This window comes from Beta vulgaris, chromosome 2, assembly GCF_026745355.1.
Source record: "Beta vulgaris subsp. vulgaris cultivar EL10 chromosome 2, EL10.2, whole genome shotgun sequence".
NCBI lineage: Eukaryota > Viridiplantae > Streptophyta > Magnoliopsida > Caryophyllales > Amaranthaceae > Beta > Beta vulgaris.
In genome coordinates this window covers 42,966,786-43,038,874 of record NC_079203.1, presented here as the reverse complement: position 1 = coordinate 43,038,874, position 72,089 = coordinate 42,966,786, and the positions used below count along the sequence as shown (strand labels likewise).

Sequence of the window (72,089 nt, the reverse complement as noted above, 5' to 3'; positions counted from 1 at the left end):
TATAATATGAGGATCCTTTTTATTACTCCCTCTGTTTCAAAATATAAGGCATTCATACTTTACGAAAATTTGCTTTGACCACAAATATTTCTCAAATACAATAGATAAAAATTATACCGTTGGATTCGACTTGAAAAATACTATAATAATATTATTTTTTAAAATTTTCTATCAACATAAATTGAGAGTAATTAACGGTCAAAGTTCGACCTCGAACATCGTGCGTGCCTTATATTGTGAAACGGAGGGAGTATACATTTTCCATCCTCCCAAATAAGATAATCATTAGATCCAATCAAAAATAATAAAAAAAACCATTACACAAAAAACCATCAGACGCCTTAAAAAACAAAAAATCATTATAATGCCGATGAGGTGTCATATGAAATACTGCGCATATCAGCCACCAGCACACCACCAATACCCTTTTACGTACTACTTATAACTTATCCTTCTAATAATTCTGTTTCCCTCTAAATACAAAAATACCTTCTCTTTCTCAATTCTCTCTCCTCCTCCTCCTCACAATTATTTCCACAATCGAGGAGAGGATTGAGGAAAAAAAAAAAAACAGATCAAACAAATCTTTCCAAGATCTTTATCACTCTTTCAATTTGTTCTTTTGTTTCCATTATTAACAACTTCAACAATGGGTTTCAACAACAATTATAGTCGTAATTCATCCGTAATTTTCTTTCTCTCTCCTTCAATCATTCTTCAATTCTGGAAAATTATTTGATTCTTTTTTTTTTTTTTGTGGTTGAATTTCTGCAGATTTCGAGCTCTTTGACGCTTGGAGAGAAACTTTGCGCTGTAGTTATACCTTTCGTCGCTATCGTTGAGGCGCTTGCTTTCGGTGTTGCTCATTGCTTTGAATTGGATCTTCCTAGAATTCAGAAGAAGAAGAAGGATAAATGCGAATTTCAATTCTCCGACCTAGCTCGCCTTGCTAAGGAATCTCGATGTATAATCGCAACGAAATTGAATTTATTATAGTAATTATTTCTTGTGAACAATGATTGAGTTGTTGAATTTTTGTTGAATTGTGATTTGTTTGCAGTCACTGTTAATGAAGTGGAGGCATTGTTTGAGTTATTCAAGAAATTAAGCAGTTCAATTATCGATGACGGCTTGATTCACAAGGTAGTAATTGTTTTTTTTAATTTGTTATATTATTGTTTCCGTATATCTGAAGATTGTTGCTCTTGCTTGTTTTAATGGGATGGGATCTGGATTGGGATTTGTGAAATTAATGAGATGAATTTTATTTGAAGATTTGCTTGAAGTTGTAGGAACTTTTAGTTTTTGGATTTAAATATGTTAACAAATTACATTTGATTGTTTATTGAATTGTCTACTCTGGTCAAAAGATTGATTGCAAGTTACACCACCTCGTATGAACGGGAAAGTTGTAGGAGAAGCAGTCAACTAATAACCTCAATTAAATCACCTCGAATACGTGGAATGAACCTGATTAATTATTCCTGAAACTTAGATTATTTGAAGTGCATGTCACATTCAGCGTAGAGCTCTAGCCACCAAGAATTGGTTGCATTAAGATCTGGTATGATATGTTCTCTGGGTTTTGCTGGAACAGTTGAATTGGCCTTTTGTAGAAAGTCCCCGGAGTTGAATATTGCTGGGTCTTGTTGGTAATTTTTTTCACTCATTATTTTAGTATTCCAATAATTTGAAGTCGTTTCCAATATGTTAGGGGGTAATGTGGAACCTTGGTAGTTGAATAGGAGGTCAACCATCAAGGTTAGTTGTTTATGGTGGCAGCGGTGGTGGTCAGTGGTCACAAGAGTGCCCAAGGAAGAAGGAGGGGTATAAGCTTTGTAAGCACAAGGCACAACTGTTGGAGTGTTGGTCAATGCATTTAACTTTTTGAAAGAAATATATTGAAAAAAAATCCTTAGTAAATTCGAAAGACCATGCCCAAATGAAGTTAGGATGTCATATTATATTTGGAAGACTTTTCTGTCTTAGTTGTTACATTGTGCCTTTTCTTCATATGCTCCAGACTATATAACTGCTAGCTTTCATGAAAAGTTTCAATATTTGAGATACAAGTCAACTGACACTAGGAAGTACGTAATTGTTTCCGTCACTTTCAGGCCCTCTCTTCTGTATCTTCAGAAATACTATTTCAATTATCGGCTGAGAAGGGGTGAAATTGTCTGTCCAAGCCTCCAAGGTCTTTTAGTTTTTTAACATTACTTTATAGTGATTTATGAGTTGTTATTCTGTAAGAAAATGGGAATTATTAAGGCAAACGCTACAATATGATCATCCAATTGGTTGAGAAGCCAAATTGAAGGTTTCTCGAGTGAAAGATCACCCTATGTGGCCCTTCTAAATCCCTCACATGGCATAATAAGAACTGTGACAACGATTCTATGGTAGGCTCATGTGATGAACTTCGATTTACTTTTTAGATCACGCACAAAGAATTTTAGCAAATTGTATTAGAGGCTTAGATATGTAAGCTGCTAGTTAAACCTGACCAATGGACCTCCCACTGCTACCGTCCTATATATTGATCTATAAGAAACTTGGAAAATTATTTAATTGTTACTGTGACCAGCATTCTTCTTCTTCTTTTTCTTCATTCTTTGGGTAGATCTTTCTCTCATCTTATGGAACATATGCCTTCTCCAAGTTCTTTTCTTTATTGCAAACCTCTTTCTGCTGATTAACAATGGAATCTTCACGGTTTTAGAAGGGGTTTTGCGTTTTGTGGATGATTCAGCATGTTCCTTACAGTAACAAAATATATTCAACTTTGTCTGTGTGTGTTTATCTATGATATTTTGTTCTAGATATTTATGTTATCGCTTCCTTTTTATGGGCTTTGCAAACACTATTGATGAGCTAAGTTTATCTGGTCTTCCTGTTATAATTGTGAAATCTTCTGATTATTTGATCTTAATTGATAAGCAGGAGGAACTTCAGTTAGCACTTTTCAGAAGTTCGTTTGGTGAAAATCTTTTTGTGGACCGGGTAAGCTGTTTCTCTTTCATGCTCCCTTCATAGCTGGATGTAGCTTCTTTACGGTTGTACTTATGCTTTGTAATTTTGTGGCCAAAAGGGGTATGAGCTTAGTATGTCTTAATTGTCAGTGTAACATATCAGCATTAATTAGCAATATATGCTACGGTGGTATTCAACTAAAAGTGACTGTAGTACTCTAGCTATCTTCCTCAAAGTTTTCATGAGTTCTGATTAGTTGGACTGTGATTGAATTTTTGTCCCTTTTTTTGGTTTAGGAGGAGTTGCAAAGGCAGTAGAGATGCACATGTTTTCAATCCAGGTCTCAGATACAATTTACCGTAGATTTAAGAGCTAATTAGCTGTCTTTTGCAATATTTGATATATTTACATATGGAAAGTTCTTTCACCTGTTGACTAGCAGATTAGCAGTTGGCCACTGATGTAGGAACCAGACAACACTAAGTGGTGGCTTTCCTTCCCCACAAAGGTTGCCTTTTGATTTTTATAGTCCAGATGTCATTCCCTGATGGAAGTGGTCTAAATCTTGTAGTTTCATTTCAGCAACAGGACTAAACTGAACAAATTTAATAAATGTACTGAAAGCTGAACCTAGTTGGGTAATATATATTTACTTTCTGGGTAAAAGGAGGATGTATTTCATTGGAGCTTGTTTGCCTCATGTCATGTAATTAGCAAGGCTGCAATGTATATGGCTTGTGGTCTGGCTGGCTGGGGGTTGCTCTTCATTATCTGTAAAGATCTGAACATTTAACCACCTCATTTGGTTTCACAGGTATTTGATATCTTTGATGAGAAAAAAAACGGTGTCATCGAATTTGAGGAATTCATTCATGCTCTGAGTGTGTTTCATCCCTATGCGCCGATTGAAGATAAAATTAATTGTAAGTATCCGATCCATGTTCTTGTCCTAGTGTTTTTAGATGTGACCTTTTAAAACCAGTCTCACCTATCTAGTGTAAAATGTTTGTTCACATTTTCCAGTTGCGTTTAGGCTGTATGATCTGAGACAAACTGGGTTTATTGAACGTGAGGAAGTAAGTCTAAGGCAATGTTTCCTTCTCATATTTAGTTATTTCAGAATTAAATCCTGAGATATGTCTGTTTTCAGGTTAAACAGATGGTAATAGCCATTCTATCTGAATCGGGGTTGAATTTGTCAGATGAACTTGTAGAGGCTATCCTTGACAAGGTAATTTTTGCTTAGCATTGAAGAAATTCAATTTTTTTTTGTGCCTTTTCATCTCTTGCTTGCAAGAATCTGGATAAGTCTGTTTTTGAAGTCACATAAGAGATAGGGTGTGTGCATTTGTGCACTCAACCACCATAGGCATTGATAAGATTTTGGATTTATTTCTTGCCCTCAAAACTCGAAAGTGTGGTTTTCCTTAGCTATAGCTGAATGTTTGGACCCAAACCTGCTGCTTATACATTTTTCGATTTCTTCAGACGTTTGCCGATGCTGACGCTGACGGAGATGGTAAAATCTGCATAGAAGAGTGGAAAGAATTTGTTCTTCGTCATCCCACTCTTTTGAGGAACATGACTCTTCCATATCTCAAGTATGTCCCTTTGCCTTCCACGACTTCTCTTTCATTCTGTCACAAATTTCTTTGGTTTAATTAGCTTGAAGTTATGTTTGGTGATTTTTGCTCCACTATGAAGGTGAAAGTAAATAAATGACTATAAAATTTCTTTTTCAATGTCATTTTGAGATCAAATGGTCTTTTACTTTGTCAGCAAATTTTATCATCTTTCAGAAGTTGGATTCTACTCTAATTGATAGTAAAAAAAAAACTATGTCAGTTTGATAATTGGAGATTGCAAACCATAATAAATGCTGTAGGACTGGTTCAATTGGTGCTCTGTCTATGAGCCTATAAGATTATTAATTTTATCACAAAGTACCTCAAATTTTCCAAAAGAAAGGACTTTGTGGTGACCACTATACTGTATGCTGGTTAATTTTAGTATTATTATTTATTAGACCATCTTGTATATACGAGTGATATTCAATTGGTTCCCTGATTGCTGTTATAAAAGTGTTAGTTTATCCCATCTATAGTATAAGAAGATAGACTGTATGCTACTTGATTTCAGTTCTAACAGATCATCTTATATATATATACAATTGATGTTCCTACTAGGCTTCCTTTGATCGATGGGTTACCATCTAATTCTTTATTATTCCCTTTTGGAAGGGGGTGGTGGTGGTGGTTGGTGCAGTATGCAGCCTAAAAGTTGACCACTCTTTTGTGAACTTTTCAGGGATGTAACCACATGTTTTCCGAGTTTTATTTTTAATACTGAAGTTGAGGAAGAGCCATATTCCTACAAGGGGATAACCACGGTGAAGATAAAAAAGTGAAGGTATCCCAAAAGACAAGGCCATCTAGAATATTGATCAATGTCAGGAAGTCTGGTGTTGTGCCGTTGACTAAATTAAGGGTGGTTTGGGTAGCCACCATTCTTTTGCGGGATCTGCAGTGGGGCTTAACTGCATTGAGGAGCAACCACACTTGATACGATTGATCCATAATAGGAAGCCCGTGAAGTGCGATGTATTTCTCTATATAGGGCTTGACCTGCTCGAGGAGTTTAGGGGCCTTTTAATCTTCAACAAATCAATCCTTTCTCCCAAAATTGGGTGCCCCTGCATAAATTTTCGAATAGCCTTCTTTTTACAGGGTCGAATAGCTTTTGTATTCGAGTTGGGCTATTTGGCCAAGGGTTTGGTAGCAAACAAGAAGTTCAATTGCTCATTTGCCTTTATCTGATAACCCAGTTTTTCTCTCTTTGCTTGAGCAGATAAGGGTAAATGGGTAATTGTATTTGCTTGTTTGCTTCCTAACCGTTGTCCAAATAGAATTTTTCTTTGAATTCCATCAGCTTGATGGATATACATATTTGTAAAAAAATATTGGTTCAATCTAAGCAAGTGTAATTATATTTGAAAGAACCTGACAGAGTAGTTGGAAAGAAGTCCAGTATTTAGATGTGAAGAAGATGAATTCAACATTGATGATATCTGTTAACTTCTCTTTGGTAATCATCGGTGTGATCAAAGGCTCGATGTAAGTAGCAGACAGGCACGTACTAGGGGATGGAAGGTGAACGACGATACTAAAAATGTAGATAAAATAAATATCGACTTTAATAATACAAAAAATTAGGGGAAGTATGCTTTACAAATCCTAATTACGAGTTATTTTAGAATATTTTAAAATTTAAATATCTGAGGTGTCTTCCAAAAATGACTTGTAGCTGGTGAAAGAGGTAATTTTTGGAATGACTCTTGCCCAGCCAGGCCACCCACCCAGGCCACCCAGCCAAGCCACCTCCTCAAGCCTCAACCAAATTGCACCCATTTCTTGAAAGCATGACCGAAGATTGAAAGACTTTATCTCTTGTAAATTAATTGAAGGCATGAATGCATAATGTGGAGAGAGAAAACAGCGCAAGTTTAGGTTTCAGTACACTTTTTATATGGTGGCAGGCTGGCAGCTGCCAGTACAGCAATACAAAAACACAATTACCCGGAATCTTCCTAGGATCACTCGAAGACAATCATTGAAGATAAGACAAGAAGTAAATGGACAACGAGCTTTTACATGGACTAGGCTGGTGTATAAACTAGATATATACCACCCATCTTGGAGAGGATCCGATTGTCCTTGGCTGTAGGAAGCAACTTAGTAAAAACATCAGCCAGCTGCTTGCTAGAAGGAACAAAAGTAGGGTTGATCACACCTTTAGTTGCTTTCTCTCTAATAAAGTGGCAATCTATGTCCACATGCTTGGTTCTCTCATGATGAACCAGATTGGCAGCAATAGTTATAGCATCTTGGTTAATTGTCACAAAGGATAGATGTGATGCCAGTATTCTTGATGCCCAACTCTTTGAGCAATTGCTTCAACCATACAACTTCACATACTATTAGAGCCATAGATCTGAATTCTGCTTCAGCAGTTGACCTTGACACTACATTTTGTCTTTTAGCTCCCCATGAGATAGGAGATTTCCCCAAAAGAATACAAAACCTAGATGTAGATCTCCTAGTCACTGGACATCCTGCCCAATCACTGTCACAATAGGTCTTGAGTTCTGCACAAGCTTCAAAAGTGAGAAGAATTTCTTGATCTGTACTCCCAGAGAGATACCTCAACGTCCTTTTTCCTGCTTGTAAGTGAGTGCTTGTTGGCTTATGCATGAACTGACTCAAGACATGGACTATATAAGCTATGTTTGACCTAGCTAGAGTCAAGTAAATGAGTCTGCCTATGAGCCTTTGATATACTTCAGGATTATTCAACATCTCTCCGTAGGAATCATCTTTACATGACCATCTATAGGCAATTTCAATGATTTGCACCCAGTCATACCATATTCAGCAAGCAAATCACAAATATACTTCTTTTGTGATAGAATGATTCCTTGACTTGTTTTGTCTACCTCAATCCCCAAAGTTCTTCCATATCCTTCATCTTGAATTGAGAGTGAAGAAAGTTTTTAGCTGTGTGTACAACTTTCAAAGAGTAACAGTGATGATGAGATCATCTACATAGGCCAACATAGCCAACATAGCCATAAATTATGCGTTTTCATTCCTAGTGAACAAGTATAGTCAGATCTAGATTGCTTGAACCCTGCACTTGAACCTGAAGCCCACACCCAAGTATCCTGGAGGCAGCTTCATATATACATTTTCTTCTACTTTTCCATGAAGAAGAGCATTCTTCATGTCCATTGAACATCCCATCTCTTCATTGCAGCTCAGCTAGTATAGATCTAACAGTAGCAAGTTTTGCCACAGGGGCAAAAGTTTCCCCATAATCAATTCCAAACCTTTGCATGTATCCAATCATCACAAGCCTTGATTTATGCCTCTCCACACTTCCATCAGGGTTATATTTGGTTTTATATAACCACTTACACCCTATAGCATGATTTCCTGCTGGTAAAGCAGTTATCTTCCATGTTTTGTTACTTTCAAGTGCTTTAATTTCTTCATTCATGGCTTTTAGCCAATGTGAGTGTTGCATGGCATCTTTGAAGTGAGTGGGATCAATGTTTTTTTTGTGAGTTAGCTCATGAAATAGGTGAATTGTGGTGTAACAAGTGTAGATATGATTTTATGGACTTTTTGTGGTTGGCTAGGGGTTATGTTTGGGCTGGCTTGGCTAAGGTTAAAAGTTACATAGTCTTGATTCCATGTTGGGGCTTTGTGCTCTCTAGCAGATTTTCTTGCATGCAAAGCAGTGTCTGCTTGAATAGGTTGCTCATCATCAGCTTCATTTTCACAATCATCACCAAGTGGATCCATCATCTATCCATGTAGAGTGTTGATCTGAAGTCCCACTTTTACTGGATCAGAGTGATAGTTCACAGTGTGAAGCAAATGATAAGGATAAATACTTTCAAAGAACCTCACATCCCTTGATACAAATGTCACTTTAGTTACAAGATTTAAAAGCTTGTAGCCTTTCTGAGTAACTGGATATCCAAGAAATATGCAGGCTACACCTCTTGCTTCCATCTTGTCCCTTGCATTGTTTGGATTGCTTGCTATTGCCAAGCATCCAAAAGCTCTCAAATGTTGATATTCAGGCTTCTTGTTGTACAACTTCTCAAATGGGCTTTTATCACTTAACACATGGCTAAGTAGCCTGTTAGTTATATGGACTGCCGCAAGCATACAGTCCCCCCGAAATTCAAGTGGCAAGCCAGCTTGAAATCTTAGGGCTCTCCCCATTTCAAGTATATTATGATGTCTTCTTTCAGCTCTTCTATTCTGTTGAGTTCTCTCAACACGGGAAGTTTGATGTATGATCCCAAGTTTACTAAACTAGGGTTTACACTTCTTATCATCAAACTCAGGAGCATTATCACTTCTTAGTATCTTCATCTTCTTCTCAAATTGTGTCAATAGCTTCAGATGCATCACTCTTTTCTTGCAACAGATGAATCCAAGTTACCCTTGTATGGTCATCAACTATGGTCAAGAAATACCTATGTTTCGCTCTTATGCATACCCTGTAAGGCCCCCAGGTATTTATGTGCACAAGTTCAAAGGTTGTGCTTGCTACCGATTCACTAACTGTACATGGAAATTTTGTGAATCTAGCTAGAGGACAAGTTAAGCACAACTCATCATTTTCACTCTTCAAATTCTTCAGTTCTTCTATTTTTTGTCAATTCTTGCCATAGGAGCATGTCCAAGCTTGTGATGCCATAGAGCTTCCTTGCTCATACTTGGAACATTTTTAATCATAATTGGTAGTTTTGTGCAACTGTTAGCTACTCCCACTCAACTGAAACCCATTTAAAGCTTTTTTTTTAACGCAACTCATAATTTTTTCAAGTGGCTCATTCATCAAATAGTATAATTAAACCATTCCTTGCTCTTCCTACTCCCTTCACCTTTTTCACTATATCATCATGAATTATACGGAATCCAAAATGAAATGACACATTATAACATGTGTCTAAAGCTAATTTGTTAACAGATAACAAATTGTGTTTAAAAGCTGGAACATATAGCACATTCTTAAGCTCTATTTCATTTTTCAGCTTCACATTTCCAGTTGTGATATATTTGACGCTTCTCCAGTTGGGAAGATTAATGTGAGGATTATTTTTGCTTTCTACATGGTCTATTAAGGCATCAAAACTTCCAGTCATATGGTCAAATGCTCCAAAGTCAATAATCCATTCATTCTTTACACATCCAGCAAAATAGCATGAAATCATACTTGGGTAGCTACTTGTATAGCTCAGGTCCATTTCATCATCAATATCTGATGCTTTTGAGGGAGTAGGAAGAAGCTTTAAAAGTTGCTCAAGCTTTAAAAGTATGCTGAGGTGTTATTTTTCCTCCTGAGCTTGCACTTGAGCTTCTTCTCCCTGTTGAGCATTAACAGCCACGTTCACTCCACCATTTCTTCCCTTGTTCCATTTTTGTCCAAAGCTGCTTCCATATGGTTTCCCTTTTGACTTCCAAACTCCCTAACTTGGTTTATACCTAGGATGTCCCTTAGGAAAACCCACAATAGTCCAACACTTCTTAACCAGGTGTCTAGGTTTTCCACAAGCAGAACAACCTGCCCATGACCCTTTGCTGTACATAGATAGGGACTCATTTTCATCTTTCACATTTCCAATGAGATTGTTCTTGTTCCAAGTAGCTACATGCTATCTCCAAATTTAGTAGAGGCTTCATCATCAATATCTAACTCCTTTGAGGCCCATAGACATTGTCTATGCCATTCAAAAAGTGAAAAAGACTTAGCTCTTCCTTCTGCCTATTAAGTTCAACTATAAATGTTGTGATTTCAGTGTTCACAGTAATGATGGGTGTAATTGAGTTTATGGACTCCAATTCTTCCCAAAGAGTTCTCATCTGAGTATAGTGCTCACTGATTGACTTCATTAAGCTTGTATTTCCTTGACCCGTTTGTAAGAGTAAACCTTTCCTCAAGTTGCTCCCATATTTGTTTAGCATTGCTTAAAAACATAATGGATCGTTTTATATCAGCAATTGAACCTTGAAGCTTGTATTTCCTTGACCCATTTCTAAGAACAAACCTTTCCTCAAGTTGCTCCCATATTTGTTTAGCATTGCTTACAAACATAATGGATCGTTTTATAGGTTCAACAACTGAACCAAAGATCCTGGAAATAATCATATTATTGCACCCGTCACAAATCTGAGTTTTCTTTTTCAAGCTAACCCTATTTTCATTGATCTCCGAGGACCATTGAAGCTTCTCAATGATCATAAAACTACTCCCATCCGAAGGATGTAGATAGAGTGGGCTAGAGGTTTCAATTTTAGTGCTCATTTTTTGTTAAGGTTATATAAAGATAGAAACTTTCTATTCTAAAAAAAAAAAAGAAGTATTAAAGAATATTTTTGGTGTTTTTACTGCATTCATGAAGGGAAGATGCCATGTTTAGAGCCTAGCTGGTACCATGAAGACATGGATGCATAGAGTGTGGAGAAAGAAAGCAACAAAAATTTAGGTTTCTCGCCTTTTTATTCACTCTTTCTTAGCTCATACATTGGAGGAGCACACATTGTATAGGGTGGCAGCCGCCAGCACAACAATACAAAAAAAATTACCTAGAATCTTCATAAGATCACTCAAAGACAATCATTGCAGATAAGACATGAAGTAAATGGACCATGGGCCCTTACATGGACTAGGCTGATGTATAAACTAAATATATCTACCCTTCTCAACATTAATAGCTTCAAAATTCAATCCAAGGCTAAATAATTTTGTTTAAAAATGTTATGAATTTATAAATAGAAAATAACGAAAATCCACAAACCATATCTCTTTAGTCTCTAGTCCGAGGAGCAGAAGTGGGAAATAGTAGTGGTGGCTGGGTTGTCGTTGAAACTTGAAAGTAGTATGTGGGAATTGAGGGAAGCACTTGGGTCATTGATTTGGCATCAACCATCAAGTCAAGTTATTCAGGTCACAGGTGGGTTGGACTTGGTGGTGGCGTGGTGCTAGTAGAGTCATGGACACTTGGTGCCTGCCTCGGCCTTGGTGGGCACTAGCAGTGGCTAGAAGCTAGCTAGCTGGGTGAAGAACTGCAAGCATGATTTGTGAAGGCTGGGGCCTAGGAGTGGCTGGGTTGTTAGATAAAGGAGTGCAAACTGCCAAACTATAGAAGAAAGGCATGGGAGGAGTGAATATTTATACGGTTGTAGACTTGTAGTAAGAAGCAGCAGAAACAAGAGTGGTGGATCAATTTCCATGGGAGGAAAGAGAGAGGAATTTAATTAACAATAAGAGTTTGGACACATCATTGATTTATTTGTTAAACCAATTTCTTTAGGTAAAAAAAAAACAATATATTCATGGATTATATGCATCGGAATAGAATTCGGTCATGTTTGATAGAAATATTAGATCGCATAAAGTTGACGAACATGACGGGTTCATTAACAATTTATAGATGAAAAAAATGGAAAAAAAGAAAGCATTTATTTATAGCTGGATCATTTTGGAAAGACAACCCGCATAATTGAGATGTTCTTTACACAAACTATAGTTGAAAAAAAAATTAAAATTTCAAATCTAAAAGCATGTTGGTATCACTCTGTTTCTTAAGGGCTTTTTTAAAATTTTGAAATTGTTAGTTCCAACAGAGAGATCTCAATCCTCTCAAAAATTTGGTATAAGGTCCAAAAGATATTTTTGAGAAATTTTGAGACGGTTTTCTTGAGAAGTGACTTTTAGCACTATTCTTTTGGACTTAATTTGAGTACAATTCAATTCCTCTTACTAGTTTGTAGTTCAATTCAGCTGATTTAGTCCAAAAGAACGGAATCTTATTTGATTATGAAAAATTATATTATATATCACTAGTGGAAAAAAGAAGAAGGGCTGCACTGAAAATGGCATGTAGGGCTGCGCTTTTTGACAGCAGCCCTTTCCATAGCAGCCATTCACTATACAAGTAGGGCTGCGCTAGTAAAGCGCAGCCCTTCAAAAGGAAGGGCTGCGCTTTTTTGTAAAAGGCGCATCCCTTCTAGCTTAGAAGGGTTGCGCTTGTTGTAAAGCGCAGCCCTTCTAAGTTTAGAAGGGCTGCCCTTCTAAGAAGAAGGGTTGCGCTAGTTGGAACTAGTGCAGCCCTTCTTAAAAGAAGGGTTGCGCTAGTTGGAACTAGCGCAACCCTTTATTCATAGAAGGGTTGCGCTAGTTGGAACTAGCGCATCCCTTTATTCCCAGCCCTTCTTTTTTTTTTTGCGTGCACACAGCCTGCACACAGCAGGACAGCAGCACAACCCCCCCTCCCAGCCCTCACCCCCACCCCCCACTGCCCCCACCCCAGCAGCCCCACCCCACTGCCCCCACCCCAGCAGCCCCACCCCCACCCGCACCCGCACCCCACTGCCTCCCACCTCCCACCCCCACCCCACTGCCCCCACCCCGCAGCCCCCACCACCCCACCCCAGCAGCCCCCACCACCCCACCCCCATCCCCACCACCCCACCCAAAACCTCCCTTGGACAAAAAAAAATGCAAATTGCAATACGATAATATATGACAAGTGGAGAAAGGTAATAACTAACTTCAAATATATTTAATAATGTTAAAAGTGTACATAGGATTGATTGAAACTAGTACATTCGAGTAAAATCTCATCTTATGCAATCATCGGTAGTGTGGGACGCCAACTTATCCCGAACTTCATCAATTTCTTCTTTGGTGAAGTTCCTCAAACGTGGTGTGGAATTCGCATAAACCTTGCAAAACAACCAAGGAATAAACACATATTTAAATATCATCATTTTACCGTAGTTAGTACTTCTAAAAATGACATATACCTTCCCGAAATTCAATCAAAATCAAATGCAAGCCTAAAAGTCTACACACTAGTTATAATATATCTCATATAATCATGTTCAAAGAAAATTTGGGGTTAAATGACTTAATAAGTACATTTTGGGAGCGAAAAGGCCAAAATAGGCCGGAAATGACTTGTCGTTCTCGAAATGCAACCAAAAAAATGCAAGCCTAAGAATCTACATACTAGTTATATTATCCTCATATAATCATGTTCAAAAGAATTTGGGGTTAAATCATTCATAAGTACATTTTGGGAGCGAAAAGGCCAAAATAGGCCGGAAATGGCCTTTTCGTTCCCGAAATGCAACCAACAACAATGCAAGCCTAAGAATCTACATACTAGTTATATTATGCCTCATATAATCATGTTCAAAGAGAATTTGGGTTAAATCACTTCATAAGTACATTTTGGGAGCGAAAAGGCCAAAATAGGCCAAATGGCCTTTTTCGTTCCCGAAATGCAACCAACAACATATGCAAGCCTAAGAATCTACATACTAGTTATATTATGCCTCATATAATCATGTTCAAAAGAATTTGGGGTTAAATCACTTCATAAGTACATTTTGGGAGCGAAAAGGCCAAAATAGGCCGAAATGGACCTTTTCGTTCCCGAAATGCAACCAACAAAAATGCAAGCCTAAGAATCTACATACTAGTTATATTATGCCTCATATAATCATGTTCAAAGAGAATTTGGGTTAAATCATTATAATATTTTGGGAGCGAAAAGGCAAAATAGGCCGGAAATGCAACAAACAACAATTGGAAACCTAAAAGTTACATACCTTTGAAGATCACCAACATCTTTGCAATGTTGACGATATCGAGCATGAACCTCATGACGTAATACCCACACGCAGTCCACCTTCTTGTACCGGACATAAAATTCACCAAAGATGCAATAAATGACATGTTAGATGTGTATTATGTGTTTCTATAAAAGGATGCAAAAAATTACTCATGTTACCTCGACTAAATACCAAACAGGGGTTTCCTTGTCGAAGTCCAGATGCAGTAATCTTCTTCATCACACTACATCAATACATTATTATAAGATTAGATGTACATTTAATATTTAATAAGCTAAGTGTGCATATAGTTTCGATTAGGCTACCTATTTAACAATGATTTGACTAGTAAGGACCGTATTGTTCCTTTACGCAAAGAATCAAAGTGGTAGACTTCGTTACGTGACAAACATATTGCAATCAGTGTCCAATGGTTCCTACAACAATAAAAATGTTATTTTATCGTAGAACAACTAATAGGTCAATTTAATTAATATAAAAAGTGAGTTTAAGAAGCATACGATTCAATGTAAGGAAGAAGAATGATCTTATATCCATACGAGAACATGCGTTCAAAGAATCCTTGAGATATGCTTTCACCTCCTTTTCGTTTTGTACGCAACTTATCTCGTACAAAGCTTGGACATAACCAACCAAACATTGGCTGACTAGATGCCTCAAATCATTGTATAATAGCCTGAGAATTCATATTGATAAAAATAAAACTTACTTATTATGGAAGTTATTATTAGTTGGATTGAATACTACTTAATTAAGGCATATATGTTATTTATTAATTTAATATACTAATAAAGTATTACCTCATGAATGTTTGTATCATGGAAACATTCAACTCTTCCCAAGTAAGAATTCTTTAATATCACCTTAGAAATGAAGGTCGATGTTTCCTCAATGTAGTGGAATTGGTGGTCCGACAACTTAATCTCAATCATTGCTTCATCGTCTGCATCGCTAACGCACTCATGTAGCCAGAAGCACGGTTGAGTAAGGCCTTGCACCACCTCCATATCCGTAATGAGTGGAGACTTTGCCGTAGAAACATTTACTTTCTCCACTTGGGCACGTCGGCCTCCCTGAGGTGAAGCTACCTTCTTTCCCTTCCTGTCGGCCTTCCCCGAACCCTAGTAATTAGTTAAATTAAAAGATATTACTGACAATCATATATAGGAACTATAAAAGAAAACTATGTATATAACTTATGTTAATCATTGTACCTGATCTGATAACCGCACCAATGCACGCGGCCATAGAATATAACTGCCAAGGGCATCAGACAATAACTGTACACCAACTCCTGCATTCGGCAGCGGAAGAGGAAATGCTTCGAAACCGGGCACAATGTCTGAAACGCTGACCACATAGTGAATATCAGCGACTGGCTGGTTGTGCAATCGTACCCGGTCCCTAGGGGGCTGTCAGATCCATAACCACGATAATGAAACTACCATGACCATCTCCTTGATTTATAGCTCACATGGTGTCTCTTCCTTTAAAAAAAAACTCTATTCATAGTTAGTCTATGAAACAACATATTTAAGAACAATAGTTGTGATATTAAATGATTACCGTGAACTCCGGATATGGATGAGGCTGCGTAGAACAGGTGCGTAGGAACACTGCCCTGCGTGAAAGCACCAAAAGTCGGTAAGCCCATCTGCGCCAAAATGGCGTTGAAATTCTGAGTCATCTCCGCTCTGAGCTCCTCCCGAAGCGGGCTTTCATAGCCTCCACATCTATGGAAGGTGATGAATTGACACTAGAGGCACTGGATCTTGACGTAGAGGTGTATTGATCACCATACACCTTTCTACCCCGAGGCGGACACCTCCTACGCCCTCACACGTCCATATTGGTCCCGTCCTAGAGTCTCGTGTAAGGCATCAACTTGTCCTCTAGGAGTGAACTCACCAGTTGCCTCCTTTTCCTTCAAGCCAATCTGCATAAGGATAAGAGAGAAATACTCGTGAGCGCACAAGTTATATTATTATGTAAACCTTATCAAAAACTTATAATATGTACTTACAATGGCATTAGCTATCTGTTTTGTTCCGGGATCAGGTATGACTCTCTGTCCCTTTGCATCAACCCCATGCATGGAACACCACCAATCGAGCGCTCTATCTGGTTGCCGCTGTGCAACTGTCGTCGTAGAGCTAGTGCCCGATGCCGTGGTCGACGCAATCGTGGGGTAATGGTTTACATCCACGATTCTCTCGCCTGACCATACGACTGAGAACCCAGATGGTGATAGTGCTTCCTAGCTTTTGCATTCGCGCTATTTTTCTCACGAGATGCCTGAAACACACAAATATAAACAAAGGTTAGATATGGTGTTATACAATAATATTGGATCTAAAAGTATTAAATCTTAGCTAGTAAAAAATTCTTACAACAGCTTTGGGGTTGTTTTTTGTGCAACAAATGCATGCCACTCCTCAGCTGTGATATGCCTCCATATCTGATATGGAAGCTTGAGGGCGCCTCAAATGATGTGTCCTGTGAAGCCTCAGAAGAAGGTGTTGCTCCCCGTCGTAGATTTCTTCTTCTTTGTTCCCCGACTTTTCTCCGCTTCGTGATCCACCCCGACACTAGCTTGGCCTTGAAGTCTCGGAACCTCTGGGCAACCGCGGATAGAAACAAATCTTCTTCGCTTCATCATTTGGAATATGGAATTGATTCTACAAAGAACGCATTTCACAAATTAGTAAATATTACATAGTATATTTAACTAAAGTGTTAAGATTCTAAACGTAATTGTACGCGAATCTTACCATAGTATCTTCCCAAATCATCTTCTTCAAAGCTCGGGGACCTCTTTCCATGAGTGGAGAATGGAGAGCTTATGCATGCAAATCCCAACTTGCATGGCATACTTTTGACGCCATTTTCCACAAGGTTGCCCCAAATGATCGTAATCCAAAGTCATTAGGGTGGGTTTCCCTAGTGACTTTGTAGTTTGTAGGTCCCCTTCCTTTCCTCTTTTTCGTGTCCAAGTTCTTACTTGGCCTTTGTAACCTTTTTCTTCACGGCGAGCCATAACCAATTGCCGTTGTTCCTTTCTCTGTATCGAACACTCATCCTCGGTAGTGTGTTCCGCACTCGTATCCGTATGCACCTCCGCCATGTCCCTGAAATTGTACAAAACATACGAATTAATTAAAAAAACATTTAGGGCGCGAGGGGGTGTGCAGAGGGAGGGGGCAGCAGGTGGGGGAGGAGGGGTGTGCAGCAGGGGGAGGGGGTGCAGAGAGGGGGAGGGGGAGGGGTGCAGCGGGGGAGGGGTGCAGCAGGGGGGAGGGGGGTGAGCAGGGGGGGGAGGGGGCAGCAGGGGGAGGGGGGGCAGGAGGGGGCGACAGGTGGGGGAGGGGGGCAGTAGGGGGAGGGGGGCAGCAGGGGGGAGGGGGGGCAACAGGGGGGGTGCAGCAGGGGGAGAGGGGGGGTCAGCAGGGGAGGGGATAGCAGGGGGGAGGTGGCAGCAGGGTAGGGGAGGGGGTGGCAGGTGGGGGAGGGGGTGGCAAGGAAGGGAAAAGGCCAAATGGCCAAATTAGGCCGGAAATGGCCTTTTCGTTCCCGAAATGCAACCAACAACAAATTAAAGCCTAACAATCTACATACTAGTTACATATATACATCATATAATCATGTTCAAAGAAAATTTGGGGTTAAATCACTCGATAAGTACGATTTGGGAGCGAAAAGCAAAATAGGCCAAAATAGGCCGGAAATGGCCTTTTCGTTCCCGAAATGCAACCAACAACAAATTAAGCCTAAAATCTACATACTATTACATTATACATCATATAATCATGTTCAAAGAAAATTTGGGGTTAAATCACTCGATAAGTACGATTTGGGAGCGAAAAGGCCAAAATAGGCCGGAAATGGCCTTTTCGTTCCCGAAATGCAACCAACAACAAATTAAAGCCTAACAATCTACATACTAGTTACATTATACATCATATAATCATGTTCAAAGAAAATTTGGGGTTAAATCACTCGATAAGTACGATTTGGGAGCGAAAAGGCCAAAATAGGCCAAATAGGCCGGAAATGGCCTTTTCGTTCCCGAAATGCAACCAACAACAAATTAAAGCCTAACAATCTACATACTAGTTACATTATACATCATATAATCATGTTCAAAGAAAATTTGGGGTTAAATCACTCGATAAGTACGATTTGGGAGCGAAAAGGCCAAAATAGGCGGAAATGGCCTTTTCGTTCTCGAAATGCAACCAACAAGAAATTAAGCCTAACAATCTACTACTAGTTACATTATACATCATATAATCATGTTCAAAGAAATTTGGGGTTAAATCACTCGATAAGTACGATTTGGGAGCGAAAAGGCCAAAATAGGCCAAAATAGCCGGAAATGGCCTTTTCGTTCCCGAAATGCAACCAACAACAAATTAAGCCTAACAATCTACATACTAGTTACATTATACATCATATAATCATGTTCAAAGAAAATTTGGGGTTAAATCACTCGATAAGTACGATTTGGGAGCGAAAAGGCCAAAATAGGCCGGAAATGGAGAAATTACACACCTGAGTTTATGTCTCATGATTTATTGACCTTCCGCCGTTTCACAGGATCCTCAAGTACATTTATCCCTTCCGTGTGATCTACACGCATATAGTTCTCCGACATATTTACATCATCTTCCACACAAATCTCAGGATAGGTAAAAGGGGGGAGGTCTTCAAATGCATCATATTCCTCCTCATTATCAACATCACCAATACCGAGGATACTCCTTTTACCATTGACCACTTATGATCAGCAGGATCAGTTACAAAAAATACTTGCTTGACTTGTGATGCAATTACAAATGGCTCCTCAGTTTCACGTAGACGACTAAGGTCAACAAGGTGAAACCGCAAGGATCATCGTTTCTTACACAACGTCGATTATTGTTCACCCACGTGCAACACAAGAGGCAAATATTAAAAGTACAGTAGTCCAGCTCCCATATTTCTTGTATTGCCCATAATAGTTGCTTTCAGCATGTACATGCGACTTATCTTTCGAGCTTGCATATTGTGTAGACGACGCCACAAGTGAAACACCACTATTTTGTTGCGATCTTGACTTCAGATCTTGACGTTCACGTATACCCATTAATATCATAACCCTCATAAGAGCATACAGCTTCACGAGGACCAAATGCTAACCACTTGACTGTTTCAGGAACACTTTCACCAAATCATTGAGTACTCGTTTATGAAACCAATCAATGAAAGTCTTGTTATGCATTTGCGTCAATGCCCTCACTCCTTTCCAGGATTGCTAACACGTAATTCCTCCATATGTTCACTTAAATAAGGATGGACATCTGGTACGTGATGCAATACAAATAAGTGAGCTTGTTTATACGGAAGGTGTGATCAATTTTGAACCAATTGTACCCTTGCCCTCAAGTTTGCCCTCGTGTCGGGATGTCGGAAGTCCAACAGGATCAACACTAGCAAAATACTCAGCCACAAAATTACTGATCTCTTCACCCACAATCCCTTGAATTATACTACCTTCTGGTTGTGCAGGATTCCGAACTTTATCCTTCAAAGTTCCCATATATATTTCAAAAGGATAGCACCACCTCAAAAACACTGGACCACACAGCTTAATTTCTCGAACTAGATGGACAATGAGATGGACCATAATGTCAAAGAATGCGGGGGGGAAATACATCTCAAATTTGCATAGAGTTTCAACTACTCTGGATTGCAAGGAATCGAGGGTCGACGGGTCTAGGACTTTGCTGCAGATTGAATGAAAAAATGAACACAGTTTTGTAATGGTGTGCCTCACATGCTTTGGAAGTATCCCACGAATTGCAATCGGTAAGAATACTTGCATCATGACATGACAATCGTGCGATTTCATACTCGATAACTTCAACTCACCATTTAAGGTAACAAAGCGCTTCATATTCGATGAGTAGCCAGTAGGGACCTTAATGCCATACAATGACTCGCAAAAAATCCGTTTCTCTGCACGCGACATCGTGTAGCAAGCTGGTGGCAAATAATTCTTCTCCGAATCCTCCACCTTTTTACTTTTCTGAGTTTCATCATCAACCCTTTCCTCCCCTCTTTTCTTCTTCCTTCCGTCCCTTTTCTGAGCCCACAACTCTGGTCGAATCCCCTCTTTTTCCAAGTAAAGTCGTGACGCCTTAACATCTTTTGTCTTGCCCGGAATATTCACAAGTGTCGCGATAATAGCTTCACACACATCCTTCTCTATGTGCATGACATCCAAACAATGTCTGACCTTTAGATTTTCCCAATATGGGAGTTTCCGAAAAATGGATTGTTTTTTCTATATTCCTGTAGGTCTATCAACCTCACTAGCAGGTTTACCAAAACTGTTTCAATGCCCTTCACCATCCTGATTATAAACTTCAGTACCAGTTAATGGTCTATGGACAACTTCTTCTTCAACCGTCCCATCGAATGCCTTCTTCTTAAAACTCTAAACGATAGGGATGGTCGCGGCTGAGGAGCCTTCGTGTGCGCATATACACATGTTTGCAACCCTTAAGGTGTATAGATTTCATGTCATCTAAACAAATCGGGCAAAGGTTGTTTTCCTTTAGTCTCTTATACTACCCGATAAGTTCCCATAAGCTGGATAATCGTTCATAGTACAAAAAAGCATGGCACGCAGAGTGAACATCTCATTAGCATACGCATCAAATACTAACACTCCTTCGGTCCACATCTTCTGTAAATCTTCAACAAGCGGCTGAAGGTATACATCTATGTCATTTCATGTTGTTTGGACCCCGATATAAGAAGCGACAACATCATGTACTTGCGTTTCATGCACAACCAAGGAGACAAGTTGTAAACCACTAAAGCTACTGGCCATGTACTATGCTGCGAGCTGAGATTGCCAAAAGGGTTCATGCCATACATAATCCAAGCCTCAGATTCCTATCCTCATTACCAAATGACTTATACACCCTGTCGATAGTTTTCCACTCAGGCGAATCAGCAGCGAGCAGACCGTCTTTCTTCCTACGATCTGCATGCCACCTTAAATTCTTCGCATCTCCTTTAATTGAGAACATGCGCTTAAATCTAGGTATTATGGGTAGATACCACAACACCTTGGCTGGTGGTACATCCAGCTCCTTCACGCTTGTACCTCGACAATCCACAATGTGGTATTGAGGCCTAAACCCACGACGAAAGACATGCTCCCTAACCACATGTATACTACTAACCTTGCTCACATTTCTACAATCCAAACAAGGACAATAAAAGTCGACTGCTCCAGAGGATGTTTGATATTCTAATGCACTTCTACAGAATTCCAAGACCCCATTCACAAACTCAATCGATTCACGACTACCATACATCCAAGTACGATCCATCTCATTCAAGAAGACCACCTCTAATAATTAAACACAACATTCATTATAATGCATCAATCATTATTAAAGTACACACACTCACATATTCAAATCACACACGTATACAACAAGCTAAGATAGTCACATGTTCAATTGTATGCATGCAGTCAAAGATCCTTATCACTCCAACCTAACCCATCTTGGACGTCTAATCTCACTAGTGAATACTTCCTCTGTTTCTTTTTACTTGCAACAGTTTGACTTTCACGCTTGCCAATGCATAATTTCAACCATCAATAACTTTAGCTACCGATAAATAAAAATTATAAAAAGTATATATTCGAAATATATACATTCAGACAAATCTAACAAGATCCCACATGAATATGTTTTTCCTTAATTATAAATCACCAAATATAAATTAAGTAGAGTTGGTGAATAGTGTAAAAGTCAAACCGTTGCAAGTAAAAAGAAACGGAGGAAGTATATGCTAACTTTTCAATTCTAAGGAAAATCCGGCAGCATTTCCCTACAGTTCTCCAAGTACACAATGTAGATAATTGCTTATCTACATATGTACCCAGAGAACAATGTAGCGAAACGATAAGCCAAGATTTTCCTCAGAATTGAAAAGAAGACGCACATTCACCACCTAAGTGAGATCAAACGTACAAGAACAGTCCCAAACCGGGGACTATTCAAGACTTACTCCTAATGAGTAAGTCTTGAACGGGTATCGAGGCATATATGATGATGATTCAAACAACTTGTAGATTTCATATATATAGCTAAATCACATTGCGTTTTCATACAATCTTATATCAACAAATAATATATATATACATTATAAAAAATACATATACATTCAATAAATTATCAACTTTGTCTACATGTTAAACTATCTATTAGTTACCTCTTAACACCAACGACGAGCAATGAAGAGAAAAGAGCTACTTGGGATTTATTTGCCTTCCTTAGCCTCTTCTTCCTACAATTGACAAAACCCACATTGCACATTAATCATTTAATTCAATTAAGAAAAACAAAAGTAACTTAAAAACAAAATTAATTCATACCTAATTAACCACTCAAATGGTGGAGAAGAAATGAGAAGAGAAGAGAAGAGAAGGGTAGTGGTGATGGTGGAGAAGAGAAGAGATAGGAAGAGAAGAAATGTTGTGGGCGGCGCAATGTGGGTGGCGCGCAAGGTGGTGGCCGAACCACAATGTGGTGGAGAAGAAATGAGAAGAGAAGAAATGTTGTGGTGGAGAAGAAATGAGAAGAGAAGAAATGTTGTGGGCGGCAGTGGTGGTGGTGGTGGTAGTGGTGGTCGCGCAAAATGGGTGGTGGTGGTGTGTCGAATTAGGGCTCGCAAGGTGGTGGTGGTGTGTCGGTTTTTCGCACGAAAATGTTGAAGGGTGAAAGAAAGAGGGAAAGTGGGAAGGACTATAGGGCGCGCATAGAAAATATCGAAAAAAAAAAAACAGCTAGTAGGTGCGCTAGTTTAAAAAAGGCAGTTCTATTTGTAGGGCTGCGCTTTTTACAAAAGTGCAGCCCTTCAACAATAGGGCTGCGCTTTTATCAAAAGTGCAGCCCTTCTTGCGCGGCCCTTCTGTTTTTTTTCCCTAGTGTATGATTCTTTTGGACTGACCTAACTGAATTAAGCTGAAATGAAATGAAAGGAACGGAACGAAACTAGACTTAATTGAACTACAACTCTAAGAGAAGTTTGTCTGAAATGAATTAAACTAAATTTGTCCGAAACGAATTAAATTAAATTTAATTTGTCTGAAATGAATTAAACTAAATTTGTCCGAAACGAATTAAATTAAATTTAATTTGTCTGAAATGAATTAAACTAAATTTATTTTTAACGAAACTAAACTAACTTTGTCAAAATTGAACCGAACTTTTATTAATCTCTATTATATAAGGCAACACATGGGGGACACCAAAAAATAGAAAAAGGAATAAAAGAAAAAAATAGGGAGATAACTAACTGTTTCAATTTGAATGAAAAGGGGGGGGGGGGGGGGGGGGAAAGTAGGACATTTAAACTAAACATCAGTTTTTTGAGAAAACAAAATGTAAAAACAGTTTTTCTTTTCAATTAATTTCATTTTCTACTCCATATGCTATCACACGCTATCGCACGCATCGACGTGCATGTAAGGCTAGTTCATTTTAAAAGAATAGCGCCTTAGTGCAAACACATCTTACCATTAGGGATGGCAATCCAGTCCGAATCTGACCCTAGTCCGCTCCGATCCGAAAGAAAAAATCTGAGTCGACTCCGACAAAAAAGTAATCTGACTCCGACTCCTTTAAAAAATCCGACTCCGAGTCGGAGGAGGGTCGGGTCGATCTCATAAAATAATCCGAATCCGACTCCGACTTTGAGTCAATCAATCTTTTTTTCTTATTTATGTAATGTATTATTTATGTATAAATCTGACTTCGATTTCAACCAATTGTATTATATAGGATTTTCCCATAGAAAAAATGATTGTTAAAAATAATAGTAATATTTAGATTATTTGTACTATATAAGATTTCCATATGATGATCAGAATAAATTGTAATGATTAAATTATTGTATTATAGAAGACTATTCTATTATAAAAAATTGGAAGAAAATTAAGTCGGACCAAGTTCGGAGTCGGATGTTCGGATTTTAAGTCAGATGTCCGGATTTTAAGTCGGGTCGGATCTCGGAGTCGGGTGTTCGAATTTTAAGTCGGGTCGGATTCAGATTTTCATAGTCGGGTGTCGGGTCGGAGTCGGACTCAGATTTAAAATCCGACTTTCTGTAGGGTCAGAGTCGGATGATACATAATCTGGTTCAAGTCCGACCCGTTCCCATTCCTACTCACCATAAACACGATGTGACAACATCTAAGGATTTGTGTAGTTACAAATGGAGGGAGTAGTCGCACTCTCACTCGGTTCCTAGGGCGGGAAGAAAAATCTCTTTGGCTAGTCCGCCAAATGGGTCAATAAATCCTACACTTTGTTTGTGGGACATTTTGGAAGTTTTAGGTGGAACTGTTTTTTTTTCTCTTTTGCATGTGCACCGCATCATCATATATGCCACACCGTTCAACGAAAGCAACTTCCCCCCCTTTATAAGATTTTTCATGTACAATGGGGTCTCTCTCATTTCTACATAATCAATCATTATTATCATTTTTTTTCACAACCCTACGTAATTTTTCATAGAATAAAGATATGGCACAAATTTGGCGCCAAATTACCCTACACGTTTGGTTTAAAACTTTAAATTAGATAATTTCAATCCGTGGGGTTTGTTGGAGTATGAGTGTATGACAATGACACACTCTTTTTTTTTTCTTCCTTTTTGTTGATCACTTGATTTTTAGTGGTTACTTAAAATTTTAGTGGTTGATTATTTATTTAATGGTTAATTATTGGACCACAAATATACGCATCCAATAATATCTACTGAGATAATATATAGTATTAATACGATATAATTTCCTTTTAGTTATTACAAATAAGTATGCCTGCTTATGCTTTAAAATTAATGAGTATCTACTTTGATAATATTTTATTGGATGTATCTCTTATCTTAGTGTCTTAGGAGTGTGTTCTAAACTTCTAAGGCAAATTGCATCGAATGCATCAAGTACTTCAAAAGTAGCTTACTGATGAACTTCACAACTAGTAGAGATATGTTTTCATATAATAATTCCTTTGTGAGGCGTAGTTCTAAAGTATAATATGTTGCAAGGTGATGCTATTTTTATGTTGGTTTCAATTTTTCTTTTAGTTTAATGGTATTTGATTCTTATTATGTGGAAGGTTAATTTTAATTAGATAATCTAGTCAAGGCTCTTTGGGCCACGGGGTGGGTATTCCTTACCGTCTTATACTAATTCTTAAGGGTCGGACTTCTATCGAGTTGGGATTTGGGCTCCTTGTTATAGAGTTCAAGCACCCATACCTGATACCTAGAAAGAGACCTAGGCATAGGTCGGGCCTGTTCACAGGCTCGGCCTGCGGGCTTGGGGAAATGACGAGCCTGCTCCGAACCCATGACTGTCGGGCCTCAAATTTCTAGATTATGTACATGGCTCGTCCGGGTCCACTTCTTGCGGGCCTAGCCCGTGTTTTATGTTGTTTTTTTTAAAATATTTAGTAGTTTTAGACTAAAAAAATAAAGAGAAGGGGCATTCAGCCAGTGGGACATATAGACAGGCTCGTGTCGGGCCGAGCCTTAAATAAAATTTCTTAATCGTGGCAGCCACGCGTAGCAAACAACGAGTCGTACTAAGCCTCAAGTGGGCTTAGGCCATGCTGGTCCGCATGCCGATCCATGCTCACATCTACCTGGAAACTCTTATGTTATTAGTGAGTCTAAGATTGTCTCTCTTTGTTTGAAAATCTTATTCGAATATCTTATTTTAAAATTTTTTTGAACTAAAAGTTAGAAAGGTTATTTAAGAAATGAAAACCATTGTCCTTTACTATCTCATTCGAATACTTTAATTTCATCTCTAATTATTGAGTTAGATCTTCAACAATATAATCTGTTATAAGTACAACACTTCTTAACACGACATAGTCTTATATGTTGGCACGTATTCTTGTCACAAACACGACATAATTAGTACATGAATTCAAATAACATGGATAGGGTTCTTTTTTTAATGATTTCCAACTATATAATTAACATGCCATTTTTTTTTTGGTGATAATTTAATTGACATGCCATTAATCACATAACTTTGAGCATTGAGCAGAGTAAGAGGATAGTGATACTGTTAAGTGGTGGCAAAGTTCGAAAGTATTTTTACAACACTTGATACTTGGTTTACAAGTTAAGCTTAAAAACATTAGGGGTGGTTTAGTGGGGCTAATGAATTAAGTTCTTAGGAAATGGGAGACAATTGAAACAATAATTATTTTTTCTCATATTATTGTTAAGTCAGACAAGAAAATCCTGCATTTGCACACTTTGACATGAGTAAACATGTAAAATCATTGGTGGTTTAGCATGCTTATTCTTACATGCATAATAAGAAGGGACTAATAAGATGCATCTTTAATGGCAGACATCCAACATGAGATGGTATGGTAGTTATGCTTCATGCATGAGTATGACCAACTTAGCTTAAAGTCATCACCAGGGTGTTGGAGGAATATATCCATGATTATTGTTGGTCAGTCTTAAATATTTTATTTTTTTTTTGTTTACTTTAAAAAAGCATCATTGCATGCATAAAAAAGCAAAGACCAAATGGCAAATGAAAAGCAACAACATTAGTATGAAGTAAATTAGTTAAAAATCTTTTTTGCTGATTCTGCTCATTGCAACACTCAAATCATGATGTACATCACCATTTGTTTGACATAATAACATACATAAAAACATACACATAAGATTAGAATTAGGAAAAAAGCCAAAAGCCATATCTTGTTCATAAATCCAAGTTGGACCCATCCCATATCTCCTTTGAATGGGAGAATCAAGCACATTACATTACAGTACCAAAATCAGAAAAAATAAAAATAAAAAAAAGAAGGTAAAAGTCATCACCACCATACAATATAGGTAGTTTTAAGACTTTGGTGATATTTTGTATCATTTTTTTTTCTCTCTCTCCCTTTCTTTCCCTTTCAAGGGAGAAGTTAGGACATGTTTCTCCTAATTTTTCCTAAGACAAACTATATTTTACAAGCACCTAAACCAACCCAACTAAATGATAGGATGGTAAGGTAAAGGGTAACCAACTAACCATCCATTTCAACACTAGTGTCTCTTTACATGTTAACTAGTATGAAAAAAAAAGGATGGATTTTTTTTTTGCTAAAACTAACATCAAACTTTGACAAGCATCACTATATAGTACTACTATCTAACTACTAATAGTTGTAAAGTCAATACTAACTACTAAACAACCCTTTGGTACTTAGGAGATGAAATGATTGAACAATCAAAATTATCTAACACCCTTTTCCTAGGGGAATTAGAAGTAGTAATGGTCACAGGTGGAATTTCAATGGAGTCAAGTCTAGGTGGTGGGTGTTGCCATTGTGGAAGTGGGCCTGCTAATAGGAGTGTTTGTAGAAGTGGCCCGGCTTCCATCACCGCCTTCAAGAGCTTGCCTTTCTCCGGCAATGGGCGGCGATTGCTTGCTAATGTTGCTGCAATCTGTGGTGGCAATGCTGGTAGTTGTTGCAAGGTAGGGGAGTTAGTAACCCCACCTTGTGGAGAAGAGATTATACTGCTTTCTTCACATTCAGATGATGATGAGGAAAAACAGTTAGTTGTTGTGTTAGTGTTAGACAAAGATACTGCAGCGGCAGCTTTTTGCTGCCGCTGCTGTTGTTGTTGGGGTTGTTGTTGTTGTTGACTTTCTTGAAGTACTGGCTGCAGCAACAGCGGCTGTCGCTGTTGCTGCAGTTGCTGTTGGAGGAGCAGCTTTTCCAACATTAATTTCTGAAGTTTAGATTGAGCTTCATCTCTTTCCTTAAATGTCATCATTAAGAGATCTTTCATGTGGATTAATTCCTCTTCTTTTTTCATAATTTCTTCTTGAGCAGCTAATACTGTGGCTTCCAATTCAATTCTTGATTGTAATATGTATTGCCTCATCTCACCCATCATTCCCTGCTAAACAACAATTCAAGTAAATTTTTGGTAAATTTTCAAGTAGTACTAAAAATGGGCAAGCAAGAAAAGTTAGTAAAAAGCAATTGAATTGACAAGAAAACACCAAAAAAAAAGAGATGGGATTTAGTTACCTCTTCTTCATTGTAGTAACTCCAACCAAAAGGGCTACATTGCTCCATTTTTGCAATTAGTTAGAGTTAATGAGGTGAAGGAGTAGAATGCAGAGCAAGTGAGTATCTCTGCTTTCTCTGCTTTTGTTAGTGGATGTGAAATATGAGTATAGAATGGAGAAATATTGTGGGGTGGTTTGTCTCCTTATATGGAAAGAGTAGTAGCCACTATTTGCTTTTTTTGCTTTTAGTATATTTGGGTAGATTGCTTTTGGGATTCATGGGACATTTGGTTGGACAAAGATACCAAAAGCCAAAAGCATGCAAAAACACAAATACTACTTTCCTATTTGCTCCAGCTTTTGTACTATAATTTTGATTATGCCCTATCTCATCCCTACTAAACTTTATTTAGCTACTACTCCCTCCGTTTCATTTTAATCTACACACTTACACTTTTCACGCATGCCAATGTAAAACTTTGAGGACATATATCTTTAATTTTGTATTTGTAAAAATTATAAAAAGTACATATTAATAAAATACATACTAATACGAATCTAATAAGATCCCACATGACTATATTTTAATTCACGTATAAATCACAAACGAGGGTCAAAGTGCAATTTGTGAATAGTGTAAAATGTCAAAGTGTGTAGATTAATATGAAACGGAGGGAGTACTATTACTCCATTAAGGTAGCATTTTGTTTAAATTATTTTGACTTACTCAAGAGAAAATAAGTTTACAGATAAGTTAAAATAAGTTCCAAGAAATATTTATAATAATATAATAATAATGAGAGTAATAATAAATTGGATTGTTATTGTTATTACTATTATTTTTATTGATATTTGTTGTTACTACTTGCTATTATCAGCTTATTATGATTATTAACAATACAACAACTTGACTAGTTGATTGTATCAATTTTTTGTATTATACTAATATTTGGTAAATTCTCAATTAATAGCTATTTGTCGAGTTCGATAATTAGCAGAACTCAAAGTCTTTTAGTTGATTACATTAAGTGATTATTGGTAGATATTTATATTAGTTGTTTGTACAAAAGTATTCAGTAAATAACTAATAATTTATTGTATTCTAACTTACTTGTGATGTTATCTCAACATGCTCAATCCTCTTTGGAAAGCTCACCCACCAACTGTTCTAAGTTTTCTTTTTGTCTAAACTTACTCTTTCAATTCTCATGTTCACCAAACATTAGCATTGGAGGATTTAATTTGTCGTTCGTTCAAAATGGCTCATAACCTCTAGTTTCTCAAATCCTTTGTTTACTAGATACAACCATAGTTAATTGAGTAGTATATCAATGCCAAAATTGAAAACGAAAGTGAGTAATTCCATAAATAAAGGAAAACTAAAATATTAGAAACAATACTAGACGCCATCCTAAAATATTTCTTTTGGCAACAATGAATCTAGCAAATCTTATTATTTATGAAGTGTAAAATTTACTATCAAGTTAGTATCATCTCACTTTTTTGTAGAATACTTTTTCGTCTCATAATTATGCAACACTTTTAAATGTTCTGTCTATAATGCACTACATTGATTATTAATATTTTAATTATATACTAATAAAAAAATTAAAAATTTGTTATTAACAACTATAAATTAATATAAATCTAACAAGATCTTTCTTGACTTAATTGAGTTAAATACACAACTGGGTACTCAACTTTACCTTTTCTTTCAGTTTGGAGACTGAACTTTAAAAAGTTTCAGTTTGGGTACTCAAAATGGACGTCTGTTAGTTAGGTACCGAACTTTGATAACTTACCGTTATCAACACACAAAAAAAGGAAAAATATGATATGACATCAATTTTTAACTTTTTGACAAACTTTTTGACTTTTTTTTTCTCTCCTTTAATTTCTTCCCCTCTATTCTCTCTCCCCTCTAATTACTCTAAAAAAAACCTACCAATGTTTACAATATTTTAAAACAAGACAATTCAAAAACTTTACAGAAAAACAAAATCAATCTTTCATCAAACAACAACATAATCGATTGAACCCCGGTTAAAAAAGGGTTGAATTACACATATATAAGCTGAAACTTAGATACTAATATCTTAATAAATCAGAATATTATTCAAAAGGGGGTGAATTATCAAATATACCATTTCTAAAAGCTATTCAGATGAGAATATGAGAACAACTAAAAAATTACCGAAAAACAAAGGAAGAATAAATTAAACCTCCGAAGAACACCATAAACTCGAAATCCATCCTCGAGCTCGCATTCAGTGACTTGAGGATCCAAATTGCCAACATAAACTCGTGCCATTTTTCCTGTAATCTTGATACCTGACAAAATTAGATGATAATTCAACAATTATAATAAAAACAAAAACGAAAATCTAGATGATAATATAGATATTTTTTGTCATTAATTGAAGGAATTGAAGATGAAAAAGAAACGAAATGAAGTAAGGAGAGAGAAACCTTAGGGTTTCGACTTTCAATCAGATATAAAAAAATTGTAAAGATTGGCAGGGAGGATATTTTTTTTAAAAATACCGCAACACTCTGGCGCCGGCGATAGCAGCACGAGCAACCACAAGCCACGACGCTCGAACAACATAACCAACCACGATGTCGGAAACGGTGTAAATCGCTGGTGAAGGAGGGGAGTGAGGACGCGCGACTGAGGTAGAAGTTTGAGAAGAACCCACAAAAATTCATCAACCCGACAAAGTTTCTCCACGATTTTCAATCAAATTTCTCAATGGGGTCAATCAAAAAACAGATTTTTGGATAAGAGTTTGATGCAAAAGAGAAACGAATTCGAATCTAGACACTAGCTTAAATGTCAATTTATTATCCAAAATGATGAAAAAAAAGAGGAACAAATTAAACCCCAAAAGAGAAAGAAAAATCGAATTTTCAAAGAGGATAGGAGAGAAAAACTGAAATTGATGAACATGATGAATATGAAGACACAGATAGAGAATTGGAAAAAGAGGAGTTGAAGTAGGGGAATAGAGAGAATAGAGGGGAGAGGAATTAAAGAAAAGAGAAAAAAGTTTGTCATGTCACCTTTTTCCTTCCTTTTTCTGTTCATAACGGTTACTTTGCAAACATCAATACCAAAACTAACGTCCATTTTAAACACCCAAACTAGAACTCTTTAAAGTTCAGTACTCAAACTAAAACAAAAGGCAAAATTAATATCCCCTTATTCTTATATACTTAACTCGACTTAATTTTATTATTAATTTTTTTTTAATTAGGAAATTAAGTCAGCCCAAGGGCTAACCCCTACCAAGGCTACTAGCCATGTAGGAACCACCAGCACATTGGCTGGTAAAGCATGCAAAGCATGCTAAGGAAATATCCCAACCAGAGGGGTAGCTGAGGATGTGCAAAGAACCCAACAACACAGGGCTCCCAAAATTATAAATTCCCCAAAGTATATTATTTTGAAAATTTTACTTCATATTTGAAGAAATCACCCTTATTTCCTACCCTTAATAAATCTATCAATGATTTATCTTTAGGTTTTCAACTTTTCATCTTTAGAAGTCCTTCCATCTTTATTTTATGTGAATTTAGGGGCCCAATTTTCATGTCAGAAAACGGGGCCTCAAAATCTTCAAGACGGCCCTGATTCCAACATAATGTTGGGGTAAGAATCGAACCCCTGACCTCAGAGATCAAAGGGAAGTGCTCTACCACATAAGCTAGCTCCTCATCCTTACTCGACTTAATTTTATAAAATTAGAACTTAGAAGTTACTTCAAAGGGTAACAAGTGAGAAACTGAAACTAATAATTAGCGACAAGCTGAGAGGCACTAACTGCTATTGTGGAATATATTAGGAGTACTTTTACTAAAACCTACTTATTTTGGATAGTAGCTAGTCAGAAGTCAGGAATAGGACTGAACACACAAGTGTATACAGTAGCCGTAATGTGTGAAATCAGTACTAAAAAGCGCCAAAACCCGCCGCAGTGTCCTGCACGTGCAGTTTGCCCGTGTGAAAGTGAAGAGGGTTGGTTAGTTTTTTCTGGTTAGACAGTTTGGTTATTATGGCTTGACTTGACCTACTTCTCATGCTCTCATCTGGTTAGCTTATTTTATTGGACGACAAAAATTATTGTTTAATTACTCTATTCAAAAGAAACATCAAGCTTTTATTTTCTATATTTGGGTTAGTTAAATCAAGCTTTCACTCTATCATCTTCCATGTATGATATCTCAACTTTCTACATTGTGCTAAGCTGCCAGCTAACTTTTCCTTTTTTTTCCTAAATTTCTTTATCTATCCACTAAAATTCGTATCTGTTTTCGGTCAATTTTTAATTATTATATATTATCCGTTTCGTTTTAAATATAACAAATGGGTATTATTTGTGAGATATAAAATATTCATTTGTTGCATTTAAAACAAAACGGAGGAAGTATATAGTTTCTCCATTATAAAATAAATAAAACTCTATTATTTTCGACCGTTTAAAAATAAATAAAACGTTACTTTATTTGATTTACTTTTTTATATCTCTTCCCTCAATGGAAAAATTGACAATAGAGGTTTGAACTTTGGGTGATAATTTTTAAAAGGTCTAAACTATTGATTAACCTATGTAGGTCCCAACTTTAGGGGGTCTTAACTTTTAGCGGGCCTCGACGACTTAAAACTGAAGATTTTTTTTTAAATCTCACCTAGTTCCTACATCCCTTCCTCAATTAACCCTTCTGATGTGACCCAAGTTTTACAAGTGATGACCTATTAAGCCAGTTTTAAGTCACTAAGGCCCGCTAAAAGTTAAGACCCCCTAAAGTTGAGACCTACACAGGTTAATCAATAGTTCAGACCTTTTAAAAATTATCACCCAAAGTTCAGACCTCTATTGTCAATTTTTCCTCCCTCAATCCTCATTATATGAGTCTCTCTTTTTGTTTCTCTCTGTCTCCCTTCTCCCAGTTGTCCAATTCAAGGCTGAGATAACTTCAAGTTTGGCCCACCAGTTTAGTTTTTGTGCGTCAATGAAAATGTGTTTTGATTTTAAAATTTTAATTGCATATGCAATATTATTTACAATAAATAATTTCGATACCATTAATATATATTAGTGTTTTTGATACATGGATCGAGGATGATGAACTTTTACACATTTTGTCGACCAATTTAATGGGGCTAGCTCATGGTTTATTACGATTTATGGTCTGGTTTAAGGCTAGGGCATTATCGGTTTCTTCACCCATCAAGTTGGCCCACAAGAACCCGTTTGGTTGTGCGGTTCTGGCCAGTTCGAGTCCGGACATCTGGCAGTCGGGTCCATGCCGGTCTTCTTGCGGGGGTGGAGCAAGTCAAAGTAGAAAAACTCTCATTAGGTTTAGGGATAATCAAACTCGAATAGTCTTCTCCACCCCACCTCATATTTCCCTGCGCTAAGCCAATTAAAGACAGAAGAAAGATTTCTTCTACTGGTCGATTCAGCAAAGAAAACAAGACACTAGATCCTGTTCTTTTGGACTTATTTTCAATTCTGTTCAGTTAATTTCAGTTCAATTCAGTTAGTTTCCTCTCATAGTTTTCAGTCAGTTCAGTTCAGTCCAAAAGAACAGGGCCTAAGTTGTTGCGCTAACTTGCTAGCGCTAGCGCACTACGGCTTTTCAGCCTCGCGGGTCCATTCATTCCATTCTCTTCGCCATAGGCCGATAACAAACAAGCAAAAAGAAATCTCAAAAGCCCTGCAAGTTTGTTATCGGCTTTCATTTCACTTTAGAAAAGTATAAGTACTTCTTTCTTCTATAGCACACGCATAGCTGCTTATATCGACATCGAGTATGCTTGCGATTTGTCTTTCCCCATTATACATACGAATTTGGTTGGTCCGGTTAGGCCCGCCCAATGGCCCCTTCTACTTATGTAATTAAGGCCCATAAGCTATAACTCTCTGTGCTAATACTTGATCTTAATCTATTCATTTTCTTAATCGCCGTCTATAAATTAAAAATGATATAATAGGATTTTAGGTAAAACTATGACATATGTTTAACTAGCCAGTCGCAAGTTAACACGTTAGATTGGGGGAATAAATATTGAGTTGCATATTAGTACAACAATGTGAAATATAGTTCCTATAGAACATTAGATCACAGGTTAACACATTATTAAGAGGACTGGGGCTTGGAATATTCTCTATCAAAAAAATTATCAAGTGAAACTTCTTACTATTAAGATCAATAGGGTGGGGGAGTTTCTCATTCATATTGGTGTGCGTCAAGATATGATATGGTCGTATGGGTGTATCATGTATTCAGGTGACTATGTATGTAATCAATCAAAAAGATTGCATGTGTGTCCCATTATCCATGGATATGTTTGCAATTGTCATTTTTCAATACGCATATAGTAAATGGTCAACCGACTAAATGATTAAAGGCCTCTTATCTAAGCTAAGCTTTTTCCATATAAAGCATGTCCTTTGCTTTGCCGTTGTACACTATAGCTAAAGTAACTTCTACCAAATACTACTTCTGAAGATAACAATATACCCCGTACACCTAGCAAATATTTGTATACTCCCTTGTCCCTTCCTTCGTAATAGCGTAATTGATTATTACTAGTTTCTTAGGCCTGTTCTCTTCGGCATAAAACAGCTGAATTGAACTAAACTGATTGCAGCTAAACTGAATTGAATTGAATTGAATGTAATAAATATAATTGAATGTAATAAATATATAAATAATATTTAAACAATAATAATATGAATATTAAATAATAATTATAATGATAAGTAATAATAATGAATAATAATAATAGTATTTTGGATATTTTTAAATGATAGTTAGAAATAAATAATATTAATAATCATAAATTAATAATAATAATAATTAATGATAATTAATAATAATTATTTTATATTATTTGTATTAATAAATTAATACTTGATGATGATTATATAATAACAATAATATCTAAGGAGTAGATTAATATTACTATTTTAATAATTAGATTTAATAATACAATAATATTTAGTAATAAATATAATGATTGGATCGGACTGCGAAAATTGCATCATACTCCCTCCGTTTCCTAAAGATCTTCCCACTTACTGTTCCTACAGATACCAAGGAAAATCAAGTTGTGTGGGGCATGGTGTGAGTAAAGTAGGAGAGAGAAAGAAGTTAAGATAAATAAACAAATAAAAAGGGTTAAAGTAGGGAGAGAAAGGGAGTAAAATTGATTAATAATGTAATGGTGGACCATATGATAGTGACATGAGAGGGTAAATAGGGAAATTTGTTTTGCCAAATAAGGAATAAAACAAAAGAGGGAAGATCTTTTGGAAACACTCTTAAACAGAAAGAGGGAAGATCTTTAGGAAACGGAGGGAGTAAACTGTTTTGACGCGATTTGATTGGTTTACGGGCTAAAAACGTGGGTTTTTTTTTTTTTTTGGCCTAAACCATGTTATTCTTAATAATAATAGTAATAATAATGACTAAAGCTATAATAATAATAATAATAATAATAATAATAATAATAATAATAATAATAATAATAATAATAATAATAATAATAATAATAATAATAATAATAATAATAATAATAATAATAATAATAATAATAATAATTAATAGTAATGATATAAAAATATTAATAATAATAATAAGAGTAATTAGTAAAATAAATTATACCAACATAATAATAATATTTAACAAAATGGTTATAAAAGAATGGAGCTGAACTGGACTGAACTGAGCTGAACTGAACTGAAAATAAGCTGGGGAGAACAGGCCCTTAGCCATGTAGATTACATATTTTTTTCAGTTGTTCTTATAAAAAATCACCTAATTTTAATTTGAAATTTGTTAATGGTCTAAGCTCAATAATATTAAGAAGAGAATATACCATCTTTTTTTTTTAATATAATGACTAATTTAATATATTTAGTGACCAGATTAATTTATTTAGTAATCAGTTAAATACATTGAATTATCACATTCTTTGATTCATTTAGTGATTAGTTTAATCTATTAGTGACTAGTTTAATCCGTTTGGTAAGACTGTCATATTGTTTTTTAAATTGTAAGTTGTAGTTCAAGATTCAAAAGGAAACCAATGAAAGAGAAGAGAAGGGACAACTAGGTTGCTGCGAGATGTCTAGAGATTTTTTTTTTGAATAGTAAAATTAATTCATTAATAAAAAGTCATACGACATCTACATAAGCAATCGAATTAAACAAATACATAAGTTGAATCAAACAAAAATTTCCTTCATAAAAACTACGATCGTCAAACAAATCTTGCAATGTGGAACATCTCCCGCTTGTTGGAGAGACAATCTAACGATCCCTTGTAGTCGTGAGGATGATTTCCATCGGATTCATCTGACCGTATTCGAAAAATTGATAACCTTTGTGATCCCGCACAATTTTTCACCAACAAAATAATTTCACGACAATCCATTAGATCTAGAATCCCGGATTGTAACCTATAGAAATTCCCCCTCTAAAAGAGGAGAAAAACCCTGTCTTTCGAAGGAGGTCGAAAAACCTTGTCTTTCGAAGGAGATCGAAAAACATTTTCTTGCGAAGGAGATCGAAAACCCTGTCTTTCGAGGGAGAAATCGTTATTGGAAACCTAAAAACAAAAAAAAATAAAAAAAATAAAAAAGCAAAGGTGGGGGCTTTCCAACGGTAAAAACCGATGGAAGCCCCTTTAAAAATCAATAATGGAGGCTAGGGTTTTTGAAAGTAGAGAGGAGAGAGGGGAGAGAGAAAAAAAGGGTAGTCTAGAGGTGATCATGGGCCGGGCCGGGTTCGAGCCGGGCCGCGGCCAAAAAAATTTGCCCATTGGCCGGGCCGGGCCTAAATTCGGGCCGAATTTTTGTGTCCAAAGCCCGCCAAAACGGGCCGGGCTTAGCGGGCTTTTGCGGGCCAAAACGGGCCGGGCCAAAAAATAGACTAAAAAGTCGTTTTTAGCTTGCCCAAAGCCCGCCCAAAAACAAAAAAAAATGACCGGGCCGGGCCCGGCCCGCGGGCCGAAAAATTCTGCCCAAAACCCGGCCCAAAAACGGGCCGGGCCAGCGGGCCGGGCCAAAATGATCACCTCTAGGGTAGTCACACCAATTTTACACGGGCCTCGATCATTTTGCGAGATGTCTAGAGATAGTGGTAGCTTAGAGTGAGATGAAATTGGTTTGTTAGGAGAATGTAGGCATGAGTTTGTCTAATTTCATGATAAAATTAGACGGCCTATTTTAATAATTTGTGAACCTTTTATTATTATAGTTTATATTCGTTTTTTTTTTTTTTAATTTGAAGAGTAAATTCTATTAACTCCATAATTTAATCGTACGTCATAATTGATTAGGTATTATCCTATTTTATCAGATTTTAAATTCCAAGATCGTATGAGCAGATCAGAAAGAGAAATAAAAATAAAATTATCAATCAAATTTATTAGTTGACAAGTCTTCAATTACAAAAGGATGTTTATATATTAATATATACCCGTATTTACTCAAACAATCCGTATTTATTTTTCCCTATCTACCCCTACATATACTCCTCCACTATCATCTTCACTTCGCTCCTCACCCAAGACTCTTTTAGGCCACCAAGAAACTTCAACAAAAATTTGATTCGTTTTCTAGATAAAGGAAACAAAAAAAAAAAAAAACCGTTCCGTTCCATGGGTTCAATTTTTTTTTTTTTTTTTGGGTTTTTAGTAAATTGTTTTACTCTCTTCGTTTTCTTCTTGTTTCTATTTGAAAGCTTTTTGTGAGAGAAAATTGGTAAAAGTAGGAAAAACTTTCGAAAATAGGGGATTTATATTTGTGATGATAGCCAATAATAGTGAATAATTGCGAGTAATATTAGCAAAAAAATTATGAGTAATAATGCATGTTAATTCGTGATAAATTGGTAACAGTTATTATTTTGCATGTTAATAGTGATAATAGCAATATTTGGTGATGGAGGAAACTAATATTGCATGTTAATTTTTCATGGTTATATTGATAATATATTTTATAAAAGATTTTTTAACTACAATAATATAAATTTTTGTCCGTTTTCTCGCGATAATACAAACTTTTGATTATTTTTTTAATAATAAAAACTTTACATTAAAATTTCTCTAGTAGGTCAAATTGACTTGTAACCTGTAAAATAAGTTAAAAAAAATTATAGAATGATCTTTTTTCTTTCTCCCTCCTTCCCCAAACCCTATGGCCCTATCCACCTGAACCACATCAACTTGTTACCTCCTACAATAAGTTAATAACCGGTATTGCCTTACTGGAGGAGTTTTGATCAAAATTTTGTATTATTAAAAAATAATCAAAAGTTTGTAATATTACGAGAGAACGGATAAAAGTTTGTATTATTCTTGTTAAAAAATCCTTTTATAAATAAATAATTTAATATTATCGCAACAATTAAGTGATTAGTGTTCATTAGTATTGATTAGTTATATTTAATACTTATTAATTTAAATTAATGAGTTATAATTAGTAGTTATTAGATGATAATAACTGAGGACATGTCTAGATATTGAATAGTTTAAATTATTTTCCAATTAATTTTCAAAAATCAGTAATTGTTATAATTGATAATTAGGCTCAATCGAGGGCTTTAGGTGATGAGAGTGTAGGTTTTCAGGGATCTCGACCACTACTACACACTTGATCTTGTGGTGTTAGTGCATCAACTAGGAGGGCTAGGGAGGAACATCGAGATGTCGAGCAAACCCGAGCACATGTTGTGCCACTATTTATTTGTGAGGATGAGCATCATACTCCAGGTTGGGATTCAGAGGACGAGGAGGATTTAGATATAATGAGATGGAGATGGCCACTCCAGATTTGGGGGATCTGGCTGAGGATGAGGTTGTTGGTAAAGCCACCTCCCGTGCTACTATGAAGCAGGATAAAGGAGAGAGGTTTATTGGGGAATTGTCGAGTACCAGAACTAGTCAGTGTAGGTCAAAAACGGTTCTCGATACTATGTGTTAGTTCAGAGCCCTACGTATGAGGGCCCTTTGACGGTAGCGTGATTCCTAGTTTCCCTGCCCACATTGCACACTTTCTTTCGGAGTCGTTGGAGAGCGATCAAGGAGTTATTAGGTGTCAAAATCATAGATACACGCTTCACAATTTCCAGTCATGATAGAGGCGGTTCGATCCTCAGTTGTTGCAGCGTGCAGGTGCACCATGTATTGACCATCTACTGCATATTATATTTACGCACCTCGACATGCCCTTGTTTTCAACGTTTAACAACCTGACAGCAACACATTCACTTGCCTTTCGGGGAGATGACGATCATATTGTATAATGTTTGGCGTAATGGATAGATTCATGTTGATGCCTCGTGCTCTTGAGTCCTGACGGATGTCTTCACGCATATCTGGTCCTCACATTGGGGTGTAACCGTTTGTTGATAAGTGCCTCAATTTTATTTTAAATCGTCCATATTTTCTTCTTTAAGTAACAATCTTACCTCCGTATTTTTAAATCGTATTTTATTTTAAATTGTTCGTATTTTTGGTCCGGACGATTTAAAATAAGCGTAAATGTGATAGTCATAAAGTTTCTATTGTCGGAATTCTTGGATTTTTGGTTGATGGATCTTCTGATCTTTTTTGACATTTTTATTAATCGAGTTTACTCCCTTACGATTTACTCCTTCCGTTTCCTAAAGATCTTCCCTCTTTCCGTTTAAGGGTGTTTCCAAAAGATCTTCCCTCTTTTGCTTTATTCCTTATTTGGCAAAACAAATTTCCCTATTTACCCTCTCATGTCACTATCATATGGTCCCCCATTACATTATTAATTCAATTTTACTTCCTTTCTCTCTCCTACTTTAACCCATTTTTATTTGTTTATTTATCTTAACCCCTTTCTCTCTCCTACTTTACTCACACCATGCCCCACACAACTTGATTTTCCTTGGTATCTGTAGGAACAGTAAGTGGGAAGATCTTTAGGAAACGAAGGGAGTATATAGTTTGTTTATCAAATCTGGGATCTTGGTTTAACTTTGTTGATTTGTATTTGCTTGGACGTTTAGTATTAGACTATTAGCATACACATAATTTGATGAATTTTAGAGAGAGTCCGCGTCCTTTTGTTGATGGGATTGATTATTTGATATTAAAATAATTACTCCCAACACAATATATTTGGAAGAGGAATGGAATGAATAACAACCAATTTCGACTATATTCTTTTTCTATGAAAGTTAAATTACCTTTTATTATTATTTAAATATTGTACTAACCATCAATATAATTATGTCTTATTTCATTGTCTGGATGGTTAAACATAAAATACAAAGCCAAAGGTGTTGGATTCTATACTTGTTAATTACTCTTACACTCCTTGGATATGATTAACAAACTAACTTGGAAACCTATATAAAAATTTAGAATACTTTGAACTTGAAACTATTAACATAATCACATATATACAAAAAGTAAATATTAATTGAATTATAGTATCTATAAATATTGTTTGACTGACATAAAATACATGGAAAGTAAAAATGTATACCGGTGCACTTTTTTTCCACAAATTATTAGAATAGAGCGGTCTAATTTTAACATAAAATAAGATGAATCCAATACTGAATTTTTCTAACAAGCCCATTCCATTTCACTCCATCCCAACACTATTCTAGTCATCCCTTCTCTTCTCCTTCTTTTGTTTTTTTATATTCTCGAACTAAAACAGACAATAATTTCAAAAAATAACTTGGTAGTCTTACGGAACGGATTAAACTAATAGTCACTAAATGGATTAAACTAGTCACTGAATGGGTTAAAGAGTAGGAAAATTTGTCAAAAAAAAAAACCTTTAAAAGGTTCAATTTTGCGGGAAAAAAAAACCTTATAAATCATTCTTTGCGAAAACAAACCAAAAAGTAAATTATTTTTTCAAGATGAAACCTAAACTCATTTACCAGTGTTGACCATAAACTTTCCGGCGTTGACCACTTCTATTTCCCTTCTTCCTCCATAATCACCACCTAGCCACTACTACCAACACCTATCGCCACCCCTCCACCCACTCGGTCACCCCTGCATCCCCCACTTCACCCCCACCCTCAGCCCCCACCACCTGCAGCCAACCCAACCCCGACCAGCAGTCCCCAACCCTCCTTCCACCCCCTCAGGCAGCAGCCCCCCACCCGCGTACGCGGCAGCCCCACACCGTACCCTCCACCCCCCTTCGCCCATTACCATCTCTCCTATCCATTTTTATCTCCCCCCTCTCCTCTTCCTTTGTCCACCCCCTCCCACTGCGAATCCCCCCTTCGCAACCCCCTCTCTCTCCATTTTTGTTATCCACTACTCTATCTTATATCTTTACGCTTTAGGGTGTCGGAAAAACCTTCGCTGGGTGGGAGGGGGAGCTGCGGGGGGATGGGTTACGGGGGGGTTTTAGGTGCGCAACAATAGGGGGATAACGAAGAGAAGGAAGCAGCGAGGGAGGGAAGAAAGGAGAGGAGATAAGGTAGGGCAAAGGGGGGATGGGGGCTACCGCCTGAGGGGGTGGAGGGAGGAGTTGGAGGCTGATGATGGGGGTGGGCTGCAGGTGATAGGGGTTGAGCTGGGGTGAAGTGGGGGCTACGGAGGTGGCCTGGTGGGGGGCTGGCGGAAGGTGTTGGTAGTGATGGCTAGGTGGGGATTATGGAGGAAGAAGGGAAATAGAAGTGGTCAACGCTGGAAAATCTTTGGTCAACGCTGGAAAATGACATTAGGTTTCATCTTGCAAAATTAATTTACTTTTGGTTTGTTCTCGCAAAGAATGCTTTATAAGGTTTTTTTTCGCAAATTTGAACATTTAAAAGGTTTTTTTGGCAAATTTTCCTAAAGAATATCATTACTGAATAGATTAATCTGGTTACGAAATAGATTATATTGAAACCTAAATAGATTAAACTAGTCACAATATTAAAAAAAAAAAAAAAAGGTGGCATGTTCTTCTTAATATTGGACTTGGATTGTGCCTAATTTCAACTTAAAAGTAGACATTCTCTTACAAGATCAACTTTTTTTTTTTTTTTTTTTTTGAGGTGGTAGGAAGTTGCGCTTTCTAAATAGATTTACTTCACATAAAATAGAGAAAATCCTTTTCCATAATCAACCAAGTAACTTTTCCAACTTCTTCGAAAATGGAACTCCAAAAAAAATATAAAATCTTAGATCCAACCAAATGAGCACATAGACATCTGACTTAATTGCCCGTTTCTTACATCCAACCAAATGAGCACAAGTAGGGATGGCAATCCAATCCGAATCCGACCCTATTCCGCTCCGATCCGAAGGAAAAAATCCGACTTGACTCCGACAAAAAAGTAATCCGACTCCGTTTAAAAAATCCGACTCCGAGTCGGAGGAGGGTCGGAGTCAGATCTCATAAAATAATCCGACATCCGAATCCGACTCCGACTTTGAGTCAATCAATCCTTTTCTTTTATTTAAATGTATTATTTATGTATAATCTGACTTCGACTTTCAGCCAGTTGTATTATATAGGATTTTCCCACAGAAAAAATGATTAAAAAATTGAAAGAAAAATAAGTCGGATCAGGTTCGGAGTCGGATGTTCGGATTTTAAGTCGGATGTCCGGATTTTAAGTCGGGTCGGATCTCGGAGTCGGATGTTCGGATTTTAGGTCGGATTCGGATTTTCAAAGTCGGATCTCGGAGTCGGACTCAGATTTAAAATCCGACTTTCTGTAGGGTCGGAGTCGGATTATGCATAATCCGGTCCAAGTCCGACCCGTTGCCATTCCTAAGCACAAGTATGGAAATACAATATTCTACTTGTTTGCTAAATTAGTTTTAAAAAAGTATTCTACCATGTTGTTGAGTTGCCGTTTTGCTGTAATGAGAAATAAGAAACGGGCAATTAAGTCTTTTAAAACTAATTTAGCAAACAAGTAGAATATTGTATTTCCATACTTGTGTATTATGCTTGGTAAAAGGTGTAAATCTTGTATATTGCTTATTATGTAGGGAAAATATGGAGGTGTGTGATATATGATATATCTAGCTCAATATCTAAAGATGTAATCATAAATTTTATCAAAGAGTACTCTACAACGAGTGTTAAGTAGTGCTATTTAGAATTTTATACTTCCTATTCCTCCGTTGTTTTGTAGTTGCAACAATATTTTTCTATAATTAAATTTAACAAACTTTAACTATATATTATTCAACTGTAATCAATATTAATTATCAAATGACATTGTTAGATTCGTTCAAATGTGTATTTTTCAAATATCAACTTTTTGTAATGTTTTATTCTACGTAGCTAACGATATTATTAATGGTCAAGGTTTACATTAGAGTCCGTGAAAAAGATGTGTTGCAATTATTAAAAAAAAAAAACAGGACTAGTATTAAAGGTGAATAAGGTACATGAGACAAGCTATATTAGCTAGTGACAAAGTATCGTATACGACATTCATATTAGAATCCTTTTATTATCGTGTCGAAATTGAAGTTTAAACTGTTACTTTTTTAATTATGTTTTTTAGACGCAACATTGGGGTACAATGATTAGAAAATTTGTATTAGATTGATCTCCTTCTATAACTTGTAACATATTCTTTTCATATTAATTGTAGCATATTCCTTTTCCGAAGATATCATATTAGTTGCAACATTACCTCGTATGGTAAAGAATTATATCTATTTTTCTCCTACCACATGTTACCCTCTTTTCATTTAATTTATCTCCTCTTCAGATGATTTTGTAAATAAATGCGTCAAACCTAGATGTTGCAATTAACACTCCCTACGTCCCTTTTGTTTGCCATGTTTGGCTGAATTCACTTTTCTAATTTTGGTTGGCAGGAGTTAATAAAAGAGAAAAGTTGTGAGACCAGATGTATTTGATGTGAGTTTAAAGATACAGTATGGGACGAACATAAAAGACAAATCAAAATGAAAATTGGGGAAAATATTAATGAATAGATGGAATATGAAACGAAAGAAGTATAATAGAACTCAATATAATCTAGTCCTCGATATGTGGAGACTGGGTCCCTATGTGTTAGCGCAAAATCAGTTTGTTGAATTTGCAAACAAGTCAATGCACATCCAATAGTTTGATACTGAATGTCACGGGAGACTTAGTCCCTGGGGGTTACCAATTTTGATTAGATAAAACCTTGCTGACATACTTTGTTGTAATTTAATTGATTAAACTGCAACACATATTAAATTCAGGCTAAAAGCAATAAATATAGCAAGAAGCAATAATTAATCTATTAATTATAGCAAAACATTCCATCACAAAACTTTAAGAACAAATTTTACAACACATATGAGGATAAGCCAGGCTGGACAACTAAAGAGAAAACACGAAGATTGTTACCTCTATGATTTCTTGCTTCAACTGGAGAATTACAAAACTTGGCGCCAGGACATGTTCTGAATCTAACGAACTAAACTATAACCCTAGAAAGGGGTTGGCTAGGCTACGCTAAGAAAAGAGTAATTTGCAAGTTGTTGTATGTTGTGTTGATTGTCTTTTGCTTGATAGTCCTTAGACGCTTCTTTTGCTTGAAAGCCTGAAGCTGATTCAAGCTCAAGCTTGCCTCCGCGACGGGCCACTGCTTTTTTGGTTCTCAGTCAACGGGATCGGGGACTGGATAACTATTTAACTGTATTGCTTTGCCTATTTATAAACCAACATGATATGTAACTTCCATGCATCCTTGGAGGGAAAACATTTGAATAATCTTTGATTTAAATCTCAACCATCTTCTGGCGCTGAATAACCGTAGTTTTGCACGTTCTTCCTTATGGGATCCATCTCAAGATTATTCTCTAACTGCTTGTACCTTTGTCCTTCCTTGACTTTCATCTCCTGATGATCTTGATTTGACTTTGACTTACATTGATTTTATCCCGTGGGCTTTATACTATAATTGGGTCTTCATACTAAGATGAGATTAAACCTTTGAGGTCTAATACAATATATCATAATAAATGCTATCATACATCTAAAAATGATGGTAACACTATGTTATCACCACATTACATTAGTTGGGACCAAAATTGAGACGTGTCTTTTTTTTTAAATATATTATCTCTAATCACATCCACCTTATGATCCTTTATCGTCCCAAACTCCCAATGATCTATTTATAATCCCTCTTTACCATGCATGACAAAAACAAAAGAGCATTTGGGAAACATATATTTTTCATGGTCATATTTATTATCACCACCGTAATTTCACCCTTAGGTGGAACAATGGTTTAGGGATTGCGAGTTATTTTTGCCATTTTAGAGGAAAAAAAAAAAGGGAAAACCCAAAAGAGTACGTGCGTTGCAACTCACAAAATTGAGAAAGGACTTGACACCGAAACGCGTAAAAAGATAGCATTTGGCACTTGGTAGGGCACATTGGTGGCCTGGTGGGGGTGTGTAACTCCGAATGGATCCCTCTTTTTAACAGCAAATGTTCACCTTCCAAATAGACAATAGTATTAGTGGGTGCCTTTTTCTTTTGACTACCACTTCCATCTGATGGTGTGCCCAATTGCTATGCTAACCAGATTAAGAAGCATAAGCATGTGGGTCTTTAATTAAGCGAGGTAAATACATAGATATTTTTGTCAATCTAGAATTTCAACAACTATTGATGTTCTCAAATTATCTATATATTATTAAAAGTTACTCTTGAAAAAAAAACACGTAGCTTGTGTGCGTTGCATGCTTAACTACTATAATTATTCATGCTGAAATTTGTGTTGAGGTGAACTAGTCTTTTAGCCTCTACCATGTATGGTTTGTGAGACAAACTTTTGCAATATCGACTATGTTAGTTTAGTTCAATTGAAATGGAATGGAAGAACATTTTTGGCTTATGATGGTATGAATTTATTATTATACGTCATTAACACGATGGTTTAAAGTTACGTTACTATGATCCAAACTTATATCAAAAAATTGCATGTGGCCGAATTTAGACCCTAAAATCTTACTTGAACCCAATAGTTCTTAACGCATCTCGTGTTTAAGATTGGTAAAAAATGAGTCTCAAACTTATTACTCTATTTTTCCACTCTCTTTTTTCGACAAGTGTTTACAAAGATAAAAAAAAAAGGGTAAAATTGACCTCAACACCACAAACTATGACGCTAGTGCACCCAACACCAAGAACTTTGACTAGTAACAGAAACAACACCAACTAACACGTATCATAAATGACATCGAACCTCCATTTTCTCGCCACAGACACAGTGAATCCTTATTAAAAAAAAATTCTGGCAAACTATGACTTGGGTGCATGTAACACCACAAACTTTGGCTTAGTAGCCAAAATATCACGAACTCTCAAACTTGGTATAACGCGTAGCATTAATGATATCGGTGGTTAACTTTTTGGCATTTATTTTGCAAATTCAAGCACTTGTTTTTAGCTTTTAGTGACTTCACATCCATTTCAAGCTCTCTGTTTTTCCTATAAACACCACTTTCATCTTTAATTTTGGCTACTAGCTAGCCAAGAAACTTACATCCATTACCAGTTTTTATACGCGTTGCACCAAGTCCAATAGTTCGTGATATTTAGACTACTAACTAACGTTTTGTGTTATTATGTGCACACAAGTCACATTTTATGGTGTTCATGCCAATGAAAAGGAAGAAATTGGGGGAAATTATTAAATTAATGAGGATTCACCTTTTTCAGCGAGAAAATGGAGCTACAATGTCATTTATGATACGCTTTGCACCTAAACCCATAATATGTGGTGTTTTGGCTACTAGTAAAAATGTGTGGTGACAGGTGCACCCGCGCCATAGTTTGTGGTTTTAAGGTCAATTTTGCCAAAAAGTAAAGATAGAAATAATAACTTTGCTTTCATTACCATGGTTATGCCTTTAAAACATGAGTATACAAAAAAACTTAAACTTAATACTCCTACAACAATTTTATGTCACGAACACATGTTAATACTTCCGTAATTGTGTAAGAGGTGAGAGTACGGCTGGCAATCTCATCCAAATTCAATGGATAATAGATCCAGATACATGGACAAAAACCCGAATTTAAGCGGATGATAAACATATGATGGACCAGATCAGATCCGGGTGAAGGTCCATCCATCCCATCATATGACCATCCATATAAAATAAAATTTTACATACATATATATATTTATAAATATTAATACTTTGAAGTCTATTTGCAACATTTGCGTTATAATGTAATTTTTCGTCAGAGAAAAGAATAAATATTAAAGATGTATCAAAGTTTTAATATATTAATCACTTAATTCCCAAATCTTTAATTTAATTATGAAAATGTGACAATATATTAGTATACTTTTTATTTTACCCAATTCATCCATGGATAATGGGTGGGTCAGATGTAGGTGAAGGATAAATTGGGTGATGGATGGATTGTTCATGGATGGGGCGGATGAGGCCTGACTCACCTTCGATTTATTGCCACCTCTAGTTGAAAGTGAAGTGAGTCATATTATAAAGGCAAACTAGTTTTTTTTTGCCCCGACGATACCTGGGGTCAGTTACGATAAACAAATATGTTATTATTTTTAAATTTTATAATTTATTTTGCTACTTTTCGTATTTTTTGTCCATTAAGAAATTGAAAAATTCACGTCATGACAAGATAAGTAAAAAATTTGAAAGTTTTGAGCTTGAAAATAATATCTTAAAAGGAATTGTGGTAAGAGAATATGACATCAATATTCTCTTGTAAGTTACGTAATAAGAGCGTTAGAGATGTATATATTTGTTTAATTCTTTTTAGTTATTTATAATTATTAAAAGAGTTCATCATATTTTATTTGAAAAAGTAAACAACAAAGTAATCAATTAGTAGATCCTGGACCAAGGTGTAGGATGAGCATCCTACACCAACTCCAAAACGCAAGGCAAGAAGAATGAAACGCACCATTAAACATGCAAAAACGTAATTGGTTTGACAGCTAATGTACATTCCCATTACATTCAGTGTACATGTCGAAAATTCAAAAAATAACTGATTTGACAGTTACTGTTCACCATTTAATAACTGATTTGATGTCAACCGCCATCATCCCCCCCCCATATACTGTTCACCACTTCTCTCTTTTCCACACTCAACCTCCTTGTACATTCTTGGCTTCGTGGGTGTTCATTAACAAAATAAAAATGTACAATGACAGCCCCCCAGCTGAAAGTAACCCAATTCCTGAAGCTGATGTCAAGTTAGTAATTTGTAATCTTTGTACACTGGTGTGTTGATGTTTGTTCACTAATGAAATTCAATATGTACAATTACAGTCTCATACCGAAATTCACCACCTCTCTCTTTTTCACACTCAACCTCCTTGTACATTCTTGGCTTCGTGTGTTCATTAATAAAAATCAAAATATACAAGACAACCCCCACCTGAAAGTAACCCAATTCCTGAAGCTGATGTCAAGTGAGTAATTTGCAATCTTTGTACACTGGGTTGTTGATTTGTTCACTAATGAAATTCAATATGTACAATTACAGTCTCATACAGAAATTCACCACCTATCTCTTTTCCACACTCAACCTCCTTGTACATTCTTGGCTTCGTGGTTGTTCATTAATAAAATCAAAATGTACAATGACAACCCCCCACCTGAAAGTAACCCAATTCCTGAAGCTGGTGTCAAGTGAGTAATTTGCAATCTTTGTACACTGGTGTGTTGATGTTTGTTCACTAATGAAATTCAATATGTACAATTACAGTCTCATACAGAAATTCACCACCTCTCTCTTTTCCACACTCAACCTCCTTGTACATTATTGGCTTCATGGTTGTTCATTAATAAAATCAAAATGTACAATGACAACCCCCCACCTGAAAGTAACCCAATTCCTGAAGCTGGTGTCAAGTGAGTAATTTGCAATCTTTGTACACTGGTGTGTTGATGTTTGTTTACTAATGAAATTCAATATGTACAATTACAGTCTCATACAGAAATTCACCACCTCTCTCTTTTCCACACTCAACCTCCTTGTACATTCTTGGCTTCGTGGTTGTTCATTAATAAAATCAAAATGTACAATGACAACCCCCCACCTGAAAGTAACCCAATTCCTGAAGCTGGTGTCAAGTGAGTAATTTGCAATCTTTGTACACTGGTGTGTTGATGTTTGTTCACTAATAAATTCAATATGTACAATTACAGTCTCATACAGAAATCACCACCTCTCTCTTTTCCACACTCAACCTCCTTATCATCTTGGCTTCGTGGTTGTTCATTAAAAAATCAAAATGTACAATGACAACCCCCCACCTGAAAGTAACCCAATTCCTGAAGCTGTGTCAAGTGAGTAATTTGCAATCTTTGTACACTGGTGTGTTGATGTTTGTTCACTAATGAAATTCAATATGTACAATTACAGTCTCATACAGAAATTCACCACCTCTCTCTTTTCCACACTCAACCTCATTGTACGTTCTTGGCTTCATGGTTGTTCATTAATAAAATCAAAATGTACACTGACAACCCCCCAGCTGAAAGTAACCCAATTCCTGAAGCTGATGTCAAGTGAGTAATTTGCAATCTTTGTACACTGGGTGTGTTGATGTTTGTTCACTAATGAAATTCAATATGTACAATTACTGTATGAAATATGTCAAGTGAGTAATTTTCAATCTTTGTACACTGGTGTGTTTGATATTTGTTCAATAATGAAATTTAATATGTACAATTATAGTCTCATACCGAAATTCAATAAAATCATAATGTACACTGATGGTCATTGCTTTGATCACTGAAAATCCCCAAATGTACACTCGTATATTATTGTACACCAAACCATATGCATTTGTACATTAAAAAAATTGTTTCAAGTGATGAGAGAGAAAAAGCTGGCCCACTTTCAAAAATACTGCCAAAAGCTAGCCACATGGGCGAGGTGTAGGATGCTCATCCTACACCTCGGTGTAGGATCTAATTTGCGCAAAGTAATAGTGTATTCATGGTTAAGCTCTTACTTTTCATTTTAAAGGTCACGTGTTCGATATCTTGCACTTACACATTTTTTAAAAATTGAGTACACATAGACATAAAACATTTGCATTAGAAATTTGAGGAGAGCGCCACGTGGCACATACGCTTTCTTTCGCACGCCTTTTAATATATTTGTATAGATAGATTATGTTTTTGTTTTTTCCAGGCATAAAAGTTTTAGGCCCTCCGTCCCTCCCAACTATCTTATACTTCCTCCGTTTCATAATAAGTGAAACACTTCTCTCTTTTATGTGAGAGCTTTTTTTGGAGAAGTATTTCACTTATTATGGAACGGAGGAAGTATAATGTCAATCTTCTAAATTTGATCATTTGCGAAATATAGTAATTAGGTATGCATGTCGGATTTTGACTTAAAATACTATATTACATACTTTATATGTTTGATTTACTTGCAACATATGAACTTTCACGCCTTCAAATTTCAATACATAAATACTAGAATTTTTTGCACGCTATGTGTGCATGTCCTGTTAACTTTTTTGATTTTCTCCATTAGTTATTAATCAATGTTAAAAAAAATTTGATTTGAAAATATAATTATAATTATTATTAATTTTTTAATTACATTTTTCTTAAATCAATGCTTCATTGGTTTTTTAGTTATTTTTTCATCATTATTCACATATATTATTATCGAGAAAAAGATATATACACTAGAAGTTTGTGCTCAAATAAAGTGGAAAAATTTGTGTATCGGGTTTAATCGTCAAAAAGAGTTTGATTTACATAATAGAGATTACTGAAAAATAATCAACATTTAGGTTTTGAAATATTATGAGTATAATTATTAATATGAAATTCATTTTTTTTCCTTCTAATCGTGTCAATCAATTTATATTGTCATTTTAAATTTTTTTAATAGAGTTTTTCACACATAGGTATGAAGAGGAAATCATTCCCCTTAATTTAATATTTTATTGAAATTTCAAATTTAATTCCGTTATTAACTTGTTTAATATATATGGCAAGTAGCAGGAAAAAAAGATTATTTAATATATACGGTTTTTTCACCATATACCCCTGATAATTTTTTTTTGCACCGTATACCCTTTCAACTTTCCAAATTCACCATATATCCCCCACGCTTCAAAAAATACATCAACCTGCCCTTTTGACTAACGGTGTTAGACTTCCGTTAGTCATTAACCCTTAATCTCCCCTTAAATCCTTCTCCCTCCGTTTCCTAAAGATCTTACCTCTTTCCGTTTAAGTGCGAATCCAAAAGATCTTCCCTCTTTTACTTTATTCCTTATTTGGAATTTTTTTTCCCTTTTTACCCTCTCATGTCCCTATCATATGGCCCACCATTACATTATTAATTCAATTTTACTCCCTTTCTCTCTCCTACTTTAACCCCTTTTTATTTGTTTATTTATCTTAACCCATTTCTCTCTCCTACTTTACCCACCCCACACCCCACACAACTTGATTCTCATTGGTATCTGTAGTAACAGTAACAAGGAAGATCTTTAGGAAACGGAGGTAGTAATTAACTAACCTAAATTAAACCCTAACTTTAACCCCCACTGCCACATCACCCCCTCACCTTACCCCCACTGCCACATCACCTCCACCACTTACCCCCACTGCCACATCACCCCCTCACCTTACCCCCACTGCCACATCACCCCCTCACCTTACCCCCACTGCCACATCACCCCCTCACCACCACCACCCCATCCCCACTCCCCTGCAACCCCGCCCCCCCCTTCCTTCTCCCATCGTCGCGCATCCCCCTTCCCCTTCCCCCGTCGTAGCGCAGCCCCCTCCTTTTCCCCCGTCGTTGTGCAGCCCCCTCCCCTTCCCCCGTCGTCGCGCAGCCCCCCTCCCCTTCCCCAGTCATCGCGCATCCCCTATCCCCTTCCCCCCTCTTCGCGCAGCATCGCAAAATCCCGCAGCATCGCAATCCGGCTGGGTTGGGGTGGAGTGCCGGCTGAAAATCGGATAAGGGAGGGGGAGATGCGCTGCGGGTGCGGAAGGGGAGGGGAGCTACGAGGAAGGAAGGGGGAGGGGTGGGTGGGCTGTGGGCTGAGGCTCTGCGAAAATCTGGTCAGGTGGTGGTGGGTGCGAAAATTCGGTCAGGTGGTGGTGCTGATTAGGGGTTAGGGTGGATTAGGAAGTGGGTGGGTTGTGGGCTAGGGCTGGGGTAGTGGGCTGGGGATGGGGGTGGGTAGGGGCTAATGGGTTTTAGGGTTAGGATTTTTGATTAGTTAGGTTTAGGATAATTAATTAGGATTTAAGGGGAGATTAAGGGTTAATGACTGACGGAAGTCTGACACCGTTAGTCAAAAGGGCATGTTGATGTATTTTTTGAAACGTGGGGGGTATATGGTGAATTTAAAAAGTTGAAAGGGTATAAGGTGCAAAAAAAAAAATTGTCACGGGTATATAGCGAAAAAACCGATCAAAAAAATTAAGAAATTGCATAGTATAGGGTTTGATCTCGAGACCTCAAGTACATATACTAAAGTTTTAACCACTAGGCTAAGTTATATTAAGTGTTATTATCATAAAGTATTATATCAATAAATGAAATATTTTCTTACCTGTGGCATAGCCCGGGCCTAATAACTAGTTAAACATTATATTATGGGACGGAGGGAGTAGACGTCAGGTTAAATTAGTGTATTGGAAATCATGACAATTAAAGTGCTACATTAATTAGAAATTGGAGGAAATCCTATAATATGAGATATTAAGATTATTTTTGATATATAACCTTAACAATACAAAGTATCAATTTGTCTTTGTTAATTTTTATTTGATGAAATCATTGCTTCTTTAATATGTATATTGAGTCCCATAGATTTAAGGTATATATATCATCGCTTCAATTATTGAATTTAATTATATTTTAAGATGCATTATTTTCACCGCATTATGTTAAATTAAATTTATACTGCCCCTAAAAAAACTAGGTTATATGAACTTATTACAATCCATCTAAATTTATTGATACTCATTTTTTATATTATTTTTTTTTACATCAGAAAAACTTGCATTAATAAAAGCCGAATTACAACCTAGAGACCATACTAACCAAACATAAGAAAATCATCATGAACAAGATTAGTTACTAAAACAGGGGAGGATGGGGAATAACATTTCTTCCTACAAGGATAGCAGACATCCTCAGTGAAGCAGGATGGACTTCTCTTGGCTCCAATACGCACCCTGCAAAACAAAGGGTTAGAAAACGAGGGACTTCGACGCTATTACCGTATTATGTTGTCTGTTGATTCTGGAGTGCAAACGAGAGGATATTTTCATCTTGCTGGTAGTAGGGGTGATAATGAGCCTGACAAGCTCGCGAGCAGCTCGGGCTCGGCTCGGTCAAAGCTCGGTCAAAGCTCGGCTCGTTGAAGCTCGGCTCGAGCTCGGCTCGGCTCGAGACTTAAACGAGCCGAGCCGAGCTAGGCAAAGCTCGGCTCATAAAGCTCTGAGCAGCTCGTTTATTATTATATTAAAAAAAATATTCTTATTAAAAAAATATTTATATTAAAAAAATTTAATACTAATTTATATTTTAATTTAGATTACAAATTATATATTTTAATTTGTGATCCAACTTCACCTCTACTCCACTAGGCACTAAAGTCCCACATTGGTTAAGAAAACAAGGATCAACCTTATTTTCTTTATAAATAGCTACTATATTCCTTACTTCAACTTAAAGTTTAATTTTGTATCTCCTTGGTTGGAAACAAAACTATACTTTATTTTCTTCATAGAGGGAATGAAGTATAATTTTAAATAGTTGATTATTTAATCCTTAAAATATTTGATAATTTTTTCTTTAGCAAAACGAGTCCCACATTGAAATTTTAACAATGAGGAGGATTCCAAGTTATAAAAGCATATGTAAACAAAACAAGGGTATAATGAGTTTGTTTTCTTAACAAAACATGGAGTCCCACATTAAATTTTAGCAATGCTAAGAGGATTCAAAGTTATATTGCATATGTAGAATGAGTTTGTTTATCTTAAACAAAAATAAAGTTCCACATTGAAATGGGGATAGTGAGTTTGTTTTTCTTTAACAAACCATGAAGTCCCACATTGAAATCTTAGCAATGCTAAGAGGGAAATCAAGTTATAAAAGCATATGAGGTGAGTGAACAAGCTCACCAATCTTCGAGCCAAGCCGAGCTCATTAGTCGAGCCTAAACGAGCTCGCAGCCGAGCCTAAGCGAGCTCATAGCCGACCTGAACGCCGCAGCGAGCGAGCCTAAACGAGCTCGCGACCGAGCCTAAACGAGCTCGCGAGCCGAGCTCGAGCCCCAAATTTCCATCACGAGCCGAGCTCGAGCTCGGCTCTCCAAGCTCGGCGAGCTCACGAGCCGAGCCGAGCCGAGCCTGGGAAATTATAAACGAGCTCGAGCCGAGCCCGGTGCTATTCGGGCTCGGCTCGCTCGATAAGCACCCCTAGCTGGTAGACTGATTGTTGACTCGTGAAGTAGACTTCGCCGGCGAGCAAAAGGAGGTGCTTGGAGGTACTAACAAAGAGACGCAAAGACGACTTTTGAGAATTCATACTTGTAGCCTCGACGTCGGGTCCTAAAATTGGAGTTTGTTTCCACTGCTCATACCCTTCAACAGGGGAGTGTCTCATCTCCATGGGTGTATGGTGATCTATAGTCGTGCTGCCATCCATCCTTTGTGATGGATTTAAAGTTCAGATGCTGATCATTTGGATTTGGGAAGAGCAGAGGTAATGCAAAGTTCTCCCCGCTGACATCACCCTGTACATTAGGGGTATATCAAATAGGTATCCTACGCTTTTCGATTTGAAAATCGGAAATTGGACCCTGTAGATTTCGTTTTTTTCACAGAAGTAGACTCCGAGACTGAATTTGTATCTTTAAGGTTGTGATATGTTCCAACAACATTCATTTTCACCTTCTGTGAGAAGGTTTGATTCTTCTCCACTTTGATAGTGGTGGTATCTTGGTAGGGGTTCTGTTCTCCTACCTTTATCCTTTTCTCCTCCTTTCCAAGCATTGAAGAGTTACTCAACACTTCATCCTCTCCGACTACTTTAGTAGCAGTATCAACAAAATTTGAAGACAATCCTAACAATGATGATACTTCATTTAAATTTTGTTGAAATTCTCCACTATTTGGGTGGAATTTAAGAGCTTGGATAAGGTCTATTAACGCTATGTCGGGTTGGCTAAGTTCCAAAGTTGCAATAGCTCTCCTAAATAAGCTCTGGCATTGGTTGCTTCATACATTAAAATTAGAGAGCACAACTCACCCACTTTCTGAAAATCCTTTTCCTTGATAAAACACGCAGCCAAGTTTAGATTGATAGATAAAGCTAGGCTTAAAAACACAGACTTTTCCTCCTCATTAGTAACGTCCGCAAAAAACAAGAACTTGATGGCTTGAATATAGTGTTCAATGGCTGACTTAATGTCACTGTTTCTATAAAAGATATTACCCTCAGTTTTCAAACTTCGAGCATACTCGAAAATACCAAAAGGATTAACAAGATATTCAATCCTCTGAATCCAACTAGTTGAAGAATAATCATGCTCATCAAAGTGATAAAGGCACAGTTCCCCCTTTAATTCGTCTATACTGTTCATGATATCTAAGATAATGAAATAACTATAACGACTAAAACGATAAAACCACTAGTAGATAAAGAGGCACCAACACCTCTGAAATCAGTCTAAGTTAGGTTGAAAAGCTACAACTAGTGAAATTGAAAACTAGGAAAATAGGAAAGCTTAATTGAAAACCTCACAGTAATTTTCCGGATCGATAACAGAGGATCGAAATTCCTGACATCAGGTGGTGGTTGTGAGTCGCCGGTGCCCAGAAAAGAGAATTCGATGGTTTCTGTTGTTGTGGCGGTCGACTTCGATTGCGAACCTTCTTAGCGACTCCTGAAGACCCCTTGTTTCGACACCGACACTATGGCTACTGTGGGGGGAAAAGAGGCTGGGCTCGCCGACAACCTTTGTGGAGCCGGAGATGCTCAGGCCGTCGACGAGCCAGCAGGGGAGGGGGTTGAGCGTGACGGAAGCTATAAGTTGTGCTAGGATTTGGTGAGAGAGAAAGTCGACTTTTTCTATTTACCTATTGTCATATTATTAAAGCGACTAAAATTTGTTGAATCATATCTAGAATAAGGTCGTGTCACATGTCTAGTCAAATGCAAAAATAGCGACGAAGTCATATTAGAGCATCCACAATGGCAAGCTACAAGTAGTTGTAGCTTTGTATGCCACATCATATTTCCAAACTCAACATTCCCAAGCTACAACCTCTCCCATTGAAAAACTACAACTACTTGTAATTTTTGTAGGTCCCACGTGTCAGCACCATAGCAACAATATAGAGAAAGTGTATTGGAAAGTAAAATATAAAAGAGAAAAGTGAAAGTGGGGCCCACAAAAAATTGACAAAGCTAGTAGCTTTGTGGAGCTACTTGGCTTCACAAAGCAACAAGCTACATTTGTCTCCAACAATAAAGCTAGTAGCTCTATCTTTTGGAAATTGCAAGCAAGGACTCCCTACCAAACGATGGAGTTGCTCTTAGTAAAATGTACCTAGCACGTAGCAGAGTCTTGTAAAAGAAACACCCTTTTTTTTTTTAACTCCCTAACTAGTATTTGGGTTCGAGTTTTATTCCGGGTGTTTTTTTTTTTTCCAAACTTGATATGTATTTTTTTCCATTCGTATTAAAACAAAATAAAGAAAACTCAACATTTAAAAGGTAAAGATATAATAATATTGACATTTAAAGTATGATTAAAAGTTGATTGAGATGGTAATTGCATATTATGTATACTAGAAAGATGTCACTGCTTCAAATTTTGTTGCAAGCTAATTTACTTTTGCTAGTTGACATGACACATACATTGGACAATTCTAGTGGAGTAAGAGAGATGCCACATAACGTGTATACATTATGAGACACACCTTTTAATATATTAACTAGTTATTAGGTCCAAGCTATGCTCCGGGTAAGAAAAAATTTCATTTATTAATATGATACTTTATGATAATAACACTAAATACAACTTAGCTAGTCTAATGGTTAATACTTTAATATATGTACTTGAGGTCTCAGGATCAAACCATATACTACACAATATCTAAATTATTTTATTGTACATGAATTACATGAACTAAAACTCCCTAGGAAGAGCGTCACATGACACATTTTCTTATTTGTGCACGCCTTTATATATTTATATATATATATATAGATATGAATTAATTCTCCATTTTCTTATTTAATCCAAAATGGAGGGAATATCGTTCTAGTTGGTCCAGAACAATGTGTGCAACATGCTACTACTACAGTCTTACAAACTGCAATTAAGTAAGTCTTCTAGTAATAAGTTTTAATATTCAACAAAGGGGAAAACATAAGGAATTTGAAAAATTTCTTTATTTATTTAGGTGTCACAACCTAAATATAAGAAAAATAAATAAAGAGGATCCTAATTCCTAACTATGTCCCAACTCCCAAGCAAGCCCGTTTGCCAAGAGGAAAGTAAATGTTGTATCATCTTGTAACATTTACGGCCCAACTCGGGAAAATTATGGCCCGTTGTCATTATTCTTGCATCAACGCTGCAAATCTGTGATTTGTGAATGCCTTTTGACACTCTTTGAAGTTTGAGGTGCAGTGCTACTTCCTCCTTCGACCTTCTACTCCCTTCAATTACTTGCTCTAGCTAAAGTACTTGTTAGATACTTCTTTTTTTTTTAAGTTGTACCATTTGTTTCTTCATGTATTTTAATATACTTTTGAAACATTAATATCTTTAGTCTAAGTAAAATTATAAATAACTGATATTTTCGTGATTTTCGCACCGAGACAAATCTAAGTAGATCACAAAAACTATTAGTGAATACTGTATAAATGAGAAATGATGCAACTAAAAAAAAAGTATAAAAAAATACAAGTACAAAAATACCACTTGATATAGATGCACCTCCTAATAAATTTAATGAACCACTTAATTACTACGTCCGTTCCTTTTAATATACATACTTTCCTCTCGAATCGTTCCTTTTTAATGATTACATTGTTACTCTAGAATACCCAATCATTAATCCCCACTTTTGATCCATATGTGGACCTGTGGTACCTCATCAAAATTAACTCACTTAAAACCCCTACCTATCCCATTTTCCTCTCTCCTCTATTTTTTTATTTACTTTTTGTACTTCTTTCTCCGTACTTTTCATAATTCCTCCTACTTTTTATTTTTATTTTTCTGTAGTTGTAATAAAAAAATCGTGTTGATTAAATAGGAATGAAAGTACTCCCTCCGTCCCATTTTATAGTTCCCATTTGGAAAAACTTTTGTCTACCCACCGAGTAGACTACCCCTATTAATAAAGACTTGTGAGGATTGTGGTAATTAATGGAATCCAACTCAACCTAATTAATATTTTTTTAATTCTCTATTAGTAGTGGGTTGTCTACCCGGTGGGTATGTGTAGCAATGTCCTTCCCGTTTTACTTTGGGGACGAAAATTAAGGAAACAATGATTATATGTACTTTCTTTGGGAGTCGTATTTTTTGGAATTATTGTAATAAAAAAAAAAGAATTAACATTAAACGGGTGAGTATGTGAAAATAGGAGAGTGAAAATAAAAAATGTTTTTTCTTATATCCCACCAATGAGATTGAAGAAACATTAAATGAAAGGGTTAAAAACCTATATAAAAAGATGGAGAGAGAGTAAAAAGTGATGTTCAAAAATAGAAATAAGAACAACAATTTAAAACACCCAAAATAAAATACGAAAGATATTCCAATTTCCATGTCTGGATAATAGTATACCATCTCCGTAAAACTTTACCAACTAAATTAGACGAAATCGGCTAATGTTGAAGTTTGTACATCAACGATGTACCCGCGCCTGCTCTGAAGAGCGAAGACTGAAGAGTTTTACAAGCCCTAATTTTTTCTCTTTTCCCTCAAATCTCTCTCCTCGCTTACACTCTCGACCTCCGGTGGTTCGACGGCCTTTAGTCTGTGGTGCGTTGGTCCAACCTTCAGGCTCCAGTTTGCGGACTCGTGGTGCGTTGGTGGCTCAGTGGTAGTTATCTGGTGGTGCTTTGCAACGCTGGTGCAGTATGTGAGGCAGACAAGCAGAGTGACACAAACACTAGAACTGGTCAGTTTTTTTTTCTATATCTTTTTTCTGAAAGTTTTTGTTTCGTTCGTTGCAAAATGTGAATTGAATGACATATAAAAGATGCAAATTACAATGAAGAAGTAATGTTCTGAATTGTGAATGTTGTAGTTGTGAGATTTTCATTTTTAATTTTCTAATGTTAAGAGGTGTAGTGTGAGTAAGAAAATAGTATTTGAGTTGATTATTAGTGAATTCTTGTGTATAGTGGTAGAAGTAAGTTGAATTGTTTGTAATATATTCACTTACGAGGTCACATAATGTTGGAGATAATTCTAGTTTAAAACCTCAGCTAACTCACAATCACTCAACAAATTCTACTGAATCAAGTAGAATTTATTTTTTCTATCTCAAAAATCAAGAGGATGACATAGAGTTTGGAGTTGCTTTCTCCTTACCAAAAATCGAGAGCACTTTTCGAATTCAATAGTTTTTGGTTTTCTTTTTTCTATATACTTGATGCTATCGCAATATTGTGCTACCCCTCGTTGAAAATCTTTGATCCGAAACTGAGTCTGTAAGTAGTAATGAAGCTTGAATAAGTAATGTGCATTTTTCGGAGAGATGGGTGATCATGCATCCTTCAAGTATGTCTTTTAAATTTTTATGTGTGTGTGTGGGTGTTCAAATTCCAAGAAATGATGAATGATTTTGAATCTTGGTTGCATGCTTTTATTGAATAGTGAAGTCCTTGTTGCAAAAATTGGGATTTTTTTTTTCTGTTTGTTAGTTGTTGGGTGTTTATTATTTGGTATGATGAAACTCTAGTATAGCAATATCCTATTGGGTAGTACAATTATGCTACGGTTACTCAAAACATAATGTTCACCTCAGTGCTCAAGCTGTTATAAAACTATTCTTTTCGGATATCTTGATATAATTGTTATTATCTCATGGTAATGTATGAGCTATGTCACTCGCACTTGGATACCTGTGTTGGGCACGGTTATGTGTCTAAGTGTCTTATGAAAATTTTCCATGTTTTTTGCCCAAAATGAAGTGTCTGAAGTATCCATACCCATGTCCAAGTGTCGAGGATCCAACATAGGTACTTGGGGGAAAATGAAGAGTCCGAGTAACGCAATGTATGAGGGCATTTAGAATGGCTCAAATCTGTATAATGCTTTCATAAAAGGAAAAAAAGTTAGGGGATACATCATAAAAACTGATGTTAATAATCCTAAATTAGACAAATATTAGAAGACAAAGTAATACTTTGTGCATTTTTGTTTCCGATGGGTGGTGATGGCTGTTTTATGAATTGTGGTGAAGTTTGGTTATTGCATTGATTAAGAAAAGAAAAAGGTGAAAATGAAAACTCATGGAGAAGACATAACTCAATATCCCAATTTTACGTTTAGTTTATGCATTATATAAAGGTTCGGATAGGAAGGGAATTGATAGATTTTGGGTTGTCAGAAACCTAATTAAGACTACTCAGACTTGATAACTGATATCAGGATAGGTATGTGTTTAAGGGTCAGAGTCCGCTATTAATGAAAAATCTCATGTAGTTGTCTACAGTTGAAGTATTAAAGTGTTCATTTCCATGTGGGAGTGTCAAGAATCCAACACATAAGCTTGAGGTAAAATGGAGATTGTAACACATGATTCAGATAATTTCCTTTGTCCCTTCATCTCTTATTAACTAAAAATATCTCACAAATATACTTATGAAACTAAGCGACAGAAAGATAAATGATACATTTCCATTTCTTTGCTTTCTTTTCTAGTCATCTTACAAAATTCTAACATATCATCCAATTGAACCCACACCCAAAGGAGGACCAAAAAATTGGGGGCCAAATCTTGGATAGGTTTAGCAGTGTAAAAAGACTACCTTACCACTTGTTTCTGAACTTGGAATTGATTACTATGTGGAAAACTATGGAATTCTAAATTTAACTCTGTTTATTTGGTGGAAGATCCATGAAAAGTCTAGTAAGTTTAAGTTATGTTTGGTTTACTTAGTTTTTCTCAAGTTTTCTGTCAAATTGATGGAGGAACTATGAAACACAAGCATATCTAAAGATTGATTTTAGTTATATGTTTCCATTCATCTTCCGCTTTTACAAATCAAACAATGGAAATTTGTTTATATCATTTGTTTTCGATATGTTTCCACATTAACAATCTAATAAATGAAGAATAGTAAATTGCGCAGCTTTTCCTGGTTTATATTAATTTAGATACTTTTATTTAGTAAATTTTTTTCTGAAGTAGTGTGAGGGAAGCTTGGATGGGGGATATCTGCCCTTTTTAGCAGTTAATTTGTATATGAACGAGCTGTTAAGTAGTTTGGCAAGGCACATTTCCTCTCTGAGAACAGTAACTTCTTCTGCTGTAAAAGTACATCCCTGTTCCTTTGATTTAATCATTTTTCTACAGCTTTTACAGCTTATGCCAACCACAAGATTAATGAAATTGTACCATCAACAAATCAGAGTATAATTATTCTTCCCAAGCAAGAATAGATCTATTAAAATATTTTTCTGGTCCTGGGAATTTTCCAGAAAAGTTGATATAAAGAAAAGTCATGCTTAATATAGTGTTTTTCTTAATACTTCAAGTTCTTTGAAGTGGCACTGTTCTTATGACCCACTGCTGTTGCTGATTTTCTTGATAAAACGTGTGTTTGTCGTGCTAAGAAATGTCAATGGCATTTTTTGGCAGGGTAGGGTGAGTTGTTGGGGGGGGGGGGGGGTTGACAGACACAGTCCTACACACCAGATGGCAGCGAATCTGCTATATATATTAGTGGTCAAGTTAAAAACCAAATATGTACTACTTGAAGTGGAAGCCAATATGTTCTGCATGTTAGTTGATATGTACGGCAGTTGATAATTCTTGCTAAGGGGGATAAAGAAAGGTTTGGTGAGTTTGCTTCGCACTGTAGCAAAATCTACATAATTGATGGTGTGTTTTTGTAGTTTTGAGCCCAAGGTATATAATTTACTTATATAATTTTTAACTATGCAGATTAAAGTTTTGAGTTTTGTTGATAGGGAGCTTTGCCGTTTATATTCTGGTATTGAGGCTTGCTTTTCTCCTCAAGATGGTTCGTTTGTTGGATTGTATAAGTTTTAGAAGCATAGAATGGTTTCACCATCGAGGTAGATCATAATTATTATTTTTTTCTTTATGAAACTTGATTAAAAAAAAACCCCTATTTTTCTATTATTTTCACTCTATTGACTTCCATTTAGTATGAGATTTACGATGCAATGAGATCTAATAATATTCATATTGCCTTAAAACCTTCTCTCAGTGTGTTTTGTATGTTACTAGGTCCTGCATCTTGTGCGCTTGTAGAACTAAGGGAAGCAAACCTGAGGATCAAATTGAGAGGCTGATACCGTTTACTGTGCTATTCCTAAAACATAGTGCGAGCGGTTGTGGTAGCATTTTCTGTTCTAAATGTTAATGAATGCTACTCTTTGTTTGGTGAGTCTTTCATTCAGGAAACATTTTGTACACTGTTGCTATTTTTTGTGCGAACATGCTAAGATGACCTATTTACCATAATCTTACAGGAAAATAAGCTATGTCGGATCTTGAAAAGACTAATAAAACTTGGAGTCCCAAGGCTGTTGAGTTTGGTGACTCTGAGGCTGCCAGACTTTGTATGGTTGTTCACGATTACAAACAATCAGTTGAGGATTCTTTGCAACAGACCATCAGGAAAGAGAAGCTCAAGCATGGAAAATTTAAAGGTGAAGATGGGAATCATGTTAAGCTTGGCCCTTGTTTCAAACCCGAAGATGTTGATAAAGTACTCAAATCACTCAAGGAGTGTTTCCCAAGTGAATTTACCAAGCCACCCTTTCTGAATGAGCCTGAGAAGCTAAAGTGTGAATGGGTGAAAAGCTCAGGCAAGCCAGTCAATGGTTGGACATCTACCATTGATACTCGACAATGGTTTAATCGACTTTCCAGCAGGCACAGTAAGTGGAGGAAACTGCGTGTTTACGAGTTTCTCAGGCTCTCAACATATCCCGCTTTGCCGTTCTATGGTGTTTTGACTCTGGGATTGCTTTGTTGTTGGAACCCCTGCCTCAATGTGTTCGTCACTGGTCAAGGTTTCAAAACTATCACCCTAGAAGATATAGCTTTTCTTACTGGTTTGTCTCCTACTGGTACAGACCTTCCTACTCAAGCTCTAATAGATGGAGCTCTTGACATGGAGAAAATCACACCCTGGAAGAATAAAACAAATATGTCATTTAGCTCCATTGTGGATTACTATAACCCTGATAAAAATAAATCCCTCTCTGCTGATATCTCTAGGAAAGAAGAGGTGTTATTTATCAACCTTGCTTTCTCTAAGCTGATGATGTTTCCTTCTTGCAATGTCAATAAAACTTTCTTGAAGCTTGCTGCAAACATTGAGGCTTCAGGATTAGACCCAAAGAGAACTAAACCTGTGTGTCTGGGCCCTCTTTTCCTGGCTCAAGTGTATCGGTGCCTTTATCGACTTCGAACCCATGAGAAGCTTTCTACTGCTGGTGGCCCTATCTGGGTTATATCTATGTGGGGATTCTTTTACTTCCCTCGCCTTGTTGAACACAAAGGTGACGAAGATCTGAAAGCTGACTTTGACAAGCCTGCAGATCTTCCTGTGAAAGAATTCTGCTGCTATGGAGAGTTGGCTATTCATACCATTTCTCCAAATCCGCAGCTATTGTTTGAAGAAGTATTAAGGGGCCTCTTGTTTCCCAGTGAGGTAAGTCAACTTGATTGGCATCCTTTTTCCGGCGAGGACGAAATGAATATCCCATCGAATGGAAAACCTAGGGAGGATACGTTAAGGCATTGGATGAAGGCAGCAACCCCAATTTGGCTCCTGGAGATCTCTTGCATAAAATTTCGAGAAGAAGATCAACTGCATTGGTCATCTATTTTGTTACATCGAGACCTTATCTGCCTCGAACCCCAGGTTATTGGTGTTGAAGTCTACAATCCCAATCTTGTGGCTCGTCAATTTGGAATGATTCAAGGCCTGGGTATCCCCTACTATAAGACTCTAAATCGTCCTTGGGGAACCAGACCCAATCTTCTGGACATGGCCTTGAAGTCCACAGACAACAAGTATGCCTTCACTGAGACATGGCTGAAGTCTTGCCCTACCTGTGAGGTAAAGTCTCTTCTTATCATCCCTTGGTTTAGACGAGCTGAGATAGATCCAGGTTATGAGCTCTGGTGGATTGATTTTCTCAAGAGGTGTCAACCTTCATGGCTTGAAGCCTTTGCCACTCTTATTCAAAACATCCAAGGTTCACTAATGGTATCTTCTCCATCGATGGCCCAAGCTTCTTCGTATTCAAGGCGAAGTAATTTCTCTTTCTCTTCTTATCCTTTTTTTCTGTCAAATCCGTAATTTTCTGATCATCTTTCATCCTTGAGTCTTTATTACTCTTAGATAAACAAAGTAGAGGAGATCGATTCCCCTTAGATCCTGTTCAAACAGATGCTTTGAATCAGGTATTATTCTCCTGTATTTCTTGTTCTTTATGATAACATTGATGCAGATTTATAAATACTTTCTTTTTGAATTGAGAAATTTGCTCACAAATCTCCTCCTTAAATGGAACAGATACGAGAAAGTAAAGCGATCTTGGCCACCTCCACTTCCCTGCCTCCAGAGAAGGCTGTTCTTGAAGAATCCAAGGAATGTGATGATAATACCCCCCTCAGGATTTTAAAGAGGCGTCATTCTACTCAATCTTGTCAGCCCGTCTGGACTTTAAGAAGGAAAAGAAAATGTAGCCTTCACTAACTTGTCAGGGTAGCTTTTTTATTTTTATTTGGGGAGGGGGGGGGGGGGGGGGGGTTGAGGAAGGGGTAGCTTGCTATCTCAATTTTTGATTTCCCCAATTTAGAATTAATTTATGAATTTTTAACGTCTTTCTCTTGCTGCAGATAATGCTCGACCAGTAATCTCAGGCGTCCGAAACAATATTGAGCATGATAATTCAAGTGCTCTGCAGGCGCCTTTAAATAGTCTGAGAAAATTTGTCATCAAGAAGAAGAAAACCTCTCAAAACATTCAGCCTGATATCTATAATGTTTCCTTGAATGTTCTCAAGGATCTTGAGAAAGAAATCGTGAAAGAGGAAGCAGACATTCCTGATTTGGAGCAGGATTCGGCCCTTCCTACTCAAGGTATGCCGGAAAGCTTGACGGAAATAATCACTGAAGAAGTAACATATGGAACTGTGGTTTCCGAGCCTGAGGACTCTATTGAGCCACCTCATGAGATGATTCGTGGAATGGGTTCCAGTATTCTCAATGGTGCATCTTCTGTTCCTTCCATGCACCCAAGTACTTTCTATATTATCCTCTTTTTCTTCCGTTACTGTGCTTCAGGATTGCAGACATAGTAGTCAATGTTGCTATTATAAGTCCAAAAATATAGTTACTGCAATAGGGTTTGGCCCAACTTTTAAGTACAAATGGTGGGGCATTGGATGTGGTAGGTGTTTTCTGAAAATATAAAAAATTGGTAACAGAGTAGAAATGAAAAACTTTAGCAGAAGGAAATGTAAGAGAAGTTCAAAGATGGAAAAATAAAAAGGGTGGTGATAGGAAGGATTGTTTTTAACTCAAAAGAGATATGTGAATGAATTTGGGAAACCTATATAAGATAAGTGTGAGAAAGATTGTTGGACAGAGGTAGTATGTTCTTAAAATGGTAAAAGTAATCATATCAGGGAATTCATACATTAGCATGCATATCTAGCAGAGTTTGCATTCAGTCCTTGTACTTTTTATATTTTTGATGCCCTTCATTCATTGTTGTTTGCACTTGCCTGTTTTAGACGAGGTGATTTTGGAAACCCAGAAAGCTAACCTTAGTTATCTCTCTTCTTCAAGAGCATGATCAACCATCAATACAACTGGAGCCAAAAAGAGGTTCTGCAACAACAGGTGCCATGACTTCTGACATCTCTCAAGATCTTGTTGTTGATGGCTCTTCCACATCCTCTGAGATGCATGAATCTTTGGAGGAATCCCCTTTTTGCTCACGAGGTACCTTTTTTGAAGTTCAGAAAAATATTTTCTTGTTTCAGAAATAATCTTAAAGGAATACTCTTAACCAACAGTAGTAGGTCGAATTCTCAAAATCAACCCGATTTAATCACCCTAAACTAACTTTGCCTTCCAATGTTGCTTCATTTCGGTCCAGTAGACGTCGAACTTTGCATGAAATACCTTGCGTGTCCAATGTGGCGTCTTATCTTCTATTATTACTTTGCCTCAAATGTCAAATATAACCCTTTATAAGAAAATTAATCCATGTGAAAAAAGTTGAAACTTTGAAAGTGAGAAGAAGAGGAGTAGGAAGAGGGGAAACCTACATCAAAAGGTTGCAGACTGCTGCATGTTGTTTGTTTTGAAGTGTGCAGCAGTTTTGTAATGTATATCATGTTTATTGTTATTGTATAGAAGAAACAGCGAAAGCTTCCAAAACGGAAAATATGATCTCTTCAATCATAAAAAAAAAGTTGGCAGTTTGATGGAAATAGGTTTGATATTACTATATTTTAGTGGTTTTTGAGTATATGACTCCTTTTAATATTTGCCTTTGGTTTCCCTTAATTGTAAGGTTCTTTGTTTTCTTTTCTTAGGGACCTCATACACCCCTGAAAAGGCACTCGCTGAGGTTAACTCACTTGTGTGTCTCATCGAGGATACCCTTCGTCCTGCTTCTATTCCATCAACATTTGAGGTTGAGAAGGAAAATGTGGAAAAGATTCTCAATAGATTGCAAAGCAACACAGAAAATCTCGCAGCATATGCTGACCTCGCTGATCAGATTCAGAGACTTGCTATGGTATCACCGTCTCAGTTTCAGTCTAATCTAGCCCACTTCCGGACTATATTCTTGTCCCTTCAGAATCAGCTGCAAGATATTCATAAACATGGGGTCAGATTGACCTCCAACGCTGACAACCTTCATGACTTGAATACTGTTGCGAAAGATCTTCGGGATCGTATTCAGAATAGTAAAGAGCGAATAGACCAACTTCGAGCAGAATGTAGTGAATATGATAAGGAGATTGAAGAGGTGGAGGCAAAACTCCTGAACTTGAAGCAACTGAGAAGTAGTAAACAAAAAGAGCTAACAATTGAACAAAATAAATTTGATGACTTCTCCTTGACTTGGTCAGTTACTATCCCTTCTCTTCAAAATCAGGCTAAAATAATGGTCACTGCTCAGCAAACCAAGGCAGAACGAGAGTCTACCCTCAAAACAGTCAAAGCAAATGTTCATAGTTTTCTTGAGCTTTTAAGAACAATGTAGTTTTCCTCATTTGCGGAAAAACGTTCATCCTCTCTGTAATTTTAGTGTTTACATAGTCCATTTATTTGATGCGCCAAATTGTTTGCAAGGCTTTTTTTCCTTTTACTTTTTCATTCCGCAAGTTTACTTCCGCTGGGCGCGCGGGGGGATATATACATTTAGGTAATTTTTTCTCTGAAATACAGGAAATTCTAAAATAATTTTTTTTAAAAAAAATTCACCTAATTATCTTTGATATAACTTTAATTCCTTAACTCACTCCATCTTCCTTACCTAAATAAATAGTTGATATTCTTAACATAAAAAAACATCGGGGCAGAAAATTAATTATGAAAATTTTGAGGTCTCATTTAGTAAAAGGGTAAGCATTGGTAAAAAAGAAGCTCTTTTGGGAATTCTAAAGATGCGGTAAGTTGATAAACATGAAAACTATCTTGGTATCCTTTCTATTGTGGGGAGTCAAAGAAAGTTGTTTTTGACTCTCTTCTTGATAGAATTTAGAAGAAACTCCAAGGATGGATAGAGAAATTACTATCTAGAGCCGGGAAAGAATTTTTTTGAAGGCAGTTGTGCAAGCTATTACCACGTATCTTATGGAAGTTTATAAGTTTTCGAGTATGACTATTCAGAAGATTCAAGCAGCAATGGCAAGATTTTAGTGGGGAAATTCATATGCTAAGACAGAAATTTACTGGAAAAATTGGGAAGATATGTGCACCTTAAAATGTCTTGGGGGCATGGGATTCAAAGATCTCATTGTTTTCAATGACACTCTCATTAGGCGTCAGGCATGGCGCCTTGTTCGAGCTTCCAACTCACTTCTTAGGTGTGTTATGAAGGTCAAGTATTTTCCAAGTTCAGACTTCCTTGATGCGTCTCTTAGCTATTCTGGTAGCCACTCATGGCGAAGCATATAGACTGCAAAAGCATTAGTGAAAGAAGGCTCGTTGTTGCGTGTGGGTGATGGTTTGGAAATCAACATTTGGGAGGCCCCTTGGGTGGCGGACAAAAATGGGTGTTTCATTATATCTCCCCAGAGTCATGATGTAACCTTGATATGTCATCTCATTGATCCGAAGAGTATGGAACGGACAATGGATTTAATTGATAAAAATTTTAATGAAAGATATAGGAGATGTATCTTAGCCATTCTTTTAAACTTTCCCCTTCAAAAGATGAAATTATATGGGTATTTTCCAAGGATGGTCATTACACTGTCAAGACTGCATACATGCTTGGTACATGGTGTAATTTAGAAAATTTTCATAATGCTTGGGTTGATATTTGGAGCCTTGGTATTAGTCCTAAGGTGTGCCAATTTCTTTGGCATTTACTTGGCGTGTTTTGATGTCCTTCATGCCACTAAATTATGTTTGTACTAATCTCCGCTAAATTATAGGGCTTATATCAGGATTTTCAACAATCGGGGGAAATTCATAGAATGAAGTTCACATTTCACAACTCTATAAACCACTTTCTGAATCTCTTGTCGTGGATGCTCTATATGGAATATACTTTGAAGACAAATATGAGTTTTAATGGGATAAGCATATTCAATTTGCATATAGTTTTACTTAGAGCTGATTATGACTATTAGGCTAACTTGACAATGTTTGAGAATAATTAACCTGTTTCAATTTTTGGCAAAAAACAATTTAGGCTTTTTGCATGACTTTTAGGCCCTTGTATATATTTTTGGCCTAGGCAGAAAAAGGCCAAGTTACCCCGTTCGGCCTGAATTTTGGGCCCTGCTCGAATCTTGACTTGAGATTAACAAAAGGTATCAATTTTAAGGTTAAAGCATTGCTCATGATCACCTATACTGAAACTATAAGCTAAGTAATTTCTATCGATAAATTGACATATAAAGAGTTGGTTGAACTGACAAGAGAGTACAATCGTCTATTGGATATTCTTGATAACTTCAAATAGTTAGGTTCTCACAATTGATGACGTCCTCTAGTGTGCAAGTACCTAGAGTGACATAATCAAATTCAAAGTATAATGACATTATTGTGTTCTATCAATGACTTGGTTGGGTCTCATCAATCTATGAAGCTTAACAAAAGTTGGTCAAGGCATAAAAACTAACAAAGAAATTTGATATATAATATAATTTTGAAGGTCACATTTACTAAATTGGTTATTGATTGTTATACGTGAACCTTCATTAATTCTGTGTAGTTTTTCTTAACAATAAAATATAGCCACAAAATTATAAAATTTGTAGAGTTGGCTCTATGTTTCATTGATATTGAGATTTTACTATAAGACAATAATAACGATTAACTAACTTAAATTATTATCTTGATGCAAGAAAATTGGATTCCCATGGTTCATTGATCTAACGTCTCAGACAAAGTTTTTGTTGTAAATAAAGTAAGTATAAATACTTATTTGTTGTAAATTCACAATGAGAAAATAACAATAGGGTAAAAACTAAAATTGAATTTGATAAAACAAAAAAATCCATCATACATCTTTATTTGTGAATTTTACTCATTTAAAGTATTTTAAAAGAGCAATGACATAGTAACTTTTTTTTTTAATGCAGTAGAGGCAAAGCCAAAGGAAACAAATAGAACAAGAAAAAAAAAAAGCAACCTAACAAGGAATCATTCGTGGGTTAGAAACCCCCACGAGCATCCTCTATAATAATTCTATGGAGATCTAAAGAAGCTTCATCAAAAAGATGCATCCTATGAATTTGATCCACCTCACAATCAGCCAACCAATCTGTAGCTCGATTGACGTGAATAATAACTTTGGGTATACCATATTCACGATATATCTTGATATTATAATAAAAATTAAATGTTACATATTACCACATCCACTTCATAAATTTACTAAGATAAGAGTATGTCCTAAATATACTTATAAATTTCCATAGATCATACCTCATAGTATTTAAAACATTCCATCATCGAAAAAATCCACAATTGCAAGCCATTTCAATATGACCCCAAACAACTATTTAGGGGTGCTATCTTGGAGTTTTCTTCAGTAATTCCAACCCTACCAAAACGGAGTTGAAAAGAATTATTCAAAACACACAACAATGTATCACTCAATGGGAAGCCAATTTCCTCTCCAAAGCAGGCCATCACACGCTTATCAAAGTAATTTAGAAGCCCTTCCTTCACACGCTTGTTCCTCCTTCCCCCAACCTGAGGATATAGCAAAATTGATGGATTCAATGCACAAGAATTTCTTTGGAGATAACATAAGGAAAAAAATGCGATCCTGCTTATTTCGTGGGACAAAATTTGCACCCTAAAGGATCGGGGGCTTAAGTTTTAGAAAAACTGCCCCCTTAAACAGGGTTTACTTAGCAAAACTTTGTTGGAAAATCCTTAACGGACCAAATAATTTATGGTTACGCAATGTTCGAACTAAATACCTTTAACAACATAATTTTTTTAGCTATAAAACAAAACCATCGGATTCCATTATATGGAAAAAAAATTCTTGACCAACATGAACTTCTTAGAAAGGGCATTCGCTGGAAAATTGGGGATGGAAAAAACATTTTCTTCTGGCTATTGGCTAAGCCACAACAACCTCATCGATCTCCTTCATATTGATCCCAATTCAGTAATTCTTGACATTCTTCTTCCTCATTTTATTCTTCTCGATGATTCATGGAACTTTTCTGAGCTCCAAAACATCATCTCCTCATAATTGGCTCCAAAAAATCAAAGGAATCATTTTACCTACAAGCTCCCTCCTGGATACCCCTATTTGGGGACCTTCAAAACATCCACATGGCTCACACATGATTTAAAGCCTAATTAATTCTGAAATATGGCCTTTCCATTGGATTTGAAAAATTGATATCCCCCCTATACTTTAACTTTTCTTGAGGTAAATTTGCCATGACAGTCTACCTACTAGAGCCACGCTAGCAAAAAGAAAAATTATCCCCTTCAGTAATTGCGGTCTCTGCAATTTCCAGCTTGAATCAATTGACCACCTTTTTTTTCATTGTCCAAAATTTAAAGAGTTTTGGAGTAACCCATTACTCAGAAATTGGTTGCTACACCCATTTCCTAACTTACCTATCTGATATTTACTTAACTCCATTAAACCTCAAAAAAAAAAAAATCCTCTCAAAACTTATCTTCCTTATTTGGAGTTTTTGGAAGGAAGAAAATGATATCCTTTTCAACCTCCTCTCTTTTAACTCCAATAGAGTCATCCTTAGAGCCTCCTTCCTAGCTACAAAATGGACTACCCGCACCTCCATTGACAACTCATCCACTTCCCCTCCAA

The 72,089-nt window shown here is 36.5% G+C and overlaps 4 protein-coding genes across 11 annotated transcripts; 2 read left to right on the top strand and 2 right to left on the bottom strand.

Annotated features, from left to right (window-relative positions):
• Positions 1–432: 432 nt before the first annotated feature.
• LOC104884223 (calcineurin B-like protein 10) lies at positions 433–5,971 on the top strand. 2 transcript variants are annotated; one of them, XM_010668837.4, is made up of 9 exons: positions 458–685; positions 775–964; positions 1,061–1,143; positions 2,944–3,003; positions 3,788–3,896; positions 3,997–4,049; positions 4,124–4,204; positions 4,462–4,574; positions 5,281–5,971. In XM_010668837.4, the coding sequence occupies exons 1-9, from the start codon at positions 650–652 to the stop codon at positions 5,378–5,380; spliced, it is 825 nt and encodes a 274-aa protein (XP_010667139.1). In that variant the 5' UTR covers positions 458–649; the 3' UTR covers positions 5,381–5,971. The 2 variants fall into 2 exon arrangements, with proteins under 2 accessions (XP_057248645.1, XP_010667139.1); XM_057392662.1 differs by lacking the exons at positions 3,997–4,049; positions 4,124–4,204; positions 4,462–4,574; positions 5,281–5,971 and adding an exon at positions 3,970–3,989 and having other exon boundaries at positions 433–685.
• Positions 5,972–6,860: 889 nt separating this feature from the next.
• On the bottom strand, positions 6,861–8,336 carry LOC125494887 (uncharacterized mitochondrial protein AtMg00810-like). Its single transcript, XM_048638754.1, has 3 exons — positions 8,211–8,336; positions 7,672–7,790; positions 6,861–7,359 (listed from the first exon to the last, which is right to left on the bottom strand). The coding sequence occupies exons 1-3, from the start codon at positions 8,334–8,336 to the stop codon at positions 6,861–6,863; spliced, it is 744 nt and encodes a 247-aa protein (XP_048494711.1).
• Positions 8,337–26,967: 18,631 nt separating this feature from the next.
• On the bottom strand, positions 26,968–28,488 carry LOC104884225 (uncharacterized). Of its 2 annotated transcripts, none has more exons than XM_010668838.3 (2): positions 28,325–28,488; positions 26,968–28,193 (listed from the first exon to the last, which is right to left on the bottom strand). In XM_010668838.3, exons 1-2 carry the CDS (start codon positions 28,370–28,372, stop codon positions 27,471–27,473), a joined length of 771 nt encoding a protein of 256 aa, XP_010667140.2. In that variant the 5' UTR covers positions 28,373–28,488; the 3' UTR covers positions 26,968–27,470. The 2 variants fall into 2 exon arrangements, with proteins under 2 accessions (XP_010667140.2, XP_010667141.2); XM_010668839.4 differs by having other exon boundaries at positions 26,968–28,190; positions 28,325–28,487.
• Positions 28,489–59,200: 30,712 nt separating this feature from the next.
• On the top strand, positions 59,201–67,902 carry LOC104884226 (uncharacterized). 6 transcript variants are annotated; one of them, XM_010668841.3, is made up of 9 exons: positions 59,201–59,491; positions 62,515–62,622; positions 62,798–62,953; positions 63,043–64,839; positions 64,929–64,990; positions 65,103–65,271; positions 65,429–65,830; positions 66,383–66,538; positions 67,138–67,902. In XM_010668841.3, the coding sequence occupies exons 4-9, from the start codon at positions 63,054–63,056 to the stop codon at positions 67,812–67,814; spliced, it is 3,252 nt and encodes a 1,083-aa protein (XP_010667143.2). In that variant the 5' UTR covers positions 59,201–59,491; positions 62,515–62,622; positions 62,798–62,953; positions 63,043–63,053; the 3' UTR covers positions 67,815–67,902. The 6 variants fall into 6 exon arrangements, with proteins under 6 accessions (XP_010667143.2, XP_048495091.1, XP_010667146.2 ...); XM_048639134.1 differs by having other exon boundaries at positions 62,489–62,622; positions 65,429–65,671; XM_010668844.3 differs by having other exon boundaries at positions 62,489–62,622; positions 65,429–65,800.
• Positions 67,903–72,089: the final 4,187 nt, after the last annotated feature.

Coding starts and splice junctions, on each gene's coding strand:
- LOC125494887 (XM_048638754.1), bottom strand. CDS start 8,336: ATGGATCCACTTGGTGATGATTGTGAAAATGAAGCTGATGATGAGCAA. Junction 7,791..8,210: donor CAACATGGAATCAAGACTAT/GTAACTTTTAAC, acceptor GATCTATACTAG/CTGAGCTGCAATGAAGAGAT. Junction 7,360..7,671: donor TACTTGGGTGTGGGCTTCAG/GTTCAAGTGCAG, acceptor AATTGCCTATAG/ATGGTCATGTAAAGATGATT.
- LOC104884225 (XM_010668838.3), bottom strand. CDS start 28,372: ATGGAGCAATGTAGCCCTTTTGGTTGGAGTTACTACAATGAAGAAGAG. Junction 28,194..28,324: donor GTTACTACAATGAAGAAGAG/GTAACTAAATCC, acceptor ATTGTTGTTTAG/CAGGGAATGATGGGTGAGAT.
- LOC104884223 (XM_010668837.4), top strand. CDS start 650: ATGGGTTTCAACAACAATTATAGTCGTAATTCATCC. Junction 686..774: donor ATTATAGTCGTAATTCATCC/GTAATTTTCTTT, acceptor GAATTTCTGCAG/ATTTCGAGCTCTTTGACGCT. Junction 4,205..4,461: donor TAGAGGCTATCCTTGACAAG/GTAATTTTTGCT, acceptor CGATTTCTTCAG/ACGTTTGCCGATGCTGACGC.
- LOC104884226 (XM_057392661.1), top strand. CDS start 63,054: ATGTCGGATCTTGAAAAGACTAATAAAACTTGGAGTCCCAAGGCTGTT. Junction 64,991..65,102: donor AAACAGATGCTTTGAATCAG/GTATTATTCTCC, acceptor TAAATGGAACAG/ATACGAGAAAGTAAAGCGAT. Junction 66,539..67,137: donor ATCCCCTTTTTGCTCACGAG/GTACCTTTTTTG, acceptor TTCTTTTCTTAG/GGACCTCATACACCCCTGAA.